The sequence below is a fragment of the Chenopodium album genome, chromosome 12 (genome assembly GCF_948465745.1).
Source record: "Chenopodium album chromosome 12, dcCheAlbu1.1, whole genome shotgun sequence".
NCBI classification, from domain to species: domain Eukaryota; kingdom Viridiplantae; phylum Streptophyta; class Magnoliopsida; order Caryophyllales; family Amaranthaceae; genus Chenopodium; species Chenopodium album.
In genome coordinates this window covers 21,502,904-21,574,992 of record NC_137845.1, presented here as the reverse complement: position 1 = coordinate 21,574,992, position 72,089 = coordinate 21,502,904, and the positions used below count along the sequence as shown (strand labels likewise).

Below are 72,089 nucleotides of genomic sequence, written 5' to 3'. Positions count from 1 at the left end.
GTTAGGGTGCGGTGGCGGTTGTTGGTGAATCTGGGTTAGGGTGCGGTGGTGGTGATTGCTGAATTTCGGTTAGGGTGCGGTGGTGGTGGTTGGTGAATCTGGGTTAGGGTTTGATGATGATAAGTGGGTGATTTGGGTGGGTCTGGGTTAGGGTTTGGTGGTGGTGGTGGATGGATCTTGCTTAGTTTAGGGAGTGGCGGTTTGGGCTTAGGGTTGGTGGTGTTCTGAGGTGGTGATGCGCCGCGCCCCTGGTGGCGTGGCGTGTTTTTTTTTTTAATTTCTTAAAATCAGTTTTCGACGGAAATGCCGTCGGAATTTTCCGACGGATTTGTGTTCGTCGGAATTTTCCGACGCACTTTTCTAGTGCCCAAAAATGCATTCTGACGAAAGGATTCCGTCGGAATTTTCGTCGGAAAAGTGTTTCCGACGGAATTTCCGTCGGAAAAGGCTGATTTTCCTACAAAGGGTTTTCCGACGACAGTTTCCGACGGAATTCCGTCGGAAACAGGTTTTCCGACGGAAAACAGCGTGTTTTCGAGGGATTTTTTCTGTCGGAAAACAGCAGTTTTCTAGTAGTGGTTGCCTTTTTGTTTTTTTCTACTAGTGTAGTGAGTTTTTGCTACAACCGTGTGAGGTTTTATTTCTTCTTGCTTTCAACATTTCTTGATTGAGCGGCACGTGGATCCTTGACTATTGTATGCTTTATCTAGAATTTAACTCTCATCTCCCGAGATCGCGACCGAGCCATTTAGGAAGGACAAACGCATCTTTTCGGGGTGGTAATTTTTACTTTTCTAGGATATTTTTCTTTTCTTTGTTTTGGGTTTACATTTGCCTTCTTGCTAACCATTTGAGCCATATACCTTTCTTTTCAAGCCACATCTTTATCTTTTGAGCCTTTTGTTTCATTCTTGTTCCCATCTTTGGTTTTTGTGAAGCATTTGGTCTCTATTATTGGAGTTTTGGTTGATGAGATTGATTGTTTGGTTCTTTTAATGTAAGCAAGTTGTATTGTAAATATCTTGTGAATAAAAGGCAAAATGCCAAGTTGATAAAGCTGTCCATAGGCGAGGACAATGCAATAAAGTGAAAATTAAAAAATGAAACAATGAGAAAAAGCAAAGAAAATTCAAAGGCTTTGGCAAAAAGTGAATAAATTGTGAAAAATGAAAAATTTTAAAAATATTTTGATGTAATGGTTTTCTCCCTATTTTAAACATTGAGGACAATGCTTCATTTTGGCTTGAGGGGAAGCGTTCTTATGCTTTTTGTATATATGATTGTGATTTTGTCTTTGAATAAGCTTGGGGGTGTTGGTGTTTTTTTTTTGTGATTACTTGGTTTTGGTGTTGAGATGTGGCCAATCTTTGCTTCACAATTTAGGTATACCATCAAATTTCAAATTTATGCCTACCTTCACCCTTTTCGCCCTTACATTACAACCCTTTTCAAGACCTTTTGATTTTTGTGGTTGAATCACAAGTCGGTGGAGGTAGATGTGGGTCAAGCCTATAGAGTAGTGTGCAATAGTCAAGATTTCGAGAAGCCCTAAAAGCCTTTTCTTTTCCGGTTCCTTTGAGGAATCATTGAGATGCGCACTAGAGGTGGATTTGAAGCTAGTTGGGAGAACGTGGTAAGATTGTTTGGGATGAAGGTGAATTGTGTCTCATTAGTTCTCTATGCTTAGCATATCTTATGTTTCAATCAACCTTGGATATATTAGAACATGCATACTCTTATTATATAGAAAGTTGTTTATTCACTTGCATTCGATCATTTGTAAAGGTCCATTTCAAAAGCTATTTGTTTAAATCTTTGATTTTACTTTCTTTCAATGATTTGCCTCATTTTTACCCTCAAGAGTTATGGGTCAAACTCTTTGGATACCCTTACGAGACCGCACTCTTTCTCATTAGCAACTTTGGGGTTTAAAGGGCTTGTTGTAGCTAAAAACAACCGTGATTCCTACGAAAGTGAATTTTAGTGTACATTCTTATCTTTTTCTTTCCTTTTCTTGGTTTGAATAAATCTTTCATCCTACTTCTTCTTGATTTTTTTTTTGCTCGAAGACGAGCAAAAGTCTAGCTTGGGGGAGTTTGATGAGTGTCATTTATGGCACTCATTTAGCCTCTTTTAGGATGAATTTTCACTGCTTTTACATCTCTTATATATATCACTTTTTGTTTTAGTTTTACTTGATATTTCTCTACTGAGTGTTTTCTTTAGTTGTTTTCCCATTTTCTTGCATTTCTTGGTTTATTTTGCTTTTTCTCTTTTATTTGTTTTCCTTTATTTGATTAAGGAAAATGATGACGTCTAAGGATCCAAATGACCTTCTCTCGGGATTTGCAAAGCTTAAGGTGCAAGCCGGTTCCTCCTCTTGAAGCTCAAAAGTGAAGGAGTGCAAAAGCCAAATCTTCAAGGCCACGCTCTCATGCTGCGTGGACATCAAAATAGGTGTTGAACCCACTGTGAAGACCTCTAGAGACTACCTCCCCCAACATGTATCAAATGGAGCGCACGGGACCATCAACAACCGCACGAGAGGGAGGTGCCTTACTCCAAGGCGCGGGCGTGCACGAGTACTGCGCGGCCGCACAAGTGGCAGGTGCGGCCGCGCATCTTTCCTCCCCTATTCCGTACCCATTTCATTGCGGCCGTGCTTGTAGAGGAGAGGGCGCGCCTATTGGGGTTCTTTTTGGACGTTTAACTAACACTTCCTTTGTTAGTTTTACTATATATAGAATTCCTTCATTTTTAGAGAGAGAATTAGTTTTTGAATAAGCTTAGAATTAGATTTTTGATTGGAATTTTAGAGAAAGAAGCTCAAGATTTTGGAAACTTTGTTCTTAGATTCTAGAGAGAGAAACTTGGTAAATTAGATGAATGCTACTTTCAATCTTCTTCCTCTTTGATTTTGATCTAAGTTTTGTAAGAATTCTCTACTCTTTAATGCAATTTTAGCTTTTGATTCTTGAATTTGATTGAATTACTTGTTGTTTGTTTGATTTGATTTTTGATAAGTTTGAGTATAATTTGAATACAATGTTGATGATGAAATTGGTGATTAGTTTAGTTTTGTCATTCAAATTTGCAGTGCGTAGTGAGTAGATTACTTGTTAGGGATATGGTGAAGCATGTATGATTGATAATTCATAGCTAATTGGGGGATTTTGATTGATCATCATTGTGATTAAATTGGTTGGTGAAATTTGTGCATGTGTTTGATATCTTGAGGAGTGATCAACGTTAACTATCAAGCTAGATTGCATAGTAGTTTTCATTGATACGAAAAATTGATTTGGAAGCTATTATTATCGATTGATCTTGTTTTGCGATTTTCCTTTGAAGTCATTTGTAGAGACATCTAGCTTGACCCTAGGAAATAGCTCTTTAAGTGATTTTGATTGTATTTGTTGCTTTCCCTCACATTGTTTAATTGGTTGAATTCTTTCCCAATTAGTATGATTGTCATGAGTGCATGTGGATCCTAATTCCCTAGCATCTTTAATATCGTTCTTGAATTCATTTAATAGCGTTGCTTAGTTTGCTTAGACCAACCCTTACCTAGGCTTCGGAATAGCTTAGCTAGAGACTTTAGCATATACCGCATTCCCTTGGGTTCGACCCGGACTTAGCCCTATGCTTAGGGTTGGGTTTGGTCTTATAAATTTGGTTTTGATCGGGGAATCTTAGAAATCAACGACCTAGGTTTCACCTGCGTCAAATTCTCACTAATTATCATTGAATGAAGATGAAATCCAAGCTTAGATGAAGTAATTGAAGTACAAATCGAGTATTCAAGTGTTTCTCTCTCTATCAAGTTCTAGTTTTAATTGGAAATTAGGATAATTACAAAATTCAAGAAGTCCACTATTTATATGCTTCAAGAAATCCGAAAATAGAAACCCAAGGAGAGCCCTCCCGACACACGCACTACAAAAATAAAAGTTTTTTAGCAACTAAGTTTGGCAATAAATTTTTATAATGTTGCTAAATAGCAACGAAAATAATTTTTTTCATTGCCTAATTAAAAGCGACATTTTATGCTTTACTTTTTAATAATTAATGGCTACGTGTTTTTGATTTGTTGTTGTTTAAAACAAATTGTCTTACTAGTTGTTACTAGATGACATAATAAATTTTTGAATTGTTGCCATTAGAAATAAGTCGTCTAAACTATTGTTGCTAGATGAAAATGTATTTTTTAGTTGTTGCCATTTCCCAATATCAGTTAATGACAACGAAATTTTTATTTGTCGCCATTGGAGATACTCTTCTTATTATTTGTTGCTATAATGACATTAAATTCTAGTTTATTGCCATTGGAAACAAATTGTGTTACACTTTGTTGTCAATCTATATGTAGGCCACTTTTATATTTGTTGCCATTGGAAATACCTTCTTATTATTTGTTGCTATAATAACATCAAATAGAGACATATTTCAATTCCGTCTCTAATTTAGAGACGAATTTTTGATTTCTCCTTAATCTTTCGTTCACTTATTATCAATTATGTGCATTTAAGTAAACAAATAGTACTTGGTATAGTTGGTAAGAGTTTCACCATGTGACTTTGAGGTCACAAGTTCGACTCAGTGAGGATTGGTAAAGGGATCGGGATGAACTGAATAGCTAATAAAGATCAGGTTTCGGTCTCGTAGTGTTGATAACAACCAATATTAACGATTTGTTGCTATTTTTAAAAACCAACATTAATAATTTGTTGCTATTTTTAGGAACCAATATTAATAATTTGTTGCTATTTTTAGGAACTAATATTAATAATTTGTTGCTACTTTTAGCAACAACCAATGGTAATAGATTGCCAAAGTTGGCACCGAATGTACCAATAACAGCAACCATCATGGAAACTATATTTAAATGCATGCAATATTGCAACAAAATTGTTTTGCAACTGGTAGCCAAAATCCCATGGCAACAAGCCTTTTAGCAACAACAAATTTTCGTTTCCAACTTGTTCCTAACTAGAGTTGGCAACGGATTTTGGGTGAATAACAACAAATTTTAGTTGTTACTATATTACTTAATTTTGTAGTAACGTCACGCCTTCTCCAAGCTGGGTACGGAGATGCAAATCCCACGAAGCCGCGCCCGCGGCTTAGAATGCCGCGCCTGCGGGTGATAAGTGGAGATGCCTCTCTGGCTGAGGAGAGGCTGCGGCTTGGGAACAAGGGGAAAGAGTATCTTGAAGGGATGCGCCCGCGGGTAACAGAGGAGAGCCTTCTCCCAGGGCGTGGCGAGGAATTTCCTCTTTCAAATGGAAGAAACCAGTTCTTGCTCTCCGCGCCCGCGGCTTCAGCAAAGTTGTGCGCCCTCTCCTTTGGGCATCACTTACCCCTTCCTTAGCCTAAATTGCTCCTTAAGCTTCATCATAAATGCCGAGAACCTACTAAAACAGCAAAGAAAGCAAAGAAAACACAAGAAAAGAGTGAAAACACGAGGAAAAACAAAACATAACAAAAACGAAGGCAAAAATGCCTTGAAATGGCTCAAACAAGTACAAATAAGGGGAAAATCCTTAGAGAAAAAGGATAAAAGAGTGTCATAAATGCTACTCATCAATAATATATAATGTGATTTTATTTAGGCAATATCCTTTGTGATATGATTCCTTTTTTAAATAAATTTGATTGTAATCAATCGCATGCACAAGATCAATTTAACCTAATATGTAAGTCACGTTGATTCATTTCTTTATAAACCACCTCATAATTAAAGAGAATTTTTCTTTTATAAATATCAGTTTTTCATTTCTAACCTATTAGTCAAAACTCATTTCCTTTACCAAATCTTTATTAAGGTTTTTAAATATTTTTAAAAATTTGTTTGAAATGGCTCTGGGAAACGGTTGTGCAAGACTAGTTTTGTTGCTTGGAGTTGGCATGTTGTGCCTCCTTGCTATTACCAAGCCTTTCCTTGCTGTTGATTACACTGTAAGAGATGCCGCTGGATGGACTTATAATCTCGAGAATTGGCCTAATGGAAAGTCTTTTAAAACTGGTGATGTCCTAGGTTAGTTTTAATTTCTCTCTCGCTCTCTTTTTGCTTTCGATATGATGTTATTCTATTATGAGATTCTTTTAATCGTGATTTAATGGCCAAATTTCCCGATTTGAAGACTATAACATATTTCAATTTCTTATTTTTCACTTGAAAATTAAATATATATATATATATATATATATATATATATATATATATATATATATATATATATATATATATATATATATATATATATATATATATCCTAATTATCATTAGCAGTGGCAGAGCCTTATACAACCAGAATAACAATAATACTATACTAGGTTAATCCCGTGCGATGCACGGTTTAAATAATTAAAAACTTACTTGTATGTATAGAATATAAATATTTTAAGCAAAACATAATAAATCGTGATCGATCCCTTTAGTTAGATCAATTAAGCTAAAAAATATTCTAATTAACTTCTTAGTTATAATAAATTTTTTAAAATGTTAGCATTCGTTTTTGATTCATTATAAAAAATTTGAAGAATTAATAAAGAGGGAAAAATAATCCAAACTCTACTATCACTTATAAATTGTGTAATTAGTCATTTTAGTCATAAAAGCTTTTAGAAAAATGTATATTTAATCAATAATTTTTAAATATTAGCTTTATTAAAAGGAAAAAAAAAAAGAAAAAGAAAAGAGAGAATGATGTCACAAATAGTTTAGGAGGGAAAAAATTTATAAGAAGGTAACACATGTATAGTGGTGATGTCAGTGGTAATTACTTTAGTATTAGTTATACATTTGATATATTATGCTTTTAAAGAAAAAATATATAATCAAAAGGTACAAATTAGGTGGTTAGCTCCATCCATACAAATCTATAAAATTGATTTGAACCCAATTAATATATATCTGGATCTGCCTCTAATCATTCATCAAATTATATATAAATGATAATTTTAGTGTGTCCTTAAAAATTTCTCATTTTGATTAATATTTTCTACAAGTAATTAACTTTTCTCTCAACTTATGATTATTTTAGAAGTGTACAAAAAAGAATCAAATTATTGCTAGCGTATCATATGATTAAATTCTTTGTCTTATTATGATATCTTTACACTATAAAAATAAAGTAATAATTACGTTTTTATTAATTCAACTATGTTTTATAAGATAGCTTATGTTTTTTCTTGCAGTGTTCAATTATGACAAGGCACGTCACAATGTGGTAGTCGTAACCAAAGAAGGATACGATAGTTGCACCGCACCAACTGGATCAAAATTGTACCAAATTGGACATGACCAAATCACATTGCCCTCTGGCCAAAGTTACTACATATGTACTATACCTGGTCATTGTAACAATGGCATGAAGATTGCTATTAATGCTCTTAATTAATTGTTTCTTATGTTTAAGATAAGAATGGTTTTTATTACTAGATGCAACTGTTTTAATTAGTTTGTAATAAATTCGTCGTTATCATAAAATATACTTGTGATGAAATTGTGTTTAATTTATCATCAAATTTTGTCAACACACCCATTTATTTTAGCAAACTGATGACTTGTGTTTAATTTATCATCAAATTTGGTCAACACACCCATTTATTTTAGCAAACTGGATCACTCAATGCCAGGGGTGAGTGTAGAAGGGTACTCTGTAAAAATCTCAAGGCGCGGAACCGAAACCTGTTGCAACAGGTTCTTAAAAATAGGAATCAAAACCTATTCAACAGGTTCCATAAAATTGGGAACCGGAACCTGCAGGGTACCTCGTCTTCCAAAGTAATCTTAATAGTTACTTCTTAATTTGTTGCAAATATTTTATTAAAAAAATGGATGTTCACAATAAAAGCTTACAACTATAATACAGTACTACAAAAAAAACAAACCGACACTGATTGTCTAGAGTATTTAATACAAAATCACAAATACTTATATAAATACCCCTAATTAAACCTTTAAGAGTAAGATGTAAAATGAATAAGAAGATGGAGAGAGGTAGGTGACGGCTTTTATACAATTTTGATATAAAGCTTTAATATTTGGGCTTAAATGATAGGTTCTGATTTTGTTTACCCTACAGGTTTCGGGTCCAAAATTTTATTACCCGGAGCCGAAACTTGTTACAACAAGTTCCTAATTTTATTAGCTGGAACAGGTTCTGGCACTACTTCAAAAAAGGGCTTATAGAACGGTTATAATAGGCATTATAGAACGCTTCAGGACCGTTTTTCTGCTAAGCGATGTGTAAAGTATAGAGAACGGCTCAATGAGGCGTTTTATATACTAACAAACAGAGAACGGTTGTTAGTCACAACCATTCTCTTTTCCCTTCCTATAATCAGGTTTAGACTACTTAACCGTCCTATATTGCATTACAATAGAGAATGGTTGAGTTAGATAACCATTCTCTAAAGTTTCGTTTTTGAAAAAAAAAAGTCCAATCAAGAGATCATATATTACGTTATTTTCCTGCTAGCTGTATTATTCCTGTATTTTATTTTTGACGATATTATTAGGATTTTTTCGTGTATACGTATAATTGTTGTATTCCTGTATTTTATCTTTTACATCTGCCCAGTAAGAAAAAATCTACATTTCCTGTGTAAAACAAATTCATGATCTAGTATGTACAATTTCAGTATAATAGAATTAACAAAAGCCATAAAATATACTTCATATAATTTAAGACATCCAACAATTAAATTTAATCATTAATTTGAAATTTGATATTTATCATAACACCTTTCTTATTAATGTTGATAAAAATAAATTAAAAAGTAAAATCTAGCTTAGATATTCCAATACCATAGATCTACAATCCAAATAAATCATCGACGTCGCCATTTAGTTGATGGCATCCAGTAACACATGAAATCCATCTTCCTCTAAGCTTGTCTCATTTGTTGAGAATATGTTGGAGGAGCTTTGTCAATATACTGCAAAAACAATGTAAAATACATCAGTCTTTCTTAGTAAAAGTAAGGTTTTTTCAGTACTATCAGATTAAATCAAAGCATTTTCAAAAATCCAAGACAGAAAATCCATAGGATTTTTAAAATGGGTGGTAATCTGAGCATTTATTTAATTTAAGGGGTGGTAATTTAAAATAAAAAATTAAACGGATGGTTAGTTCAAAAATGGTTACATTTTTTAGTGGTAATTTAAAAATTAACCTAAGAATAAATATATTAATGTGGGTACTTGTTGGAATTGTCTCAATGAAAAATTTATTAATATTCAATTGTTAAAATTTTTATTACTAAAGATATTTTGAGTCAAAGTTTTACATTAGCATATGTGCACAAAAAAATAAATAAATAAATAAACTATACCAAAGTTTTCTGTATAAATTCATATGCAACTTTAATTTGACTTACAAAATTATAAATAAATAGGTGGAAGCGTGGATAGTTAATCATAGTATAATTAATATCTAGAATATAAATTATTTGTAAAAAAAGAAATAACCTTGTCAGTATAAATGTTTGAATTTGAAGGAGCATATGAATTTATAACTTACCACGAAAACTAACTACTTTAAAAAAACCAACTCATGAATAACTTACAACGAAAACTAACTCTTTCTTTATTTATACCTCAAAATAGTCAAACCATTGTCATGAGTACTAAAAACTTAATTAAAAAACATGATCCCTAAACTAGGTGAAGTAATTCGAGATGCGCATCACTGACTCTACCTGGAAATTTACTATTGCTTACCAATAAGTCAAACAGGACAAACCAAAACAAAGTAGGAAATGTGGATTAGGAAAATATGTTAAGTATACCTAAGTGCAAAATGTATAAACCCAATATATTAGCAAACATACTTTTAAAGTTTCAATCATGAAAATCTAATAACAATTCCAAACCTCATAATTTTAAATCAATTCTCAAATATTCAAATTCAATAACTCCAAGATAATTCAAAATATTGAATATCAATTCCTTTAATCCAATTTCTTATCCTAGTGAGCCTAATTAAGCATGTTCACTTTGCTTGGTAATTATAGGAAGTCGGAGTTGGTCAAATACGGTAGAGACAAGCTAAGGGATAAAGTAAGGAGCCACCAACAAGTTTTTATGGAACTTTTAAACCGTCCGTTCATGATTTTTAACGAAAGGGACAAGGAAACCATGAATTTTTTTTTTTATCTATGAAGGTTACACCACATTCATAAATTCATGATATTACTAACTCCATATGGTCATCCAACCATGCAAGACTAGAGGATCAGGTATGATGGTACATACTTAAGTTAAGTAGACAATGTCGCTCGTATTAGTCTTTATTTGATTCTTATAGCGACAAGTATTACTTTACGATTTAATTGATATACAAACAATAATCAATTTTCTCCAAACTAATATTACTATGTAGGTTGAATATTAATGCAAATATTATAATTCTAAATATTATGATAACTTATTTAAGTCCTCAACATTAAAAGGAACCTAAACTGGTTGTCCAAATTGTCTTATTAGACGTGATATTCATTACATATTTCCAATTAAAAATGAAAAAAGGTGATCAAAATAAATAAATAATGGGACATAAAAATTGGAAGCAACATCATAATATTAATCAACAAATCAAAACAATTGAATTAGGCTAATCATGAAAATAGCTAGATACAAATAAGTAATTAAATAAATTAATTGGTAAGACTGCTCGTGCTCCTTTAAATTAATGCATCACGAATGAATTGTTAGTAACTTCAATAAAAATATAAATTAAATTAAAACAATTGATTTACAAATAGATTTGTCCAATCTCTCATAAATAAATCTAACTTTTTATGTCTAGTATTAAAAGGAGAACTCCAAGTATTCCAAAGGAACTTCGAATTGCTGGAAGAAATGATGATTAGGTGTTTTATAAAGAGTAGAATTGTAACACCCCATTCTTTTAGAACTAGAAGCGCTAGCGGAATTACACTTGAAGGGGAGGCTACTAAACTTCGACTGACAAAGTCAAGCTTAACCTAGTTCTAAAATTAAGTTTAAGTTATCCATACATCCAAGTTAAGTTATTTAACCTAAGCGCAAACTAAGTGATGAAAAAGAAATAAACAAACCAACATAAACATAGAGAAATTGATTACATTCAAAAGCCAAGGGCAGAACAACCCTCATTAGCCAAACTGGACTCAAACTAAAACCAAATTCAAAACACTTAAACAATAAACTAACAGCAAAGGCATACATGCCCAACAGTTAGGTTCTAAACTCTCAATTCCCAACATATCATCACATAGATCAAATAAACAAATGAAATTTGCAAATTATAACAACATTCCACAATCAGTGGGGAGCAACTAGCAGTCCTCCCCCAAATAAGAAATAGAAGATTTCATACCTAAATTAATAGAAAGAAACCATAACCACAAACAACTTAAAAACCCAAAAGAAATCACTTAAAACCACCAAACCAAACAAACTATGAAATATTTCATAATCAACTTAAAATGGGAAGTCGATATTAAATCACTTAATTTCAATCATAATTTATATAAACTTCAAAATAAGTTATAATTTCATAGTTTCAATAATTCAAACTCAAAACATTCAAAACAGTAGAACTGGCATGGAAGGAATGCTAGTGGCCTCACAATCCACTTCCTAAGGTTGTTAGGAAAAACCCCCAGTCATCTCGTAGATACCTATCTAAGATTGGCCAACTCCCGATTATGGGTAGATGCCTATAAGGTCTTACACACCCCCATACAACAATAATTAACCCAGGATGAGCTACCTAAGGCTCGCAATCGAGGTAGTTAGCATGTTCATTAACCATCGGGAAGCAACTTGGCCTCACACCCAACAATAGCCCCACACATTATTCAAAAATCACTTAAAATACTTAATATATTATGTTTCACTTAAAAATCAGCAGAGAATCCCAAAATGATCTTACATTCAATTCAAAACTGCATAAGAAAATCATTTTTCTTAAATTCAATCGAAACTCCATTTCAAAACAAATTTTAACTTAATAAACCACAAAAGGTTTCCTCTGAGTTTGGGAATGTATTTAATTATCGGAATTCAACAATTAACTACATTAAAAATTCTTGGTGAAGTAATGCTAAAGATAATATTTGTTTAGGGTAAAAATACCCCAACTACGTGGCCCAATCTCATACTGACACGTGGCCCAATAATAAGGCGACACATGGCCCTATGAGAGGGTGACACGTGCCCTCCTGACAGGGTGACACGTGTCAGCTGCCTTTAGAACACAATACAACATCAGAAAGAGAAAAAGGCCTTGATCACATCGGGCCCAAATCCCGAGAAAACCTTGAATGCCGCAAAACGGCGCCCCCATGACACGTGGCAACCTCTGATTGCGCAGCCAATCACGTCACGAAATTCTAGGGTATAAACCCTAGAGGGGCACATGTTCCCACCCCTATAAATACCCCAATCATTTACGATGGGAGGGGTGGATTGGGACATAACATAAAAACAGAGTATTAAAGAGCTCCAACTTCTCTCAACTTTCTCTCTCTAGCTTTTCCGATTTCCGATCTCTAACTTGATCGTCGGAGGCGAATATTCCGATAAACGGAATATTCGTTGTTTTGCAGGTGTCCGAGTCTCATTGTCAGGAGAACGCGATCAGTATCCGAGGAGTTCACAAAAAACCCAGAAACATTTGGCGCCGTCTGTGGGGATACTCGTCCGTTATGGCAATAGATGGTCAGACACCTAATACTGGTCCTCGTCCAGGCGAGGACGGATATGTAGAAGACTTACGTACAACCATACATTCTAGCAATCCTTTTACCAACCTCCTGTTACCCCAGCTACCCTAATGGCCGAGCTGACTAAGCTTCTCCAAGAGTTGGCTTCCAACCAACAAAAAGGGGGAGGAGGTGCTTCCAAGAAAACACACAACAAGACCAATGCAACTGATGCTGGTAATACCCCATTCCGTCGTCCGCATGGAAGGTCTCCCCGAGTCCCACGGACCAACCTCTCTAGTCTGTTGGCGAAAACACAGTCGGCTGGGGGAGGGGCAGACAGCCGAAAAGAGTTGAGACTGAGCCGTCACAGCGTTTCAAAGACGCAAGGGATTACATTCGGCACAAGCAAGAGGAGAGGGCCGCATATTCTGACATGGCCTCTACCCCAACCATGTCGGATGAAGCCTCCAACCAATCTTTCTCTCAATACACCAACACGGCCGTCTCCAGCAGAAGTCAAGCCACTCATACCATCACTCCCAGACCAGTTCAGCCATCACAATATCAGCCCCCTCAAGTACTCAATGGGTTGATACAACCAACTCCCCAAGTCTTTGGGCAATATGGGCCGTATGGCCAGGTGTTCGGCCAGGCTCCCTACCTGGCTGGTACATCCGCACAGCCTCAGCCCATCGATTGGCAGATGCGTTTGTTGAATTTGGGAGATAAGTCGCCTCCGTTTTCGCAAGACATACTAACGTCCCCTCAACCAGCAAGAGTGAAGAGTGTACTAGTGGGTGCCTATGATGGTACGGGCAACCCAGAGGAGCATATTACCTCGTATAGGAATTTGATGTACTTGCAAAGTGTAGATGATGCTACATGGTGCAGATGCTTCCCGGCCACTCTTAAGGGGGTGGCCCAGGATTGGTTTAATAGCCTTCCGGCCGGATGCATAAATTGATTTACTACCCTCAGTTTGTTGTTTGTGGGAAATTTCTCATACAACATCCCACCAAGAAAGACAAGTCTCAACTTGGCAACAATTGTTCAAGGGAAGAATGAAGGACTACGCTCATACGTCCAAAGATTTAACCAAGAAAAAGCCCAAATTCATAATCTTCCAGACGAAATGGCATACTCAGAATTTCTCCGGGGATTAAGGCATAATGGTTTTAAGTTTGATTTGGTAAGGAAAAAGATTCGGTCATACGTAGGTGTATTGCGGGAAGCCGAAGCCTATATTGAGGCCGCGGACTTTTGTTCGCTCACCAAATCAGAACAGCCGGCCAAGGGGGCTGAAAAGAAGCAATCTTCTCAGCAAGACTCGGCTGGCCGAAAGAAAGAAGGAAGCAAAAGAAAAGAAATTTGGGTAGCTGATGACAAGCAACCCAAGTCAAAGAAAAGCAAGATGTACGAGCCTCAGTATGAGTTCAACAAGGATGGCTACTCCATTTTGATGGAGATAAAGGACAAGTTTGACTTTGAGAAGCCTCAGCCTTTGAGAGGCCTCAGCCTTTGAGAGGCTCGGCCCAGTATAGAAACAAGAACAAGTATTGTCATTACCACAAGGATGTAGGTCATGACACGAACGATTGTATCAATCTCAAGAGGCTGTTGGATAAGTTGGCCGACAAGGGTCTGCTGAAACCCTATGTGACCAAGTCCAAGTTCACCTACAAACGGACAGAAAACACGTCCGAGAAAAAGCAACAAAGTGATAAGAAAAATGACAAGGATGATGATGGGAATAGCACTGATTCAGGTTTTGTGACCATGATATCAGGAGGCTTTGCTTCAGGCGGCCCTACCATGAAAGGAATCAAGCAGGACACTCGAAATTTGTCAAATGTGATGCAAACGGATGCCGTTAAGGCCGAGCCATTTCCTGAAGTGATCATAAGTGAGGCTGACCGTTGAGAGATCAAGGCTTTGCACAATGATCCCATGGTCTTTGTCACGAAGATAGCAAATTTGAAGGTGGGACGAATATTGATTGATACGGGCAGTTCGGCCGACATCATCAGCCTGTCCGCCCTTAGAAATTTAAGCTTCCCAGAAGATGCTCTCCAGGACATCACTCACCCCTTGGTAGGATTTGGGGGGAATGTCATTCATCCCGTCAGACGGATTGATCTTCCAATCCGTTTTGGGCAGAAGGGAGAAGGGAGAGACATGGTCGTCCGTTTCCCTGTTGTTAAAGAGCTGACTGGGTACAACGTCATCCTTGGACACCCCACTCTGAATGCAGCCAAGGCGGTCATAGTGCCTCACTTAATGTTGTTGAAGTTTGAAAGGTCGGATGGAAAATTTGGAACAATTCAAGGAAGTCAGAAAATGGCTAAGGAATGTAATCAGCTGGCCGTGAAGCCAACAGCGCGCGGCCCAAAACTGTCCGAGCCAAAGGAAGAAGGAACCTCACTCCCAGCATACCAGGTCGGCCAGAAGCGTAAGGCGGCCAGGGCAGAAGAAGCCTAGCAATTAATGACTGTCGGCCGGCCAGATGAGTTGAGGCCCCAGCCGGCCGGCAGCCACCAGGATATAGTGCTTGACTCCAACCAGCCAGAACGGACAGTTAGTGTTGGCACTATAACTTTGGGATTGCTTGGGGATCAGTTAGTTCAGCTGTTAAGAGAATTCAAAGATGTGTTTGCATTTGAAGTTGGTGAAATGCCAGGGATAAGTCCTGATCTGGCCGTGCACAAGTTGGCCGTGAATCCTTTGATAAAGCTGCTGGACGCCGGTTTTATTCGGCAATGCTTCTACCCAGATTGGGTGGCCAATGTAGTTCTTGTAAAAAAGCCGAATGGGACTTGGAGAATGTGCGTGGACTACACGGACTTGAACAAGGCGTGTCCTAAGGATAGCTTCCCCTTGCCTAAGATTGACCGTTTGGTTGATTCTACGGCTGGACACGCCCTAATGAGTTTTATGGATGCATACTCCGGATTTCATCAAATTCCCTTGTGGGAAGAAGATCAAGAAAAGACAGCGTTTGTGACCGAGCAGGGGTTGTACTGTTATAAAGTTATGCCATTCGGCCTCAAGAACGCCCCTACTACCTTTCAGAGGCTTGTTAACACAGTCTTTAGAGACCAGATCGGCCGGAACATGGAGGCGTACATTGATGACATGATTGTCAAGTCAAAAGAGCCGGCCGACCATCTCAAGGATCTACGAGAAACGTTCGCCGAACTCAGGCGGCATAAGATGATGTTAAATCCAAAGAAGTGTGTATTTGGTGTTGAGTCCGGCAAGTTTCTCGGATTTTTGGTTGATCAACGTGGAATTGAGGCCAACCCTGAAAAAATTCAAGCCGTCCTTGACACGAAGTCCCCAAGAACAATTAAGGCGGTGCAAAGACTGACCGGCTGTTTAGCAGCCCTTGGAAGATTTTTGTCAAGGTTAGGGGATAAGTGCCGTTACTTTTTTCAAACCATTAAGAAGAAAGCCATGTTCGAGTGGACAGAGGAGGCTGAGGAAGCATTCGTACAGTTGAAAAGTCACTTGCATACATTGCCTCGCCTCGTCAGTCTGCTCAGGAATGAGAAGTTATTTTGCTATTTTACTTATCTTTATTTGCATATTATGATTTGTAATTAAAGGTCGAGTGAAATGAATTACTAAGTTCCTTCCAATATAGTAACAAGGCTTATCAGTCATACTGAGTGGCCGAAGCAAAAAGGAAGCAAGATTTCTTCCGATGGAGCAATTTGGCCACGAAAAAAAAAAACTGATTCAATTCAGAGAACAATGCGTCCGCACCAATTCAAGGCGGACGGTTGAGGCAAGGTATTCTGAACTTGTTTAAAAAGCAAGTGTCCTTTACAAATAGGGCAAGGGCATACCTAGGCGTTTAGCCCGGCCGAGCCAGGAATCTCTAAGTTGAGATAATACTTGGGATTTCAAGGGTACGTCCAAGCGATAGTTTCAACGGACTACTCGTACAAAGATAGCTGAACGGCCAATTAAATTGATTCGGTGCTTCACCTAGTCCAAGGGCAATCATTACTATGATTTGATTAACTTACTAGTCGTCATACCCTTTAAGGCATAAAAACTACCAAGTTAATCAAACATCTTAGAGAATGGACTAGGCGAACACCGAATAAAGGGGCATACCCCTAGGAACGTACGAAAGAGCATAATATTGAGACGTACGAAAAACATTTAAAAATCAAACATTGCAAAAAATTGCTAAGTATGAAACAGGATTAAAGAACCGCTTAAAAGGCGGATAAAATTTTCATTGATAAGGCCGCTCAAAAGGCGGCCAAAAAGGTTTACAGTACCTCTCTAACAGGCGGCTTCAAAAAAAAAAAAAAAAAAAAAAAAGAGTACAAAAGAAGCTAAGTACAAAGAAAGCTGATAAAAGGAAAAGCTTAAAAGCTGAGCAGACGGCTGCTGGAGGACCTGAGCTCTACTTAGCCGTATTATCTTTGGCAGGCTCCTCCGCGCTTTTGGCGTCTTTGACTGGGGCAGCCTCGTCGTCCGCCTCCTCCTCCTCATCCTCTCCTTCTCCCTCGTCCTCTCCAGACTCGGGAGAAGTAACTACCAGCTCTGGAGGAGGCTGGCCGGCCTTCTTTACCTCTTCTTTGAGGCAGACATAGTTCAGCCGCTTCTTAAAGCGCTCCTCGTAGTAAGCGGCCTCACCGTCATCCACCATCAGCTCGAAGGCATCGAAGAAGTATGCCCTAAGCCTGTCTTCGGCATTCTGCTCAATGCGGACGATTTCCTCCGCGCTGGGCGGCCGAGGAGCTTTTAGCTGCTCAGCATAGTCCGAAACGGACTTCTTCAAGGCCTCAACCTCGGCCTTCAGCGCGTCCGCTTCGTCCAAAGCAGACTTAAGGTTGGCTTGGGCCAACTTCAGCTCACTCTTCAAGGCCTCAGACGCCTCGAAGCCCAGCCTCCACTTTTCCTTCTCTAGGACGGCCTCGTCCCTTTCAACCCTCAAGGCCCTCCCTATCCAAGGACTCTTGTTCGAGTGCCTTGCCCAGTTTGACCAGGTCCTCTGTTTGACGCGCCGCCTTGTCAGACAACGCGGTTATCTGGGTCTCAAAATGCACCCTTTGGACGGCGGCCGTCCCAGTCACAGCGTCCTCGGCCTTTCTAATCTCAAGCCAAGCTTGCTTCAACCGCTCGTTCTCTTTATCCTTCCATTCAAGGAAGGCGTTCAAGCGGAGGAAAAGCTGCGGACAGAAGAAGAAAAATTAGTCAAATAACAAGAAAATACGCTAAGTGTTGGAAAGGAAAAAAGTAATGAAATAGAAGCGTACCTCGGCACTACAGTTAAGCATGGGGCCGAGGAACCCCTCATTTATTCCCCGCAGCTTGTCTCGCTGCGCTTGGGGAACTGTGCGGACCATGGCCTCGCGCATTGCTTTTCTGTCCGCACCAGTAAGTGACTGGCCGGGCAGTCTCATCTGCAACTCCTCTGAGATATCTGCGGACGATCGTGCAAAAAGAATTAGCTAAAATTTACAAGTACAAGTAAATCAAAAGGTACAAGAATAAAGAAAACAAACTAACCATTAGAGAAGCTTGGAGGAGATAGATTAATGGGAGGGGGCGGCAAGGAGGTGTCCCCCTCGTTTTCTAAACGGCCAGCAGCGTCACTGGCCGACTGACTAGCATTTAACCAATTAGATTTTTTGACTAACTCGACAGGCGGAGTCGAGATGGGGCGGGTCATTTTTTCCGGGGACGACTTACCCCCATCGTCCAAAGGGACGGACGAATCATGAACCTGATCAACAACAGGTTCCACGGGCTTGGAGACCCCGCTTTGTGTCAGCCGGGGCTGTTCTCCTTTAGACTGCGTTGTAGCAGTCTGCGACTTCGCCTTCGCCGCGGCCTTGGAAGCAGGCTTGGTGGCAACCGTCTTCCTCCTTTTCGATGTGTTCGCATCGGGAGTAGAAGAAGTTGGTTGCTTCCTCCTCGCCTTTGGAGTGGAGGAAGACTGTCAAAATACAAGTAAACTTGTTAGAAAAAGGGCACAAAATAAAATTTCAGTGTCCGTGTAAAAGTGGGAAAGAGCTCCCTTTCAATATGCCTGAACGGACGAAATGCGTCCGTGCAAACTCGGGAAGCAGGCTCCTCCCAATACAGCAGAACGGACAATGAGAAAAGAAAGACTCAAAAATAAACTAAGTATTTACCTCCTTGATTTGCTCGTACATCTTGAAACGAGCCTTGTAGCGGGCAATATCCACCTCGGACATCGCCACTTCTCCCTTCTGTGCCGGGTTAAGCATAGCGTACGCCTCCGCTGCAAAAAAGGAAAAAGAAGACAAAGTGTTAGAATATTTTTCTAAATAAACTCTATGCGCGTACAAGAAGTTTATATATCTAAGCGTCCACCTTGGGGTATGTTGTGGTACAGGCCGTACGCAGACATGAAAGTGGTGTCCCTAAGCCAATTGGATAGAGGAATCCAGTGGTGAGGGACACGTTCAGTTTTGTTACCCCGCTTGACCCTATTGACCTGGAAGTATTCAAGTTGGTATTCTTGGCTTGGATGGATAGGCGGTTTGTCAGGCTTGTGATCCCCGCGTCCGAGTTGAATGGGATCCGGACGGCACCTTTCATGCGAAGGTTGAACTCCGTATCTTTAGTCTTGATGCGGTAGAAACGGTGCTTCCAGTCCCTCCACTTACTGACACGGTCAACCACTACCATGTAGTCCCTGGTTGCACTCAAGACGAGCCAACCATCCGTGTCCTTCTCCAGCCGTGTAAGTGAGTGCATCTCACAGAAAACGGCAAAGTCAGGCTTGAAGCCTTTGCAGATGCACGTCACCAAATACCTAAATACATTTAACCAACTGTTTGGCGTCAGTTGGAAAAGGCCAATGTCGTATTCGTTCAGCACAGTCCGGACGAATGGATGAAGAGGGAAGCGGAGGTCCACGTCCAAGGCGGCCCGCTAGACGCAAAAAGCCCTTTTGTGCGGCTTCTCATCATCCCAAGTAGCCACAGCAATGGCTTTCCTAGGGACTTGTATTTCAAATCCCTCCCCCAAATGGAGGGACTCCTTGTACTGCTCAAACTTGTGGCCCAAGAACTTCAGGGCCGTCTCTCCAACTGTACAGGCGTACGGGTCCCTAAAGTTATCAATGTTGGCGACGTTTTCTTCGGCCGCCGCCTCACCTTCGGCCGTCTCACCTTCGGCCTCTTTCTCAACTTCTTCTTCCATTTGGTTAGAAGGGGCACTTCCGAATTCTGAAGACAGCACCCTATCCAGGTCTGCTGCCTCGGCCGAGCTTCGGCCTCTTGAGCTGAGTACGCCCATGGAAGAAGGAACGACCTCCTCAATTAACGGACGTTTGCCTTTATCTTTGGCAGCGTCCGCCTCATTCCCCGAAGGAGGGGCGTTGCGAATAGGCAGATCGGATGGTTCCCTGATTGAGATTCCCGTCCTAGGTCTGTCTGTTCTGCCCAGTTGGAGCAGAGGTTGAAAGGAAGAGGGGACGGATGAACCAGCAGCGTCCACCCCAGATTGAGTGGGATGTTCTTGGCAGAGTACCAGCTCGGCCTCATCCATGACCGTGCTGGAAAATTGGGGGAACCTAAGTTCCGGAGCTGGTGCGGACGAGGCGCCCTGCGCTTGTTGGCGCTCCTCGAATGAAGAAGTAACCTCCACAGCCAAATGGTGGGAGCCAGTGGAGGCGGTTGTTGTCTGAGTGGTGGAGGTAGTCTCCACCTCCATTGTACTAGGGTTGCTCAGGTCATAAGAGACCCTGGGGTGAACCAGACTTCCGTCTGGGATCCTGGCCGCATGACGCTCACGCGGTACGCATGGTTCTTGCCATTGCCTGTGGGGACAGAGAAGAATAAGTGGGGGAAAGTACGTACGCACTAGACATAGACTCACTCCAAGGAGGAGACAACTCTTCTCCGTCCACTCTAGACTCCTCAGTCCCAGGCGAACGGCCGGCCTCATGAGGAGAGTCGGACGAAGACGAGTATGGATCCAGAATTGAAAAAAAAAATATATACAGGGATAAAGGAAAGAAAGAAGTGTAGACGGCCTACCTTTGTACGTTCTGAAAACTTCGAAAGTGTTCTTGGTGTTGTTGAAGATTGACCGGAAAACTCAAAAATGCTCGGAAAACTCAAACTCACGGCGGCGCTCTTGAAGATTAAAGGAAAATCACTTTCTCTCACTAGACTGCTCTGAGTTCTCTAGAATTCACAATTGGGTAAAGTGTGAAAATGAGAATTCACTTCTCATATTTATAGAATGAACTCATGGGGGCAAAATGGTAAAACCACCTTTCCCGCCTAAAAATTCAAACGGTAATTTTTTAAAGAAATTACTCGAAGAAAGAGACAGAATGACTTTAGGGTTCTGTTAGCTTATGTGGAAATCAGACGGACAATTGACGGCACGTCCAAGTGAGTTGAATCACAATTGACGCAACATGATGAAAGAACCAGAGAGTACGCCTGAAACCAAGGACGCCCAATCCATTTCGAACGTAGTGGACGCTCTGGGTAAGTAGGAAATAAGCTCCTCCCAGAGTATGAGAACGTCCAAACCAAAATAGGAGGACGTCCAGTCCCACTGCTATGGCCGCTCTGGGTAGCTAGGAAATAAGCTCCTCCCAGAGTATGAGAGCGTCCAGACCAAAAAGCAAGGACGTTCATTTTAAATGTTGTGGACGCTCTGGGTAGTTAAGAGATAAGCTCCTCCCAGAGTATGAGGACGTCCAGTCCAAAGTATGTGGACGTCCCGATGAGCTAGGAGATAAGCTCCTCCCAGAGTATGAAGACGTCCAGTCCAAAGTATGTGGACGTCCCGATGAGCTAGGAGATAAGCTCCTCCCAGAGTATGTAGACGTCCAGTCCAAAATATATGGACGTCCAAATTAACCTGGGGTTAAGCCTCTCTCAGAGTATGAGAACGTCCAGTACAAAGTATGGACGTCCAATTGAGCAAAAAGACAAGTTCACTCCAGACTACGAGGTCGTCCAGAACAAAATATATGGACGTCCAGATAGCAAAGAAAGTTTTGAGTTCAAAGTACATGGACGTCCAGATGGAAGATCAGAGGAGGCGGCCAGAAAGTGTACGAGCCACCCCCTCTGAGGGGAAAATGTTTAGGGTAAAAATACCCCAACTACGTGGCCCAATCTCATAGTGACACGTGGCCCAATAAGAAGGCGACACGTGCCCTCCTGACAGGGTGACACGTGTCAGCTGCCTTTAGAACACAATACAACATCAGAAAGAGAAAAAGGCCTTGATCACATCGGGCCCAAATCTCGAGAAAACCTTGAATGCCGCAAAACGGCGCCCCCATGACACGTGGTGACCCCTGATTGCGCAGCCAATCACGTCACGAAATTCTAGGGTATAAACCCTAGAGGGGCACATGTTCCCACCCCTATAAATACCCCAATCATTTATGATGGGAGGGGTGGATTGGGACATAACATAAAAATAGAGTATTAAAGAGCTCCAACTTCTCTCTACTTTCTCTCTCTAGCTTTTCCGATTTCCGATCTCTAACTTGATCGTCGGAGGCGAATATTCCGATAAACGGAATATTCGTTGTTTTGCAGGTGTCCGAGTCTCATTGTCAGGAGAACGCGACCAGTATCCGAGGAGTTCACAAAAACCCCGAAACAATATTATCCTTCTCTAAAGCATTACGACGTCGACAATACAATTACAACTCACCCAAATTCAAACACACACCCAAGTATTCAGTTTAGGGATTTATAATACCCAAAAATTTAACCATCACTTTTGTAAAATATAATTTCAAATAATAAATAATACTTACAATAAAAATTCCCTAAAATCCAAATTACCATTTTATAAAACAACCATAATGGGACAGCAGCATGTATGTGAAAATATCATCATAAAAAGATGACCAAACATGCTTTAAATGAGAAATAAAAATAAGGGCATATAAATATCATATAAAACCAATTTGAACTTCAAACTCATGATTTAACCTGCTTAAATAAATTCACAAATGCAGCATCCCTAATGAAGGTTCCAGCAGTACCGTTCACACAAAACACCCCAAAAACTCACCTTAAACATGAAATTAAGCTTAGTCCATTTTAGTATACACTCTTAAAACATAATAGGTCAAGATAGGCACAATATTATGCATGAAAAAAATTAGGCAACACATCACTTAAATTCACTCATTTCACACGGTTCACAGCAGACCTAGCATCAACACCTCTTCTTAGTTTTGGGGCATTAAAACAAATCAAACTTACTTAGAATCATGCCAACTTAATTAGGTGATATCCTAAAGTGATACTAATTAATTTTGTCCCAGAAAATCAATCAAAATAATCAGATTAAAGACCTTAAACTCACATCCAATACGCTATAATTCCATTCACGAATTTCAGTTTTCTCCGCCCAAAAACAAGTCCGAAACATGCCCAAATTCAATGTTTAACACATGGATTTTATGCCTAGCAATTCCTAATATGCCACTAAACATTAATCAGCAAGGATAAGCCCAAGAAACTAAGATAAACATGCCTCACAACCACAACAAAACTCATGACAGGTATATAACATTTCAGCAGTACCTATGGTGCATTTTGAGCCTTAAAATTATGTATAAACTCATTAAAAATACCATACAAAGATCATACAACATCAAAACTTTGATAATAATCAAGTTTGGGCACAAAAAACATGGATTATAATCACCCATTCATGCTCTACATTACACAAATTCGAGCGGCCACAAACAGTGGCAGATCCAGAAATCCTAACCAAAGGTAGCATTGGACTATTTTAAAAAACAACATAACTTTGTTGTAACGTAACATAATATAATCAGCCAAACAAACTATGTTAAATTTTGGATGTAATGCGTTGTATACTCGTATAATGATTAACAATCAAATTAAAACATTTATATTGACAAGGTTATTTTTTTTTTACAAATAATTTATATTCTAGACATTGATTATACTATGATAAACTATCCACGGTTCCACCTATTTATTTATAATATTGTAAGTCAAATTAAAGTTGCATATGAATTTATACAAAAAACTTTGGTGATTTTTTTTTTTTTTTTTTTTTTTTTTTGCACGTATGCTAATGTAAAACTTTGACTCAAAATATCTTTAGTAATAAAAATTATAACAATTGAATATTAATAAATTTTTCATTGAGACAATTCCGACAAGTACCCACATTAATATATTTATTCTTAGGTTAATTTTTAAATTACCACCCAAAAATGTAACCATTTTCGAACTAACCACCCGTTTAATTTTTTATTTTAAATTACCACCCCTCAAATGAAATAAATGCCTCAGATTACCACCCATTTCAAAAATCCAGTGGATTTTCCATCTCTAGGCCCTACCTAACGCTTATTTTGACCCTTTTGACTTATTTTTTCCCCGATTTTTCTCTTTAAAAACGCTCTCCTAACTTCAATTCACATTTCCTTCACCAAATTCTACCAAATTTTACTATAATTGGGGTAAATAGGTAGATTTGGGAATTAGAGTTCATGAAATCAAATCGAATTGGGGCTGAAATTGGGGCTTTGAATTCAAATCGAATTGGGGCTGAAATTGGGGCTTTGAATTCACGAGCTTCCTTGGAAACAATAGAATCCCATCGGAGAATGATCTTCTCCGCCGTCTCAACCACCTAGCTTCTCTTCACCAGAGCTGCCATCTTCAGCTTTTAGTAGTGAGGGGAGGAGAGAGAAAATGAATGAAAAGGGTGACAATGTAATGGTTCTGATATGTTGGTTTTTTTGTCTGAAATTGTAAAATTTGGGGGTTTAAAAATGAAATTAAATTGGTGTGTTGAATTCAATGAAGGAAATGATGATAGGTTGAGTGAAATATATTAGTGAGATGATTAAATCGAGAGAAAAAAAGAAAAAAAAATAGGAGGGAAGTTAGTTAGGTGGGGCCCACAGACGGAAAATCCACTGGATTTTTGAAATGGTTGATAATCTGAGCATTTATTTAATTTAAGAGGTGGTAATTTAAAATAAAAAATTAAACGGGTGGTTAGTTCAAAAATGGTTACATTTTTGGGTGGTGATTTAAATTTTTTTTTTCTTATTCTTATGTATAAATCACAAACATTAGTCAAAGTGAATAGATGAATTGTGCAAAAAGTCAAAACGTTTCATTTATTTAAACGCTGAAGGATTATGATATGTTTATATTCATTATTTTAGTGTAAATTTTCATACTAATATAAACAAGATATAATAATGGCCAAATAAATGCAATAAATATTATGTAATGAAAATGAGAAGAATGTCATTGAAGGAGAGAGTATTTCATATTAATAAGGAATGTTTATAAAAGGTGTGAGAACAGATAAAAAGAAATTTATCATGGAAAGATAGTATTAGCTTATCCTTGTGTTGATGAAAGTGGAGGAAAGTGGAAATTCATTTGGTTCAAAAGCAAAAAAAAAAAGCTAAGGGGTCTTGAATCCCTGACTTCTCGAACAAACACACACCATATAGCTCCCTTTCCACTGAAGCAATGCTGAAGATAGTAAACATAACTACAGATTATAATATTTATATAAATATAAAGGACGCTTTTCTTTTTCTTTTTCTTTTTTTTTGTTTTTTGCGGGGGTAGCACTTGCCCCCCACCCCCCCCCCCCCCCCCGCCCCTCAACGTGGATCCGCCACTGGCCACAAAGTGAACGAACATAACAAAATAAACCTAATCCTGCCATGTTTCTACTTATCAATTCAACCCTAAAATCCAATATTTCTCACTCAAGGGAGTAAACCTAGTTACCTTGATGTATAGTCCAGCAAAAATCAGAAGAAAAGGAGGAGAAAGAGCACTTAAACCACCATGGCAGCCACTGCACGCTTAGAACATGCCTAGATTTGCCCCCTTGAATGCCCTCATTTTATTATGATGATGGAGTGAGATTGGTGCACGAATCATATGAAGCAAATAGCAGCAAGAAACCTTTGAAAACCCACTGCTTTGAGCCTAGATTTTGCATGAAAAATTTGAGGGAAAGGAGAGAAACCGATGAGATATGAGCAGCCAAAAATAACGCTCGTCATCTTGTTTTGTAGGTTGAAAAGAGGGAGAGGAGGAGTCTTGGACACCCATTTGAAGAGGAGTAAGGGGGTGTTAGTACATGAGTAATTATGGAGTTTTAGGCTTTAAAAATTGATCATTAAATCACCCTTAAGGCTGTCGTGAAAGAGGAGAGAAAATGGGCTAAATTAGCTCTTAAGCTACACTAATGGGCTTGATTGAATGATTAGTTTAGGTTTAAGAATGGGATTAAGGAAGCTAATAAACAATCCTATCTTAATCTATTTAGTCATGAAAAATGTAAGGAGAAATCCGACCCATAAATAAATCTTAGTTGGCCCGAAACTAGATTAGGAAAGGAATGTAAGGGGAGGCGATTTGAAATGCATTTAAGAAGGATAATAATAAATTATATTATTGATATCTCAATAATAATAATAATAATAATAATAATAATAATAATAATAATAATCACGATACAAAAGTATATAAAGTTCATATCATGATATTGGTGGTAGGGATGTCAATGGATCGGAGGTGGGTCGGGTGATGCTTCATCCGCCTCCATCCGCCAACAATCCATCCATCACCCGACCCATCCATCACCTAATTTTCCTTCATCCACATCCGATCCATCCGTCATCCATGGATGAATCGGGTGGATCGGGTGATAATTCGGGTGAAATATATATATAAATACAACTTTGCACTTTAATAATTAAAAATTGAGATTTGAAAAAAAAATGATCAATTAATTAAAACTTTTATACATCCTTCTAACACTCGTTCATTTTTACTAAATTAAAAACAAATGTCAACTCCTAACACTACAATAGACATTAATTTATTAAAAAAATATTTATTTTTATTTTTTTATATATAAATTTAACGGGTGGATGGATGGGTCGGGTGATGGATCGGGTGATGGGTTGGATGTATCATCATCCGTATCCGACCCGATCCGTCACCCAACCCATCCATCATCCATCCGTCATCCGCTTAAGTTCGGGTTTTCATCCATATATTTGGATCGGGTGGATGGTTATCCATCGGGTTTGGATGATATTGCCACCCCTAATTGGTGGTCGTGCAGCTGCTCGCATCTTCAACAGGATCGGGTTCGCTATAGTTAAAGGGGTGGGGCCCAGATTGTATCTCGACTCCCCACCAATTTCTTGTAAATTGATTGACTTTGTAGGTTTTTCGTTATTTTTATTATAATAATAATAATTTAAATAATAATAACGAAAACAATAATTTAAATCACGATACAAAAGTATATATAAAGTTCATATCTATAGAATAAAAGCGACATAAAAAGACGAAATGCTAACCAATAATATTATTCATTTATATGACATAATTCATAAAAGGAAATTACAATGAGTTTTATAAATGTAAGAATTAAAGAATAGTTTATAAACAATATTAATTTGATAAACGAGTCAACGGAATGACCCAATACAACTTTATTTAATGAAATTGATACAATTGAACGTTAAACATCTTAAAAACCATAAAATCATTTTATATATATATGTATATACTTTCTCTACTGAATAAAGTGATTACAAATAATCATCTAGTGAGTATAATTTTCTATGCTACTAAAAAGGTTCTTATATCTTAATTAAGAGTTTGAAATGTTGGAGTTATTCATTAATCAATCCCCATAATACTACTCCAAGTCTAGGTTCTTTGTTGTTGCTTCAAAAGATCAAAAAATCATCTTTTTCTTGATTGCCTAAATTGATATTACATATCAATTAGTTGACTTTATCATCTCAATTTCCTCTTAGCCGTTACATAAATTGATACTATACTTGGAAGGCTCATTCTTTGACATGAAAATTAAAGGGAGAATATTGATTCTCATTGACTTAGGAGCATGCATGTTGCCGTGAGAATGGGTGGGTTCATAATATTGATTAATCAATTAATATGCATGGGAGATAATTAGTGGACTTTCAATTTCCTCCACCTAACCGTAATATATGCTAAATGCATGCATAGATATCACTTGATTAGTGGAGCAAAATGATCCTTTGTAGTTGATTTCCGTGAGCTTGTAATTCCTTCCATGTTTCCATGATTTTGGAGTAGTGTATAATTGAGGCCCTTGTACTTCATTCGGGGGAAAACAAATTACATACTACATACTATTTTTTACTCCAAAAATGTTACACAAAATAGTTTCTTGTTTTGGGCATTGATCATTGTGTTCTCAATCTAGCTCTCCGTAGTACACCGAAGAGTTAGAGTCGTGTAACCCTGAAAGTCGATTGCTATGAGACCGTGTGTACAATTATGGGGCAAATTCGACTTTAGGGCAGCACGCCACGACATTGATTCAGATAAGTTTGTTCTATTATTAATTGCTATTAGTCATAATTCCTAAAATCGAAAGTGGAATTTATGATTTTTATTGATAGTGGTCTTTTATGTGATACAAAGGACTATTATTTTTCATTTGTTTAAGTCATGGATTATGGAATTTTGTTGTGTTTGTTGGAGCCTAGTGTTATTATCAATGTGAGGAAAATATATGTTACATATAATTCCAAATATTCTCTATTGATGAAGTAGTGCATTAACCTTCTGGTACATGTCTATTTCCCCACATGTAATGACATAATTCAATTCATCTTGATTGTCTTAATTAATTTGATTGACTATATAAGTCTCAAAGCAATATTATTATGTTATTAATTCATGAGTTTTGCAAATGTGTTATTGAACTTGCTCTAGTTAAGAATTTGATCCCACAAATTACCTTATTTTCATAAATGGTTTATTAAAATTAACATTAGTTTTTTTTTTTTTTTTTTTTTTTAAAAAAAAAAAAAAAAACAAAAAAACAAAAAACAAAACAAAAAATAAAAATAAATCACCTCAGATCACCTAGCCCCTGCACCACCCAACAACTTACACTACCATCAACAACCACCACCAGTAGCCACCTTATTATTCCCCACATCGCTTTCAACCGCCCACCATTATCTCACACAATCAAACTACAATGCTCATCTAGCGAATCAAACAACCTTCTCATTGGCATAAACTCTTCTCACACCTTCAAGTGATGGAAACTCAATGCCCACTAAAAGCATCATCATTATCGAAATTTGGGTGGCTGGTTAACAAGAGAATAAAGGGTGGAGTTAGATTTTGGGTGAGATGGAATTGGGGTTGAGATTTAGGTTTAGGTTTAGGTGGAGAGTGACGGGTGAGGATGGTGGATTGGTTGGTTAGAGCTTATGGCTTAGGGTGCGGGGGCGGGGGCGGGGGTCGTGGCTTAGTTGATTTTTTTTTTTTAAATAGTTAACTGTAATTTCATATCTATGAAAATAAGGTCATTTGTGGGATTAAATTCTTAATTAGGGTTATTTATAATAAAAGCAAAAGAGGAGGGTTACCATTTCAGTGTAGCACACCATAGAAATTCCCTAAAAATAAACATATTGAGTATGTAACATGTTAAATGTGAAAAATTAACGATAGGAAAATTATAAACCACAAATTATTTCATCATTTTGGTATTTATAACTTTTTGAAAAATTAATTTAAAACCAATTTTAAAATGATAACTATTTTTTAGGCCCGAGTGTGATGCCCGAGTTACTGCGTTGATTCCTTGATTGAAATCTTTATTTACATTTAATTTTAGCATAATGACATGTAATATGGTGATAGTTTAGTGGCTAAAACTTTAGTTTTTAAAATTAAGGTGTTGGGTTCAAACATTGTACAATCCATGTTCTTAAGTATGTGAAAGACTCGATTAGTTAAGGAGGGCACCACGTGGCATGTAGGCTTGTTTAGGAACCTTTTAACATATAGTATAGATGATGCGAGCTTAGTAAAGTTGAAGTTTACATAATTTTTAGTATATACAAAGGTATTCTATGAAATATCATTACGAATAAATGAAATAATATGAGCAATATTAAAGAAGTTATGGGACACAGTAGAAAATATCCGTACATGGTGTTCTTTATGGTTTGTTGTGAGATAATAAGTTTCATATTCCATGCATCCTATACAAAATTTGTCCAAGCCGTAATAACCTTTGCATCTGATTTGGAAGAAGTCACGGATTTTAATAGATCATCTTCCTGCATAATTCGACAAATAATTTATATGCATATACATATGTATCATTATTATCTTGAAAAATGTGTATAATGATTAAATAAGTCAAGGATAAATTTATGACAAAAATGTTTAATTGTATATGAAAGCCTGAAAAAATAATTTATTAACATCTTATTCTCTATAGTTAACCTTTTAGTTCATAATTCACTTAGGGGTTGTGTCATGTAGAGTTATAAATTATATACTTCATATTTTTTTTGTAAGATAATAACTACTAGTAATATATATAGAACTATTTTTGTTTAAAATAATTTTTCATATTGGAAAACAACCCTTCAATTGAAACACGAAATTACAAATGTCACAAGTGTCTTGAATCCTGATATATTTACTAGACTTCCTACCTTAGATTGGATACAATGTATAATAATGATACCTTTAATTGTAAATCTTGAAAATGTTTAGTACTTCCTTCTTTAAATTGATTTTTTTTTCTTCCATAACATTACAAAGTCTAGTTTTAGCTGCAACTAATGAATCATTTACCTATAAAAAAATATTCAATCAAATATATAACAAGTCTGCGGTTATGAGATAAGAACCATGACATATTTAGTTATAATACCTCAGTTAATATACTAATTACAAAATTGAAGAAATGAAGATTAGTTAGATAAATATAATGAGAAAGGATAACACTAATTTTTGTTAGATAAGTAATTTGTAAAAACAAAACATGGAAGCGACAATAAGTAATTCTTTTTAAAAAAAAAAAAATGTATGTTTTGAAATATTCATTTACATACATGTTAATATATGTGACACATAGTTGGTAAATAGGAAATTATCAAATAATTTAAGAAAATGTTACGACTTTACATTTGAAATCAAAGATGCTAAAAATAAATAAACAACAGTTTAGTTCAACATTGCTTCGTTGTTTTATGTTAAAACTATTACATAACTGTAGCTATAGAAGTGTTGTTATTACACGAGTACTGCTAAATTCAATTTCTTGAGTCCCAAATCATTTAGCAATTGAATAAGAAATGACTTTACATTTGATATGCAACTATATTACTTGTATGATGGTAAGGTTCAACCTTTTCATTCAATAATTTTTTATAGGTGTAGCTCCTATCAAAGGATCTCTCAAATCTAGTACGATAAGCTTAACGTGAGACTCAATAGGTAGCTTTACTGGCTTTAACTTATAAATCCTAAATTCTTTTATCAAGTCTTAAACATCCTAAAATATCTCAATTTTCCTAAATCTTTCATATAGTAGAACAAAAAAGGGAGAGCGAGCGTCGAAAATGGCTACCATTGAGATTTTACCATTTAATTAGTAGTCAATATGTTCACGTTAATAAATGTCACTCCATAGTCAATTCCATTCTAGTTTTCTTCCTCTTTGCTTGCCCATTTGAATTGCACTTTGTTTGTACAACCATTAATGCAATAGGCTAGTGATTCTGTGAATTACCATGATGGATTGTTTTCCATGGCACTTAGTTACTCATCCATTTGTTGCACACATTAAGGTTGTTTGATAATATTATTATAATTGCAAAGAAGGCTGCAAGCTATGGTTGTATAAATCTCATGAAATATATAAAGTATATTTGTGCTAATTATTCTCTACTTTTATATTCACATTTTCTTACATAGTTAGTCTACCATGCATGTGTTTTATCATCTATGTGCCCTCTTCAGTCTTCACTACACACATTTCACCCTTTTATCATACCCTTTGTTGAACAGGGATAAAGACTTCCCGATAGTTTTAGTAATTAACTCCCTTACAACTTATATTTGAAAAAGGTTAATTACATCAAGATTTAGCTCCTCACGTTGAGGTCATAATTTAATCTTCATCAAAACCATTGCATAACTAAGAAAATGTTACTTAGCATTTGTTGTTTTATAGCCCTTGCGAAGACATTGAATTCACGAGTCATTTGAGTGATGGATAGAAGAATATTAAACCTGATTAGACAGAATTGGTTTCGATCTATTATTTCCAAATCTCCTTAAATCTACACTCTTTAAAAAGAGAGAAGACCTTCGGAACTGTTCATTATGAACAGTAGAGCAGTGTGCGGACGGTTATATCCTCGGCTTGGCATGTTATTTACGGTCCTACCACTGGACCTTGACTTCTTAAAGGCTTTTTAAATTGGATTGTATGGCTTTTTTCCTTGATATCTTCATTTATAATTTAGAAGAATAGAAGAGTGACGTGGTTTAAACATGTAATTTGTTGGGTAAACTTGGAAAGGAAAGTACATTATGATGTGCATGCTTAATTTTATATATTCCTGGTAAAAATTCTAACAGTTCAGTATGTTTTTCTTTGCGGAAATATTCTGTGCGTATATATTGAAATTTGCAACTAAAACCAGTTTGTCAAGGCTAATAGTTGAGCACAGTGTCTCAGGTGAAGCTATAATTGACTTACGAGTTGAGCACAGTGTCTAAGGTGAAGCTGTAATTGAGTTGGGTGTACCTGTTTTCAAGGTACTTGCTTCACTGATTGCCTATTGCTATTATCTTCCTTTCTGTGCTGGATTTTTTTTTGCTATTTTTTGTTACTTCTGGTTATTTGAAGTGGTGTTGATTGTAAATAGGTGGTTTTAGGCAGTATATGTTACAGGTGAGTGGTGAGTGGGAGGGTTCGAAGATTGTGCTTAGTCATTGGGATGTGTGTTTCTTTGTTGGATAAAAAGCTCTGTATTTAAAAGGGGAGATCAGGGCTATGCTACGTGTTTAAGAGGAAAGATCAGGGCTTTAGTTTGGAATGGCCATTTATATAGATACGTTTTTACCAAAATTCAAAAAAATTCAAAATGACACACATTTCCTTTTATTGTGTTAGTAGAAGAATGTTTATTCTCTTGATATAAGTAGGTAGGTTTAAAAAGAATTTAACTTTTTTGTTTTCATTGTATTATAGGATCTGTTCCGTGCGTAGCTGTTCATTTTATATAAGGATAGAAAATGAAGAGGAAATTGAAATTGCAATTGCGCATTTTAAAAGTTTTTGTAGAGTTCATAAGCGTATCATGGAGGTTCTGAAACTGGGAGTTTTGGGGATGGAGAAAGAGATTTATCAGAGGAAGGCTGTCGTTGATTTGGTGTTGAAAAATGCAGCAAATGGAGTGCAGAATGCAATTGATCAAGCGCCTATTGTGGTGGAAGGCTTTCTTAGATACCTAAATTGGGTTGAGCAGGTCACTAATGAAGGTAGTTCACAGTTTAAAAGATTAAAAGAGGATAAGAAGAAAGAAAAGGAGACACTTGATTCGATTTTTATGAAGTATAACAAGAGGGCAATTTATAGGAGTCGATGAACTATTTTGGATAAGTGGTTTGTTGTGGTAGTAGATAGCATATATAGTTTTTTAAAGGAAGTAATGTATTTTGTATTTTGAATGTTGTATGTAGGAAGGTGGGAGTTGATTATTTTGGAGGTAGTTTAGAGGTTTTGCAATTTGCTAATTAGATATTTATAGGAGGTTAGTTAGATTGTAAATTGTGTAAACCCTGAATTTTGTTGTGTTTTTTCAATGATAATTATGATATCAATGAAATAATTATGGTTTCTGAAAATTGTACTAAACGACACATATTGGTATTTCCGTTGCTAATGAGTTGTATTATCTTCTTTTGACAATGCTTTGCGCAGATGTATCGAGATGGCAGTAGTTCATAATATTGCCGAAGGTATATTTTTTAAAATTTTTTTACAGCATATCTTATATTCTCATGGTATTTTAAGTTGGTATTCTTTGTGACAAGAATCAACTTGCCTACATTGTTTATTTCTTCATTGCATTAGGACACTTTGCTTATGTATAAATCAATACATGAGGTATAATAACATTACCAAATACTTGATGGCATTCAACGATGTTAAAATATATGGCAATATACAAAAATTATAGTTGCTCTAATTTAGATAACAACCTTATTCTTGTAAAAAAGAAGAGTTCAATATATATCTCTAATGAACGTTGCAGCGGTTAATTTCAGGTTCCAAATTGCTCTTTGAAATAATTTGTTTTCTCAACTTTAGGAAACAATATTCTTTTTGATCTATATAGAAGAGTTAAGAATAATTTTGTCAAAAAGAATTTAACAAAATTAAGGACTAAACTATCTAAGCGTCTTAATTATTAAGAGTTTTCTTTGAAAATCAGTCTCTTTATAAGCCATCAAAAATCTCAGAATGCACATGCTCAGTTATTTAGATTCTAAATCAATGCAAAGCAACGTCTTTAATGCAATTAAGAACTATGTATATAAGTTTCCAGCGATGGCAATATTGAACTATAATAGCAACAAGTCAGTAACATTACATTTACAGCCTTGAGTATGTAGTAAAAACAAATGGATAAAGATAAGTTTATGCACAGACTATCAGCGTTAATAGTACATCATTCATTTACAACCTCTAAAAAAAATGAAAAAAAAGGAGAGGAAAAAAAAAGGGCCATGTGCACCAAGCAGCTTTGCATGCCATGATCAAATAATGGCAGTACAATTCACATGACCAAAGAAAAAAAAAAGGAAAAAGAAAAGAAAACTATAGATTATTAGTATAAATATAGAACTAATGCTTTGCATGCACAATACCAAACACAAAAAAAAAACAGAAAAAAATCCTCTACCAAATATAAATCTTATACATATCCATCAGTTCACCTAAGTCACAAAATGCTTCAGAAAATAATACAAAATTATAAAAGCTTTCAGCTTCCTCTTATCAACCAAAATTCATTTTCAGCTTACCTCAAAATACCATTCCATAGATCAAACTATATAAAGTCAACACCAAAGTTAATGGTAAATAAGGGAATCAACTCCAAAGTTAATGGTAATGTATTCCCTAATAATGAATTTTTAATACAACTACGTTATCTCCGATTGAATTCACTACGTAAGTGACGTAATTGTATTATAGTTATCACCAAAGTTTGTGGTAACATATTCCCTAGAAATATTCTTCGATGCAACTATGTTGCAACTGGTTAAATCGGCTTCGTTAGCAACATATTTGTATTGAAGGTTATTAATAACGCCCAAGTAGAGCGTTGAAGCAAATGGAGTCGGTCTCTACAAGAAAGAAATGGAATTAGCTTTCATCAAATAATTCCGGCTTCTACAAAGTGAAACTATTAAGAAATTCAGCTAAAAGAGTATTATTTTGCCACCAATTAATGCTCTACAATAAAGTCCGTCTGCAAATCCTATATTGTCTTCTTTGTTTTTCTTATATTCCACATATGTCAAAAAAGCTTGATGCAATTTATGTACACTAGAACATCTTTGATTCACAACATTGCTTCATGAGAAGAGTAAGTAAAGCATCCTATATCAGCATTTGCAATAGGACCATGTATTAACTATCATATCAACAGTCGTAATAACATAGCCAATAAAATCTCTGTGCCATGATTCAATATCCTAGCCACGAAAACAAACTGAAAGAGTACCAAACATTACAGTCACATTCCAACATCCAACTAGCTTACAAAAACCCATGGCAATACAAACAACAGTCCGATAATCACATATAGAACTCGATTTTCCAACATCAAACTTAGGCATACCTGGCAGTGCCAACAAACCTAGCCCAGTAACAGCTCCAGTAGCAATAAACGGATGTGAAGCCGCAAGAAATGCACCCTCTGCATTGAAACCCACAAAACAAACAGAATAAGCAACTAATAGAACTTAACAACCAAAACTTGATCAACCCTAATCCAAATTTAGCTGATCTAATTATTGCTGTAATCTGGGTTCGATAGACATAGAACCCATTGTTAAGAGATAAAAATTTAGCTGATCTAATTATTGCTGTAATCTGGGTTCGGTGGACATAGAACCTGTTTTGTCTATGTAGTTAGAGTAAAATCAATATTAGGCCTATTTTTAGTTACTGATGTTTTTGTACTATGTATGTAAGAGATTATAGGCATGGGTTGTTCTATTGTAAAAATATTTGTCTATATGAAGACAAAAACACTTTTCAAGTGAGTTTAATCTACCATGTATATTTGTTCTTTTTAAATATTGATTTGCTATGTTATGATATTGTATATTTAAACTCAGTTGATCTTTTGTTCGCAAGAATCTGAAATTATTAATGTTAATTTACGTTTGACAGTGTCACAAAAAAATAAAACATATATTTTTATTTTTAAAAGGGGCCTTGACAATATATACAAAATGAAGCGTCGTTTAGAAGCACCTTCGAACACTCAAATCGAGGACGGCACAAATTGGAAACAATTACTCGAAAGTTCCTCACAAATGTCTATACAAGAATTTGATGCATTGTAAGTCTTTATAATTAGCTAACTTGTGTTAAAAGGTTATTTCTTATATATATAATTTATTATGCATAGATCCAATTCGAGTAAGCGTAGGAAAAGGGAGAATCGCTGGCGGAATTCTCAAGTACACAGTGGGAATACTATGGGTAATTATTTCTATTATATTTCAAGATTGGTTTATAATAAACTTAATTGAAAGCCTTTTTAAAAGTGCTTCTTTTGATTTTTTGGATATTGTTTTGCTTTATGAAAGAATTTTCATTTAAATATGATAGTATTGGAAAAATGGAGTGATGTGTGCTTGTGTGCTGGAAACAGTCATATTTCATTTCTTTTTTTACATGTTTTATTTTTACGGTTGGTAAGGGTTTCTAACCATCACCACATTTCTTATCTTTTTGTTATGCTTTTTTACCTATGATAACTAAATTATCGTCCTTTACGATCCAATTTTGATACAAAGGTCATAGCAAAGTGTTAGCTTAGCTAGCACTTGAATTGAAAATTAAGTGTTGAAATGTAAGACATTAGAAACAGTTGACGTATGATTAAGGGATTATGGTGAAAATTAAAGATAGATTTTAAGTTATGCTTTGTTTAAATAATTTAATATTGAGTAAATTGAAATACTACGATGAATGATTCTAGATTTCTAAAAAGGAAAAAAACTATATAGATCTACTTTATTTTGGAATCTTGGACAATAATTATGGTGTTGTAAATTGTCAGCATTGTATGCTTATAAATCAGTTAATGATAAAAGTGCTCAGATTATAATAAATCTAAAAACATAGATCAATGATAAAAGTACTCAGATTTTAATATATCTTAAAACATGAGTCAGTGTATGATTAAAGTTATTCTTTTCAGACTGTGACAATGCAATGAAAAGTACTTAATAGCCTTATTAAGAGAAATTTGATTATAGTGCTTTATGCACACAATTATTTGAATGCAGGATCTAATTTTTTAAAGTTTAATTTGATAATTAACGATGCTTCTATAGCAGAAAAGGTGTATGAAATTACTTAATAGCCTTATTAAGAGAAATTTGATTTAGTATATATGAATTAGATAACAATGCTCTCATCTCTATTGATAGAGTAAAATCATTACAAAAGTTACAACATTGTATAATCTCAATGATACATTTATAGGAAAACAACCTTCGGCCCCTTTAGCTACTACATCAATTAAAAAAAATGTAAAGTACATATTGGTCTTACTCAAATAAACTTAATAACACTAAAACTTCATTCCATGATCTTGCTTCGCGACTTAATTTTATTTTTGGAAACTCCAAGTTCTATCTTCAAATTACAGAACAATTGCCATGCAACCCTTTCACTGAGTAGATACTTCATGGATAAATGAAAAGGAAATAAGAACAAACATTGGAATCCAATTACAACAGCATAAAAAGAGATGCTTTATAACAACAACAGCAGCAACAACAACAACAACAACAACAACAACAACAACAAAAAAAACCTAAATTAGCTTATTTGTTTGACATAAAACCAAGTTCTCCTTCCTAAAGATCTACAATTAGGATAATATTAGTGAACTTATAGAATTGATATAAGTTTGATATACATAAAAATCTAATTCTTACTCTATTATAAGAATTTGATTTATACTTAATATAACTTACAAATTTAATACATAAATAGTTTCGAGCTTGTAATTTCAAAATGTGATCAACCATTATAAAATGCAAATACCTATTTTTGGAAAAAAAAAAATCTAGCTGATGTAACATCTTCAATAACAATAATTATATTATTGTCGTTAAAAAGGAGATCACATCATACAATAATCTATGAGCTATGTTTGTACATCGTTCTGAAAATTAGAATTTTAGAACGATGTACTTAAGTAAATACTTTTTAGTACAATAAAATATTATTGCAAAAAGTATTCACTTGAACTGCCACATGTCATCCTACTGGCCTAGCTCTTTTAATAGAGTGGCTATATAGGAAGTTAGGCGGAGGCTAGCATCAACTTTACAGTTGACTTTAGCCACTAGCATCAACTTCACCGTTGAGTTTTAATTAAAAATAGTGATGAAGATATATCTATTAGTATCTTCAACACTCTGTTTAATTGGAAAGTAAAATAATTAAATCTGGATGCATTTATGTGTTTTTGACGATTACAATAGGCTAAAAACAGAAAACTTTGAGGTAATATACATAAAATATCCATGATATGGATATTAAATGTGTAGAATGATTAATTTTAATTTATAGAGAATGGAAGTTTAATAGAAGCTACAAATTGTATGAGTCTGGATAGGAAAAAATTCAATTTATTTTAGGTTGATAGTGAAGAGGCAATTGAAATAATGCAAACTATGCTTTGTTATTTCCTTTTATAAACCCTTGAAACATAAAAGCAAATATATTTTCTGTAACAAAGAATCTTATACAGTGAATAGTAAACTACACTTGTGAGGATGTCATGTTTAAAAATCAATTCTGATTAAAGCATTTGAATGGGTGAAATGTCAGAACATATGTGATTTTATAATTAAAGCACACTTACTTAAATGGTAGAAATACAGCTTATGATTAAAGTTTCCTTTTTAAAAAGTGGTAATGTATATAATTCAGGTTATAATTCAGGCATGGCAAGCTATAAAGACCAATAAAAATCAGAACCATTGCACTGTAAAAAAACTTAGAATATAATATCAATTAATCTATGTGGGATTTTGCTATGCAATCCGGTATACCAAAGGAAAGGCAGAAAACTGTAAATAAATGAAAAAAAAAAAGAAAACAGCTAACCAAGAAGGCATCTACAGATTCAATATAGACCTCACATTGATAAATCAACTTTTCCAACCACTAAATCAGACACTGAATCAGAAAAATAAAGCAACTTTTCCAGACACTGAATCAGAAAAATAAAGTTGTCTTCAACCACTCAATGTAATCTACAACAGTAAAAAGTGAAATCTTCTTGCTTGGACACATCTTTCTATCATTCTTTATTTGCCCAACCACCACTTTTTGTTGAACCGTAGCTCTTAAAATGCAAATTATTATACAAGTAAATCTAAATAAAGTTTATTTCAGGAGCAAATTTTTTCATATTGTTATCTGCCCAACCACCACTTTTTGCTCAACCGTTTTATTTATTTATTTTAACACTCAAACAAATATACTTGGTAAAAACTTTTATATGATAATTGTTGGAGTACTTTTATTTCAGCCGCCCCTTGAATATCATGTTTCACCAGTTAATTATGTTTAAGGTTGAAATTTAACTACATTAAGCATGCATATTTAGTAGAATATGAAAGGATACTAAGGTGAAAGAGATTTAAGAGCTCTGGGACAGATGCAACAAGCTGTGCCACTCTAGACACTGTCAGCTTGACTAAAGAATCAGAGTTATCATTAGATTCATGGTAAAAATCAAGTTCTTTAGCCAATTGAAGAACTCTTTCATTTTCTAACAAGTAGAGTTCAACTAATCTGTGAATATTTGGAGAGAGAGATTGTGAGCAACATTAAATAAATTTACAATTACCTATGGTAGACAAATTGAAACCAAATATCCAGTAAGAACATGACAAAATTCGACATGAAATTGTGTCTAGCAAGAACAAATCTGAAACTCAACAAGTGCATTATTGGCATCATAATCACCTTTCAGTATTTGATCTTACAACACTGGCACTATGATTTAGAGAAGGAATCAATGCTTGAACAACCTCAAAAATGAGACCTTTTACGAAAAATACATCATAAACCAGCTTCCTTGCAGTCAAAGGGAAGCAGGATAACCAATTGGAAGTAACTTTTGCAAAATCATCAAAAGAAGAAAGAATTGTACTCATGAAGTGAATATATTGAGCTAGCAGATAATAACCTCAACCAAGTCAAGCTTCTCTAAGTCACCCAAGTCGCTTAAATTTGAGGAGAAAAAAAAAACATACAACTACAATGTGTCTAGGCCTTAGTTCACAGAATTGAAAAGCCACCCCAAAGAGACTACAAACCAACTCAAGTTTGAGCAAAGCTTCTGACAAATTCATATGACATATTATTTCTTTGGCCATCATGACTACTAGCTTCCACAAAAACTTTTCTCTCACTGGTATACTAAGCTTCACCCTTCAGAACCGCCAATCAACAACTGTAGAACTCATGTTTAAACCATTTTCCTCCTCTTCTGCCCGTCTAAGGTATAGATTGAGGTTTAGTAAATTACAATGGTTATAAATGTTGAAAAGAGAATGTTAAGCATCTTAATTAGCATGGAATAGTGGATGTAGGTAAGCAAAAAACTACTACATAGTGACAAGATTCATAAGTATCATTTTTCTCATTGAAAGACTTCTACTCTTGCATCTATTTACTAAACAAAATGACCCAGGTTGTCATGATATTAATTTGTACTTCTAGCTACTGAACTTCTTTTCATCATACTGATGTAACATCAATGTATCTAACATGTGATGTCATTGAATAGCATTTAAACACGAGAAACATAAAACATACCATGAATAAAAAATCGAGCTAATGTAGGAAATGAAACTCCTTTATAGAAGACTTCCCACCCTTGGTTCCTCCCTTCACTTGTATAGGGTACTTCTACTTGATTGAGCTGGAATATCAATGTCAAGAGCATCATCATACATCAACGACCCACACCAAAAATCAACAATACCTAAGATTTTACAACTGTAATCCCATAAAGACAATAACCTCCCTGCCACCCACCTCCCCCTCCCCACCAACCCACCCCCCCGGGCCCTAAGCACTATGAGTTAGAATAAGGTAAGGGTGTGTTGCATTGTCGAAACTCAAGATGTAGCAAAAAAAAAAAAAAGGCGTCCATTTGTGCAAGATTCACAACCTAGCAACATTAAATTTCATTTACCCATGATCATCTAGCAAGCCTTAAACATTAAAGTATATTGTTTCATGTATGCATGAACAAAGATAAAAACTTTGGTCATAGAGCCATCATGTAGTAAAAAAGTTTTTATCGATAGAAACCAAATTATATAATTAAATTTAATTATGCAAGATATAAAAATAATTCAAATTTTGCTGGCCACAAGACTGAACATTGCTCTTTTGCGTTTTGGAATCTCAACTTCTACTGGCTTATAGTTGATTGAAGTTGGAAGAACCCCATCCACCATCATTTTCGTCATTGTTCATTTGCCATAATGAATCTTTAGACTGTCCCCAAGTCACTTACCAGACCTTTTATGACTTTTACCTCAGGTTTCCTTGTCTCGCACAATCTTGTTCATTTGCATTATCATAACTCCATCCGCCCGAACTTCCTTGATCAATTTTCTTCGAAGGATTGCCAATAATTTATCCCGTGTAGATTTCTTAACACCAACATTACTAGCAATATCCCAAAACTGTTCATTGTCTTTTTCTGCTCGAGAATCCAGGCCATTTGAATCCTCTTTCTTCTCACCCTTACAGCCAAGTCATTGCTTCTTTCGAACCCAACATCTTTTCCTCCAGTAGAATCCCAGCCTTTAGAACTTGTACGCTGATACTATTCTGAATTTGATTTGTTACCTTTGAGCAATTTATCATTCTAGCTGCTTCTTCCTCCCAGATTTTTCTACTTGAAGATCATTTTTCTTCCAGCCAGCACTTTGATCAATAAACAGGGGAACTTCCAAACTCTCGAACTTATTAATCTATAAAGAAATGAAGCGTAAACTCTCGAAATAGCCTTTTCTCCTTTTCCATTACATGTACTTTGAGATGGAGTGGGAAGTTATTCACATTAACGTCGTATACTTAACTAAACTCTTTAAAAACAAAACATAACTAAACTTTTTTTATTGCGAGATCACTTAAAAAAATTAGATCAACATACCTTTTCTTTTATGAAATCAGTATAGTGTTACATGATCTCTTACCTTTTAACCATCATTAGCTATCTTTTCTCTTATACAGCTACATGTAAATTACTTATGAGATCAGTATATTGTTACAACTTGTCAGATGAAATCGGAGGTTCTTCACGTACATGTCAGCGACGTTCAACAAAGCGTAAACGTTTTTTTGAAGGTTCTTCAGCCATGAATACACAAAGGTATTCACTAGGTTAATGAGGTTATGTAACGTCTTAAAGATACAACAGGTTTACTTTAACTAATTATCATTTCTCGTGTAGGGTTAATCGAGAACGACGTAAAAAACCCCGTCGAGAAGGTAGATATAATTATCGTAAATAAAATCAGTAAATTCAGCATTTTTTTCCAACAAATGAAACTTATTATATGTAAATGTTATTGTTAAATATATTTTGTTTTCTCTTTATAATCCAGTCTTACCGGCTGCTATCATTGGGCAACCTTTACCAGAAGGTCCTCTCAAACTCGGCAATATACACTACTGTTTGCATTGTAATGCAAAGAAGTTCAAGTATGAAACTTTACACTTCTGCTGTTGCAATGGAGAGGTTAAGATTGTAACAAATGAATTTCCTGATGAGTTATGCCGTTTATTTACGTCACAAGAAGAAGATGCTAGGCATTTCAAAAAATATAGCCGGATGTACAACAACCTCTTTGCTTATAGTTCTATAGGCGGCAAGACTGAATCATCAACATATAAAGGAATATATGTGTTCAAAATGCACGGGCAAATATATCACTCTGTTCCAGATCTACTTCCTAATGGTAATCAGCCTAAATTCCTTCAGCTTTATTTTTATGACGGACAGCACGAGGTTCAAAATCGAGTTAAATGTTTTCCACAAGTACGGGAAGATATTGTTCGTATATTAATGAAAGTTAGTGAGAAGAATCCTTATGCAAGATTTTTTAGCTCATTGAGGGAACTAAAGATAGATGAAAATACACAAATTATCTTAAACCAATCGACGGTTCTAGATCAGCGTGTCTATAATGCACCGTTGTCAGATGAAGTTGCTGTGGTGTGGCCAGATAGTATCTCTTCTAACCAGATCACCACTCCGCATGTTCTTGTGTATGGAAAGTCTGCAGAACCTCATCACATATGTCATTATTATGGGTTCTATGATCCACTACAATATCCGCTGTTATTCCCCCATGGTGAATGTGGTTGGACACAAAATCTTAAGAAGCAAGTTACCGTTGGGACCTGTCAGACACGTCAGGTTGCAGATCCTATAAATTCATGTGCAGTTCATACCATACGAGATTTTTTGGATGAAGAAGCAACACGTAAGTTCATGCTATACACATTTGCAAAGCTTTAAACAAAAAAAAAAAGCAGAAAAAAGTGTGTTGTGCATCTTGATTAATTGCTATTTTTTTTTCAACATGTAGGTGATATTCAACGCAGAACAAGAGCCGATAAATATATCTCTCCACGAGAATATTATGCTTACAAATTGCAAATTCGACCACACAATATGCTTTTAAGAGCAGGTAGATGCTTCCAACAATTTATCGTGGACATGTATGTAAAAATAGAAAACACAAGGCTCGATTTCCTTAGAAACAATCAGGATACAATAAGAGCTGATCTCTATCAAGGTATTCTTGATAGTGTAACAAGTGGAGAAACGGATGCTTCGAAGATTGGACATCTTGTTATTTTGCCTCCATCGTTCACTGGTTGTCCTAGAGATCTTAGACGTTGATATTTGAATGATATGTCAATAGTTCAGAGATATGGCAAACCGGATCTTTTTATTACCATGACATGTAATGCAAATTGGCCAGAAATAAAGGCTGAACTACAACCTGGAGAAAAAGCGCAGGATAGACCAGATTTAGTAGCCCGGATATTCCGTGCTAAACTATTAGCGCTTAAGAAGCAGATTATGAAGAAAAACGTGTTGGGTGAGGTGGCAGCAATGATCTAGGTTGTTGAATTCCAAAAAAGGGGTCAGCCACATGCACATTTCTTGATTATACTGAAATCCAACTTCAAGATAAGAGGGCCAACAGACTATGACAAATTTGTTTCGGCTTAAATACCCTCATTTGATAATCCTTTGCTTCGTAAGGTTGTCTTGACTCATATGAGGCATGGACCATGTGGCAAGCTAAATCCGAAATACCCTTGCATGCAAATGAATGGGAAAAAACTTGCGTGTAAGAATGGGTACCCAAAAGAATATGTGGCGGAGACATCAAACAACAAAGATGAATATCCTATATATAGGAGAAGAGAAACAGGCGAAAAGGTGAAAATTAGAACTGCACAGCTAGACAATCGATGGGTGGTACCTTACAATCCGTATTTACTACTCATGTTTGACTGTCACCTAAATGTTGAGGTATGCTCAACTATCAAAGCAGTGAAGTATCTGTACAAGTACGTTTATAAAGGGCATGATCGAATCTCATACAAGATATCTACCACAAATGATAACAAAGTCGATGAAATTGAACAATTTCAATCTGGCAGGTCAGTAATAACTATTCAATTTACATAATTTTGTTTTATCTTTGTAATTTCAAATATATTAATGAAATTGAAATGTAACAATTTTGCAGGTGGGTATCCCCATGTGAAGCAGCATGGCGAATTTTTAGGTTCGATTTGTACGAAATCTATCCTCCTGTCATGCCATTGCCGGTACACTTACCGAATATGCAATCCATTGCTGTAAGACCACATGAAAATCTTAATTTTGTCGTGAGAGATCCAAAACGTTCACGGACTCCTTTAACAGAATATTTCTCAATGAATGCAAAAACAAACGGTGGCACTGGACTTTTATACGGTGAATTCCCAGAGCACTACAGATGGGATGCACGTACAAAAACATGGATTCAGAGGCAAAAAAAGCTCACTGTTATTGGACGAATGGCATTTGTCCTACCTGCTGAAGGTGAACGTTTTTTCCTCCGACTTTTGCTGCTCAATGTTAGAAATGCAGGGTCTTTTTTAGACCTACGGACAGTTGAAAATTATGTTTGTGCTACATTCCAAGAAACTGCTCAACGACTTGGTCTTTTAGAGGATGATGATGCTGCATCTATATGCTTAGCCGAAGCTTCTGAAGTGCAATTACCAGATGCTTTCCGAAGGCTTTTTACAACAGTCTTGATCTTCTGTCAACCAAAAGATCCATCTGCTTTATGGAACAAATTTTACACAGCACTGTCAGAAGATTTTAGTCACAAATATAAGGAGGATACTAATAAAATCAAGCAACTAACTGTTAATGTGCTTGAACAACATCTTGAATCAATGGGTAAATTACTCAAAACTTTTGGCCTAGATCATCTGAGCTACATTGTTGCTGATGAATTCAGAAAAACAAGAGATATAGCGGATGCTCTAGATACAGCTATTCCCGAGGAATTTACAAATTCAAAAGAACATTTGAACAGAGCTCAATTTGAAGCATTCCACTGTATAATGAAACACATACATGAAGGAAAAGGAGGTGCTATTTTTATTGATGGACCGGGTGGAACTGGGAAGACCTTTTTATACAATTGCTTATATGCAGAAGTCAGAATGATGAATAAAATTGTACTACCAACTGCAACATCCGGAATAGCAGCATCAAATCTTCCTTCAGGGAAAACAGCTCACTCAAGATTCAAAATACCACTTGACCATGAGAACTCTTTGACATGTGATGTGCCTAAACAAGGTAGTTTGGCATATTTGATAAAAGAGACAGCTCTGATTATATGGGATGAGGCTTCTATGGCCAATAAGGCAAATTTACATGCTCTAGATTTGCTGCTCCAAGATTTATGTGAAAATACCTTGCTATTTGGTGGCAAGCTTGTTATTCTTCGCGGAGACTTTAGACAAGTTCTACCAGTTGTACCTCACAAGTCACAGAGACAAGCTGTTGAAGCAAGCATAGTGACTTCGTACATTTGGACTACTCTGACAAGATTTAGACTAACAGAAAATCAGAGAGCTCATGAAGACCCATCATTTAGTTCATTCTTGCTGTCTCTTGGAAATGGTGAATTACAAAAAAGTGAGAGTGATATGTCAGACTACCCGATGGAATGATTCAACACTTGCTGATGGAAGAAGATCCCGTTTTGAAGATTATAAATGCAACATATCCAGAAGTTGAGAAGGGGACAATAACATCAGAAATCTTTGCAGATAGGGCAATTTTAACTCCCATGAATGATGATGTTGATTTGGTGAATACAATCTTAATAGACCAATTTCCGGGAGAATCAGTAACTTACAAAAGTTTTGATGTAATGCTCAATGATACATGCAACATCTATACAACAGAGTTTATAAATAAACTTTGTCCGGGAGGAATGAGTCCCCATGAGCTTGTCCTTAAGAAGAATTGTCCGGTAATTTTGCTACGAAACATATTGCCTTCTGAAGGACTCTGTAATGGTACGAGATTAATTTGTAAGACCTTTCTACCCAACGTTATTGTCTGTGAGATTTCTGTTGGACAATACAAGGGTAAACCTGTTTTTGTGCATCGAGCAAATTTGCGACCTCCGACGAATAGCAGCTATCCTTTTGCTTTTGAAAGAAAGAAATTTCCAATTAAACTATGTTTTGCCATGACAATTAATAAGTCACAAGGGCAAACATTGAATCGAGTATCAATATATCTTCCCCGACCATGCTTTTCACATGGTCAGTTGTATGTGGCACTATCTCGGGCTAAGAAGGCTAAAAATGTTGTGGTATATACCACAAAACCACCTGAAGGTTATCATCTAAACTCAGTTAAAAATGTAGTATCTTTCGATATTCTACAGTACTCGGGGATAATTTAGCACATAACATTTAATATTTCGTTCTATGTTCAGTGTACAATATTAGCTTTTGAACTTTGTTATATAAGTGATCAGTATTCATGAAAATAAGTTACAATATATATCGTATTATTACATATTTTTTGATAATCACATTAAGCTGATATTCATATATAGACATCATTGCTTCCAATTTTGTAAGTATCTTCTTAAGTCTTTTAAAGTTATCTTTTTTCAGATTAAAATTTGACATCTAAAATTTAAACATATGAACTTTATAATATAAGTTGAATTGATTAAAAGGTTTATGCATTTCTTTCTACAGGTTTTCCAATTCAGTAGATAAAAAATAAAGCAACAAGATTAAAGTCTCAGTTTAATAGGTACTATCTCCATCTACATTTATTACTTTTTACAATAAGTATAATTAAAGTCATTGTTTCACATCAATTATAAATTATTAGTCATGCTATAGTAAACAGTAAGTAATTTGGACTTCATTGTTTATATATTCGGTTTGCAAATTTAACATTTACATGTAGAATAAGATTAGTAACAATGTAGTGCAATAATTAATTATTATTAATATGTATATTATCATTAAATTCCTTAAAAAAAAAATTTTTTATGTGTGAAAAAAAAATAATCGTTACAATGTTTTCGAAGAAAAAAAAGGAAAATGTCATTTATCTTTTATTTTTTTATTTAGTGAACCAACAATATTTACTGTGTACCTTTTTCTTAAATAAAAAGTAAATAGAAAAAATGGCTCCTACTGAATTCTACGTAGTAAAACATTGCTGCAAAATTAAAATATTAAACAAATAAAACAAAATAAAAAAAAAAACAAGAACTGTCAATTCTCTTCGGTCACTATTGTACATAATAAAAAAATTATTTCTTTATTTTTAAAAGCCAAAAAGGAAAAAAAAATGAAAAAAGATAAAAATCCTTTTTTTTTTCAAGAAAAATTACTTAATGATATCTAAATTTAGACTACAACTCACGGTAAGACATGTGCAATAACCTTACATATTATTATTAAGGACTCAATATGTAAAGTTTTAAATATTAAAATTGTCTTAATACCGCTTAATTAAAAACCCCTCTTCAACAACAATGGTTCTGCAATGGTTTTCTTTTTTTTTTCATTAAAAAAAATTACCGACTTAATTTCATTTTTTTTTTTGAATAGACCGACTTAATTATGAAACTGACTTAATTTCATTATACCAAGGTGAGATGGTTCATTGGTAAATATGCAATTACTATATAGGTTAAGAATTATTTGCCCATAATTCCTGAAGGATCAATGATGTCATGTCTTATCAAATCTTATACTGAAATATTAAACTGTTGATATATATGGGCTACCAAATAATATTATATACTTCCCTAAAAAAAAAACAATATTATATATATATATATATATATATATATATATATATATATATATATATATATATATATATATATATATATATATATATATATATATATATATATATATATATATATATATATATATATATATATATATATATATATATATATATATTTTAAAAAAAAGGATAGTTGTTTTATATTATCTAATGAACAAATGACCCTACTTGATTTAGATCCCCATGCTTTATTGATCCTCCTAATTAATTATTAGAAGGATAGTTTATACATTGGACAAATGTAGCATGATCAATAATTAGTAAGTTGATTGATTTGTTAGACCATTGATTGCTCTGTTTCAATTCTAAATGCATGGCCCAATTTAACCTGATAATTAGAACCAACCAAATTAATGCCACCAAGTTACCAAATTAACGACACATGCAAACAATACATAAAAATAAACTCACACTTTAGATATATAATCTAATTGTAGAAGTATGTAGAGTAAAGGAAGTTGAGTAGGTAATGTACTGCCAAAAAAACAAAAAAAAACAGTCAGCAACATTCGTGGAAGCACATCATACTTTGCTTGTCAAACTAGGAAAACTTAAAGTAAAGAGAGTATGGCCTCTTGTACCATTATGGAAACATTAGTGGTCAACATACTACTCTAAAATTCCATATCATTATTATCTCTTCTCAACACAAAAACAAATATCAATATCAGAATAACAAGTTAAAAAGAAACAATTACATATACGATTAATTTAATTCTGGCAAATCATCAATTTATGCAAAAATATAGATAAGTTAACAATAATGTAAATCCAATCTTTATATTATCCTTTTAATTTATAAAAAAATGTAAATTTTATTTTATTTTATTTTTTTATTATTTTTTTAAACTAGCTATAACAACAATTCTATCCAACGCCAATTTTAATGAAGTACTCTCCAATCTTTACTATTCTTAAAATAAAATAAAATAAAATAATATAAGATAAAATCTAATAGAGATATAATTCTATTAGTTCCATGAACGTTCTTTTCAAAACATTCTTCACCACAAAATAATTTAATTTTATAATTTCATACTCAATTCAATCTTTACCATTTAATAATTATTAAAATAATTTACTACTATTCATCAAGCTAAGACTTCCTTTTTTTCATAGACCTATTTTGTACACTATATAAGGAAATCAGATCTTTTATCACTTACACTCTTTTACTAAATAAAACCCTACTATAACAACAAGTACTCATTCAAAAATTTTCAAACAAGTCTAAACAAAATCTCATTGTGTTGATAAAAAATCTCAAGGTAAGAAATCTAAATATTCTTTATCTGTTCTTGTTAAATTATTTCAGATAAATAGTTATTTTTTTATAAAATACATATACATCTCAAAAAATGTAAATATGGTTCTTGTAATTTCCGTTAAAAAACAATAAAAAGAACAAAAAAACAATCTTATTTCAAGGAAAAAAAGAGAAAACTTAGCTTCTCTGTTTTAACAGATTTTAATATTGTTATTGATTACAAATACAAGTTATATTGTCTAATCATAATTTTTTTTTCTTCTTCAAGATGAAAACAGAACGCATGTATCTTGATGAGCTTAATCCTAGCTCCATGAATTTCACAGTCAAAGTTAGAGTCGTTGAAAAAGCAAGACAAAAGATATCTTCCAATGCTAGAGCAACAGTCTTTCAAACTTTATATCTACTTGATGAAAAGGTATTTTTTGTCTCTTTGGATTATATTAATATGCTACATGTTAGCTTTTTTTGAATACATTTAATTAAATGTTTTTTTTTCCTTTTTTTATTTATATTAATATGCATTTATTTAGCTAGATCTGCTTTTAGTTTTTTTTTTTAAAAAAAAAAAAAAATTGCATGGATTTTATGGTTTGACGTAATATCTTATTGCCTAAAAACAAACAACTAGGGTTTTATAGAAAAATTTACATGCAATTCTTAGTATATTAGATTTACCTGTCAACTTTATTTAGATTCTACCTTAATGTTAATTGCTACTGAGAAAATTCTATACTAAAAGTGCTATTTATTAAAATTCAATTAGTAATAACATTGTTTAGACTATATCTTAGTAGAGATCTATCTATATTATGCTAAAAATTTGTAATATGATATGTAATTGTTATTCCTCTTCTCATGATCCTCCTACAAATGCACTCTTTTGCTAAGATATGTGAATTCTTTTATAGATGTATAGGTCCCATGATCGAATTAAAGAATTACTTCTAAATACATCATACATGTCTTCTATTTTTTTTCTTACCAGTTTGAACATGCATTCTTAGATTGGTTCTGTGAATATTTTGCATGAACAACTCTCTTTAATACTTGGTAGTTTGAGACAATTAATTTTCTTCTCAAATAGTTTTGCTGGAAAAGCAGTTTTCATGGCTTTATTATTGAGCAATCCTCGAATTCATTATGGATTCGTTATTGAGCATTGGTCAATTCAGTCTTATGGTTTTGTTATTCAAAAGTCTTTAAGTTCAATCGCACTCTACCGTGTACTGTTTCAAACCTATCGGAGTGTAATGAGTTTACCACTTCTTTTATGGCTTGATAGTAATAACTTAAGCAACCAATGGAATTTCATAATTTCCCTACTTCACTCCCAAGCTTAGCTGATTACAAAACTGAAGGACAACTCAACAGGACATAGGTTGCCATTGATTTACTTACTCTTTAAAATCCTGATGTTATCTTGACTATATAATCGTTGGATTACACTATAAACCATTGCTAAGACACCAACTTAATAGAATAAGTAAATAAGAGAAAAAACAAAAATAGTTACTTTTCATAGAACTTATTTTAAAAACAATAAGCAATTCCTACTTTTCATCACAAATACCTGATTAACATTATTTCAGTAACACATTTTAGATGAGCTGCTATGGTATAATATACTAATATAGAATCAAAGAGAATAGATGTTAAAAGATAGCAAAGTATGAGGTATGAACCATCTCATTTAAGCTCCACTACAACAAAGAGAAACCAAAAAAAAAAGAATAACACATAACTCAGATTCAACTTTCTAGAGATCAAAACACTTCTTTTCCAGCCTTTCTTTGTATATGAAACCGAATCAAAGATTATAACTAAAATGTTAAATAACCCAACCTACGCAAAGATTAAATTAGTTATTATTTTTTAATGATAACTAACTCCAAAGAATCATTTGAAAATATGCAAAACTAATATAGACATTTCATATCCCTGCCTTATTTCCAAAACAACCGATGTTCATTCATAGGTTAACAGTAGATTTCCCTCGTAATTTCTTCTAATTATACTCAAATTTATTTCAAAATAACAAGATGCGTGTTACTCTATTTGGAGATCAAATTAAAGCATATGACGAAGCTATTGCATACAATGGAGAGAGTGAAATTTCTAATGCAACTGTGAAGCCACTTGAAGATCAATACCGTACTGTCCATGATCAGTTACCATTCCAGCTACATTTCAGTCACAGGACAGTAGTTTAGCCAGTTTGCCCTGATACAGGCTATGTAGTACCAAAATATCAGTCTATAGCTTCAATTCCAAGAGTGCAAGTTGCTGATGAAAGATATGGTAATATCGTATTTTTACACTATTACATATATCTAACTACATATGTACGTATCAGTCATTAAAGATTTGTTAATACCACAAATTTTCAGCCAATTGATACAATTTTCTGTGAATTTGACGAAGATGGTGAATATGGTATACACAATATATTACTAAGTACACTTTCTATGCACCTAGCTTATTTCTAATTATTTTATAATTTATTGATCTCAAAATTTATTCACATTATACAGATGTATTGGGAGTGGTGCTATTTGTTGAAGAAGAATCACGACAAGTGAACTCCAAATATAACAACCAAAGCTATGTCAGAGAGATTGTCATCACAGATCAAACGTAAAAATAAAAGCTTAACTAATTCTTAACATAATTCTATTACCTGAACAACTACTTAACTAACTATTTTTTTCCCTGCAGCCATAATCAGACTTTGACCATCTCCGCCTGGAATGACCTTTCAGGAACGGCAAGTGATGCTCTTAATTTCTGGGCTGAAAGATTTGATGTAGTTGGCTTCACAGCACTTAAACACAATCCTCGCAGAGGTTAAATCACAAAATATAACTAATTTATGAGAAATCTTACATATTGCATAAATGAAAAGACTAACATGTCATCTATTGTGCAGCATTTGCCTTATCAACTAGCATGTCTACAAGGATTATTCATAACCCGAAAGGAGATAGGGCAAATGTCTTACGTGAATGGTAATAAAACTCATTGTAGTTACTAATTGATAGCGAATTATAACTCTAGCTTCTTAAATTCTGATTCCAAAAAACATAATAATTATTTTTTTTATACATATATATTTATAGGTGACAAGAGGAAAATGCATGTCGTTATCTACCCTTTCCCCAAGCCAAACTAAATTTGTAAACACCTAACCAACCTTATATGAATATAGGGCAAGTTAAGGGTCGATCCCAAGGGAATGCAATGATGAAAACTAAAGTCTAAGTCAAGCTACCTCGAAGTCGAAAATGAGATTATGGTTGGTACTAAAGTGAACTAGATCAAATTCAACAAGTAATCAAGGGTCTAAACACTAGGGATATGGGTTCCACATGCAAGATCAATGATAATGCTAGATTAAAGCTCAATCAATTAATTCAAGTATTGCAATGGACAAACAATAGTAGCAATTAAGAGAGTTCAAATGCTATCTCCTATAGGCCAATCTAGTGGTCACTATGAAAGGAAAACCAAGAAGAATCACAAGCAAACTCAATCAATTAGAGCAACCTTCAAATCAATTGGTCATGTCATTAAGAGTTGCAATGCAATCTAGATTAATCTTATAGGGAGATCAATCCTAATCTAATCAATCTCATGCAAAACTATGTCAACCAATTTAATTGCAACAAATCAACCAATCAAAGAGCATCAACTAGCATTTCCATTAATCAAACATGCTTCCCCCTTTCCCTAGCAACTAATCTACTCACTAATCATGGTGAGATTCAAAACCAAATAACTAGAAATTGCATTGATCATCATTCTATATCAAAATCTAATAGAAATCAAAGTATTCAATATTATCAAACTCAAATCCAAGAAAAACAAGCATCAAGCAAAAAAATCAAATAGCAAGTAAGTAAGAGATGAAAGAAGGAAGAGATTCTCACTAATATTGATGATTGAAAATGAAAAAATCCAAACTTGATTGATCAAATGTTGAGTTACAAATCCAAAACCAAGAACTTCTCTCTAACTTCTCTCTCTAAAACTAATCTAATGAAATATTATCAAAAAGTTAGATTCAAAAAGGAAATACAATTCTATTTATAAGCTAAGAAGAAAACGGCAGCTCCCGCGCCCTCTCCCGATAGACCCGCGCCCGCGGAAAAATGGGTACAGAACCCTCCGCGGGCTGTCTGGGCAGCACCCGCGCCCACGGCATCAGGGGCCCGCGCCCGCGGGGAAATGACCCGCGCCCGCGGCAAGATCCCCTGCTCCCAAAGGCTGATCAGGGGGCTGCGGTCTCTCTGAGGGGAGAGACCTCTCCATTTTACCCGCGCCCGCGGGAAGCCCTCGGGGCAACCGCGGGGAGTTCCTGCCTCATTTTGACACTTTTGCTCGTCTTGGGCCCGCGCCCGCGGCAAGATGGCCCGCGCCCGCGGCCTGCTGGAAGTACCTTGGAGACCTCTCCGAGACCTCTCCAAGGCCTCTCTAAGCCCTCTCTAGTCAAATGCTTCTTCCTTGCTTGATCATTGAGGTCCCGAATTGCATCCTTTGCCAAGGCGATCCTCACAATACCTACATAAGTAAACAAAGGAAAGAAATAAAAGGGAAAAAGAGCAAAATAAAGGAAAACACGATAAAAAAAACGAGAAACATAAATAAAAGAGAAACTAAAGGAAAAAGGACCAAAATTAAGAGAAGAAAGCATGAGAAGGGGAAAGAAATTACCTAAAAGACTACCCTATGAGTGCCATAAATGACACTCATCAAATTCCCCCAAGCTAGACTTTTGCTCGTCCCGAGCAAAACAAAGGCCAAGAAGGAATAAGAAGGGACAAATCGAAATAAAAAGAAAAAGAGGGGTAAGAATTTACACTAGGACTCACTGTCGTAGGAATCACGGTTGTTTTTAGCTACAACAAGCCATTTTGAACCCCTAGATCGCCCTAGAGGACGAGTGATGCTCTCGTAAGGGTATCCTAAGAGTTTACCCATAACTCTCCACCAAAACCCCCAAGAGGCAAACCAAAGAAAGAAAAGAAAAAGGAAAAAGGAAACAAAATCTTTACGAAATGGACTTTACAAAGAGACTATAATTCAAATGAATAACAACCTTTTTAAAGTGAATTATGGTATGCACGTTATAAGATACCTAAGGTTGATTGAAACATAAATATGCTAAGCATAGGAACTAGTTATCACACTCCACCTTCATCCCTAACAGTCTTACCACATTCCCCCTACTAATCTCATATCTCCCCTTAGTGAGCATCTCATAGATTCCGCGAAGGAACCGGAAAAAGATCAAAGTTTTTAGGCTACTCGACATCTTGATTTCGCATCCCCTTTCCTTAGTCCACAACCTATGATTCCCTCCACCGATGAAAGACTCAACTCCTAGGTCCAAAGGTCTTTCCCAAGGTTGTAACGTAAGGCAAGAAGGGTTAAGGTAGGCTAAAAATTTAAAATTTGGTGGTTATCCTAAAATGTGAAGCAAAGACCGGCCAAATCTCAACACCAAACTTAAGTAATCACCAAACAAAAATGTATTAACACCCCCAAGCTTATTCAAAGCAATACTCTACTAAAATAAGACCAAAAAGCGTGAACACTTAACGCTTTCCCCCCCCCCCCCCAAGCTAAAGGAAGCATTGTCCTCAATGCAAAGAGAGGTGAAAGACACTTGGAGTATTTTTTTTTTTTTTTTTTTTTTTTTTTTTTTTTTTTTGAAATTTCTCATACATCTTTAAAGCATTAGTCCTTGCCTCTTTCTCAATTCGGACGGCTTTTACAAAAGCATTTACCATTATTCACAAAAACGACTCAAATATGTGTACCAAATCGAACCAAACCCCAACTTCATACACCAGAATCACCAAACATTGACCCTTGCTTCACAAAAACCAAAAAGAAAGAGAATGAAACAAAAGGCTCAAAATATCTAATTATGCGGCTTGAAAAGAGGGAAGAAGGCTCAAAGGGGTAACAAGTAGGTAAATGTATCCCAAATCCAAAAAAAAAAAGTAAACATAAAAGGGACTATCCTAGAAAAAAGAAAAATACCTCCCCGAAAAAGCTGCCTTTGTCCTTCCTAGGTAGTTCGGTCACGGTCTTAGGAATCATATGCTAAGATTTGCGAAAATCAAGGATCCATGCCGCTCATGCAAGAATTTGATGAAAGCTTGAACAATTATACATCTCACATGGTTGTAGTAAAAACTCACTAAGGTTGTCAAATCAAAGATAGGGAGCAACTACCTACATGCCACAAACGAGTAGAATCTGGTTTCATGATTCCCCTAGTTCTAGACAACTATCTTAGCATGCTTTATCCTAGAATCAACCAAACGTAATCTTAAACCGTGCATACCATAATTACCTAGGAAGACTATTATTCAAAAGCAAGAGTCCATTGCATACAAGTCCGACATTCAAAAAGAGAAATAGTAAAAAGAAAGCCTCAAAAAGATATGCACACCAACAAGAACAAAAGATAAGAAAAGAAAAGAAAAGATGGAAAACTAAGATAAAGAAAAGAAAGGGAAAGAGGAAAGGGCAAAGATGCAATCATAACACGTTTATCCCAATCGACATACAAGTGGTCTAATGGCCACATCGCCAAAGACCCCAAACACACTAGGTGTTAAATTCATACATCCTCGAACCGTTCAACTTCCCCTAAATCTAATCCTAATCTAAGCAACCAAGAAAACAAAGAAGTGAAAATAAAAAGGAGTAAAATAAGAAAGGCCTCACCAAGCGTCCGTGCTAGAATAAAGTACCCAAAGAGTAAGAACGAGCTTCTCCAAAGGGTTCCGCAATCCAAAGCATGAGCTACGAACAAGGTGAGTAAAAGAAAAGAAAGCTATATATATACAAAATGAAATTGTTAGTAACTTCCAAACAAAAGCAAACAATAAAAACACTTAAACACTAACTATATACAAAAACCTAGAAGAACCCATCATCATCAAAACCAAAAATTAATTTTTTTTGTTTTTTTTTTTTCAAGAAGTTCCCAAAAACCATCATCCGAAGAAATAATCAACAACAAGCAACACAACATCGAGACCAATAGCCAAGATCCACCAAAAACCTTATCAAAAACTTCCCACCGAGCCCAAGGTGCCGCCCCCATGCTAACACATCCTTTTTGACCCTCCCCCCCTCACAAAATGAAAGCATCGACCCCGATGCCGACAAACATGCAAAAATAGGGAAAAGGGGAGAACAAAAAGGGAAACAAACATGCGAAAAGGGGACTATTGGCCACTGGGGTCGGCACCATCATCACCTCCAAAACCGTCACCCTCATCCCAACCTCCGGTGAAACCGGGAGGAAATCCATAATGACCCTTAAATAGGTCTTGTTGGGATGGGGTCAATTGGTCAAAGGGCTCTTGTTGAACAAGGGGCTCGGGGTGACGGGGGTCAACATAATAATAAGCGGGGTCACCCCTGTAATCACTCCCCCCCCGAGACCCTATAATCATAGGGCGGGAAGTTGCGCCTTGGCACATCGGGAGTCTCAACCCCTTGCCAATAAGGGTACGTAGGGAGGCCGTCACCACCCCGGGAAGGTACCGGCCCTTGTTGGGGCGGCACATAAGGATAGTTGACCGGGGGTGCGACCTCCCCCCTACGTACACTAGCGTCATACAAGGCGCTAGTTTGATAAGATAAAGTCTGGTGGTCAGAAAACATACCTTGCATGCTCAATTGCATGCGTTCCATGTGGGCTCTCAGGGCTTCATTTCCCGGAGATAAGCATCTCCTTGGAAGTCTTGTTGTTGTTGTTGATGTTGATGTTGTTGTTGTCGTTGTTGTCTTCTCTCTCTTCTTCTTCCTTGAGCATCCTCTTGGAAATGCTCATGTTGTTGATGAAAGGGTTGTTGTTGTTGTTGCTCCTCTTGTTCTTCTCCTCTTCCTTCCTCCTCCTCCTCACGCACTCCCTCAAACCCGGCTCCCTCAACAAAATTTGCATCCTCCTCCATCTCATCCTCATCTATCCTACCATTGTCCCTAGGGACCATCCAAACATTCCTAGCTTAGCGAAAGATGGAGGTAGCGGCCGGGTTAGGGAGAAGGCAATGATGGGTATTCCTCACTAGCCAAGAGTAAGTACCGGCTCTCCTAGTACTAGTTATGAAACGGAGGGTGTTAACCTGCCTCAAACTAATCCAAATGTCTTCACTCCCTCCAACCGGAGTGCAAGACTCTAAGAACCGTTCTTGGTTAAAATACCGCACTAAACGGGTCACCATGCCCCCACAATGAATCTCCCCCGTCTTAACCTCATGCATGATCTCCTTGCAACACTCCATGAAAATGTAGCCAAAGTTTATCCTAGATCCCAACTCCGGCTTAGTAGCCATCCACAAAACCAAGATCTCCTCTCGAGACAACTTTCCCAAATCTTGCTTATTATAAACCGAGTACCCGAGAATTATATGTAGGATCCTAAGGGCCGGATGGATGATCTCACTAGCAAGGGATATCTTGGAGTCAAACTGTTTTTTATGGGCTATGGTTCTCCACCAAGCAACCTCATTGTACTCACTTTGGGCAAGGGAGATAAGGGGCTCGAAGATATCACCATTTGGGTTGAAACCTAGGGCAACATTAAACTCGGCTAGGTTCATGGTGTGCTTTACATTGAAGAGTTGGAAGGAGATGATGTAGTCGGTTTCCCCTACCCTATTGAATTCAAAGGTGGAGAAAAACTCAATTGAAGGCTCCAAGTAGGTTCGGGGGTTAGATTTTAAAAACTCACCCAAGCTTAGGTTTTCGAGGAGTACATCAAGGTCATTATCTATGCCTAGCTTGGCCATGTCATCACGAAAATAATGGCGGGTGGGTCTAAACTTTCGGTCTTTCATTTTGTTATAGATGGGCAATTGTTTAGACCGGTTCCACAATTTTAGAGGTGGTAGAGGAGGAGGGGCGTCATCTTGGGTTGAGGAATGTGTTTGGGGTTGAGGGTTTGAGGATTGGCCTTTAGAAGTTTGGCCGGGAGATTGGTTCGAGCGGTTTTTGCTACTCTTAACTTTTCTCAACAAATTCATTTTTATCACACAAATTCACAAAAATGCACAAGAAATACTCTAACCTCCTCAAACAAACACCAAACACCTCAAACACTCACAATCCTCCTTTCAAATCCAACCGAACCCCCAAAAACTACAAGGTACCTGTTTCAATCAATACAACAACCAAAATTCCAACAATAAATACCAATATCAACAATCATCCATCAAATATATGCAAGATTTATCAAGAAAAATCAATCATCACTCAAAATTACCAAATTTCACAAAAATAACCATGAAACACAAAAATAATGCTCAAAATCAAGATAAACCAACCAATGTAAAGAAATCAAGTGAAATTGACAAGAATAATACAAAGGTTAGAAGTATACCAAGATTGGAGACTCAAATCAAGCTTAGAGCACCACACACTACCGAAAATTGCCAAAAAACCACGAGAAACACGAGTAGGGGTGATGAAATTTGAGAATTAAGGTAGATTAAGTGAAGATTTGATGGAAAATGTGAAGAGAAGTTAGAGAGATTGATGAATTGGGGTTAGGGTTGAGAGGTTTGTAGAGAGAGAAAGGGGAAAAGTATAGAGGAGGTGAGAAAATAAGAGAGGAGAGAGAGAGAGGAGAGGGCGTCCGGGTTTATGAAACCCAGATACCCGCGCCCTCTCCTGAAAGAGTCGCGGTCTCGGGAACTCTCCTGCGCCCGCGGAGAGACCGCGGGGCAACCGCTGGGAGTTCCTGTCAAAAATTGAAGAAATTATACCTGATGTTTGCCGCGCCCTCTCCAAGGATGCCGCGCCCTCTCCAAAACTTCCCGCGCCCGCGGAGAGACCGCGGGGCAACCGCGGGAAAGTTCCTGATCAAAAACTGAGAAATTTGCTGAAATAGGGGCTGCGCCCTCTCCAATTTTCCGAGACCTCTCTAAACTCCCCCGCGCCCGCGGAGAGACCGCGGGGCAACCGCGGGGAGTTCCTGATTGTAATTGCCTTTGAAAGCTGAAGAGGCCCCCGAGGTCTCTCCAAGCCCTCGGGGAGCCCTCTCTCCTGCACTCTAAACTCTTCATAAAACCCCTTCTTTCCAACAAGTGATGACAATAGGCAACCTACAAAACAAACATAAAACCAACACAACATAAGATCAAAAATTAATCAAGGAAAATGAAAAGAAAAGAAAAGAAAAATGAGATGAGAATCCGGATTGCCTCCCGTAAGCGCTTTTGGTTAACGTCGTTAGCTGGACGTGCATCACCCACTCAAGGTGGCTTGAAAAGAATCATTTTGTGAACAAGACCAACAAACACTCCATCAAAGTACTTCTTGAGCTGATGACCATTAACCTTAAATGAAGATGAGGAATCCAAAGGAGAAATTTCCACGGCACCATTACCAAAAACATCCTTCACCAAGAATGGACCACTCCATCTTGACATGAGTTTTCCAGGGAACAACTTCATTCTAGAATTGTAGAGGAGGACTTTGTCACCTACACAAAACTTTTTTTTCTCAATCAACTTGTCATGAACCTCTTTGGATCGAGCCTTGTAGGTGCTAGCACAATCGTAAGCATCAAGCCGAAGTTCCTCTAACTCATGAAGATCCAACCACCTCTTCTCTCCCGCACTTGCTAAGTCAAAATTGATCTTCTTGATGGCCCACAAGGCACGATGTTCAAGCTCAACCGGGAGATGGCATGATTTGCCATAGACAAGGCGATATGGAGTGGTACCAATGGGTGTCTTAAAAGCCGTCCTATAAGCCCATAGAGCATCATCCAATTTGTCCGACCAATCCTTTCTATTGCGAGCAACCGTCTTCTCAAGAATAAGCTTGATTTGACGATTTGAAACCTCAACTTGGCCACTCGTTTGAGGATGGTAGGGAAGCCCAAATCGTTGATGCACACCATGTTTCCTCAACATCTTTTGAAAGGCATTATGGACAAAGTGGGATCCATTATCACTTATCACCGCTTTTGGGACACCAAACCTTGGAAAGATGATCTTCTTAAACAACTTCAATACAACCTTGTGATCATTTGTTGGAGAGGCAATGGCCTCAACCCACTTAGAAACATAGTCCACCGCCACAAGGATATATTGATTCCCGTATGAAGAGGGGAATGGTCCCATGAAGTCAATTCCCCACACATCGAACACCTCCAATTCAAGGATAGGTTGTTGAGGCATCTCATTTCGCTTGGAAATGTTCCCAACTCGTTGACATCGGTCACACGACTTAACAAAGCCCCATGAGTCCTTGAAGAGATGTGGCCACCAAAAACCACTTTGAAGAACCTTGGTAGCGGTCTTGGAAACACCCATGTGCCCACCACTAGGGTCCGAGTGGCACATTTTTAAAACACTAGGCACCACTTCATTTGGAACACAACGCCTAAGTAAGCCATCAACCCCACGTTTGTATAAGATAGGATCATCCCACAAATAGTGCCTTGCCTCTCTTTTGATCTTCTTCTTTTGGTTCTTGGAGAAAGAGGGTGGAAACTCCCCACATGCTAGAAAATTGACCAAATCGGCATACCATGGGAGTTCCTTCACCTCTATGGCATACAAGAAATCATCAAGCATTCTATCTTCTATTTGTAGACCATCATCATGAATTTGATCCCCTTCAAGGCGAGAAAGATGGTTCGCCACAACATTCTCCGCACCCTTCTTGTCCCTAATCTCAATCTCAAAAGCTTGCAATTCAAGCACCCATCGAATCAACCTTGACTTGGACTCTTTCTTGGCAAAGAGATACTTGAGGGCCGCATGATCCGTGATGACTATGGTCTTGGAACCCAACAAGTAACACCGGAATTTCTCAAAAGAGTGCACAATTGCCAAAAATTCTTTTTTTGTTGTTGTGTAGTTCTTTTGAGCCCCATTGAGAGTCTTGGACATATAGTAAATCACATGAAGTTTCTTGTCTACCCGTTGTCCCAAAACACCTCCAATCGCCCAATCACTCGCATCACACATCAACTCAAAAGGAAGATCTCACCTTGGGCCTTGAACAATAGGAGTAGAGATTAGGGCCTCCTTCAATCTATCAAATGCCTTCAAGCATTTGTCATCAAAATTGAACTCAACATCTTTTTGAAGAAGGTCATTTAGGGGCTTAGCAATGAGTGAAAATCCTTAATAAATCTCCTATAAAAACCCGCATGACCAAGGAACGATCTCACTCCTTTGACATTCACCGGAGGTGGAAGTTTCTCAATCACATCAATCTTGGCCTTATCCACCTCAATGCCTCTATTTGAAATCTTGTGCCCAAGCACTATACCTTCCTCCACCATGAAGTGGCACTTCTCCCAATTCAAAACAAGGTTGACTTTCTCACATCTTGCCAAATACTTCTCAAGATTCACAAGGCACTCCTCGAAAGAAACACCCCCACCGAAAAATCATCCATAAAGACCTCCATTTCCTCCTCCAACATATCTCCGAAGATACTCATCATGCATCTTTGGAAAGTAGCGGGTGCATTGCATAACCCAAAGGGCATTCTCCGGTAGGCAAAGGTCCCATAAGGACAAGTGAATGTGGTCTTTTCTTGATCATTAGGGTGGATGGGGATTTGGAAGAATCCGGAATACCCATCGAGGAAACAATAAAACTTGTGCCTTGTTAGTCTCTCAAGCATTTGGTCAATAAATGGAAGAGGAAAGTGATCCTTCTTGGTAGATGTGTTTAGACGTCTATAGTCTATACACATCCGCCAACCGGTGACCGTCCTAGTTGGAATGAGCTCACCCTTCTCATTCTCAACCACGGTCATGCCCCCCTTCTTTGGAACGACATGGACGGGGGAAACCCACCTAGAGCTAGAGATGGGGAATATGATTCCCGCATCCAATAGCTTGGTGATCTCCTTCTTAACTACTTCTCCCATTTGGGGATGTAGTTTCCTTTGTCGTTCAATAGAGGGAAGGGCGCCTTCCTCAAGCGTTATGTGGTGTTGGCATAAGGCGGGGCTTATACCTTTAAGGTCATCAATTGTGTACCCCAAAGCACCTTGGTGTTTTCTCAAAACACCACATAACGCTTGAGCTTGGCTCTCGCTCAAGGATGCACTAACTATCACGGGGTAAGTGGAATGAGGGCCCAAGAATTCATACCTAAGGTGTGATGGTAGAGGTTTGAGCTCCACCATAGGCACACCATTACCTTCTTGTGATGTGGCCACTTGCAAAGCTTCATTGCTTGAGATTTTCAAACATGTTTGCTCATCCACGTCCTCCACACTTCCATCAAGTAACTCCTCATAGAAAGTCATTTCCTTGCATGAAGCACCTACCTTGTCTTTGTTCAACAAAACATTCTCAAGAGCATCGTTAGAAGTGAGCAAGCGCTCATGCATGGAAGACACAACAATATCAAGTGAATCAATCATCATACAATTTTCCAAAGAAGAACATGGATACTTCATGCTCTCATTCAAATAAAATTCTATAACCTCTTCTCCTACCTTAAGGGAGATCTTAGCACTCCTCACATCAATCATGGCTCCCGAGGTAGCAAGAAAGGGTCTACCTAAAATGATCGGAATGGTGGCATCCTCATCCATTTCAAGAACAACAAAATCCACGGGAAACACAAACTTCCCCACCCTCAAAGGGACATCTTCTACCTTACCTTTTGGAAATTTGATAGACCTATCCGCTAATTGCAAGGTAATGTTAGAAGGTAAGAGTTCCCCTAGCTCAAGTCTTTGATAAACCGAATATGGCATTAGGCTCACACTAGCTCCCAAGTCACATAAGGCATTATCAATTTGCATCTTGTTAATGGCACAAGGGATGGAGAAGTTTCCGGGGTCCTTCAACTTGGGTGGCATTTTGTTCATGATGATAGCACTACAATTTTCGGTCAAATTGATGGTCTCCACAACCTCACAAGTTCTTCTCCCACTCAAAATGTCTTTGAGGAATTTGGCATAGTTTGGTAGTTGGTTGATCACATCGGTAAAAGGTAGAGAAAGGTGGAGTTGTTTTAGCATCTCAATGAATCTCCCAAATTGTTCATCCAATTTGTGTCTCGTGAATTTTTGTGGGTAGGGGAGCTTGGGTCTCACAATCTCTTTCTCTACTCTCACCTCTCTAGGTGTCTCAACCACTACCTCATCCAATGATGCCCTATTCCCCTCATCCTCAACCAAAACCTCCCTAGGAATCTCCTTATCTACACCCTTCCTAGGCAATCTCTCCTCAAGAACCTTTCCACTCCTTGTAACAATAGCATTCACGGGTTTCTTGGGATCAAGACCTTGGGAAGGTAAAGAATAAGGGCTTGCATGATCTTTCAAGGCATTAGCAAGTTGAGAGATTTGGTTTTCAAGCACTTTATTGTGGGTCATCATTTCATTGAATTTTTTATCACTTACGGCCATGTATGTGTTCAACAACTTGGTTTGGTTTTCAATTATCTCCTCCAAATTAGTCCTAGGTGAAGAAGGTTGAGAATACGAACTTTCACCTTGAGTCTTTGGAACAAACCCGGGTGGGGGACCTCTTTGAGAATTATTTTGAAAATTACCCCGTCCTTGATTGTTCCAATTACTCCTATTTTGACTTGGCCATAGCCTTGATTATGGTTTCCACCACCTTGATTATGATTACCACTACTTTGGTTATGATTTCCATAACCTTGGTTTTGGTTACCATAACTTTGGCCTTGATTACCATAATTTTGGCTTTGATTTTGGCTACTATAACCTTGATTATTATAGCTACCACGAGAACCTTGGTTCCCTTGGTTTCTATAACCACCACCTTGGTTATAGTTGTCAAAATTGCCTTGGCCTTGGTAGTTCCTATTCCATTGACCTCTTTGATTATCAAACCGTTGACCATTATTATTCGACACATAATTCACATGTTCACTCTCATGGTTATCAAACTCATCAACACATTCATTAGGACAAGTACTAGAGTCATGATCATACGATCCACATGCATCACAAAACAAGCAACCCACAGGCATATTATGTGAAGAGGGAGGGGGTTGAGAGTTAGAAGGAGTACCTCTCCCCTTAAATTGGGAGGGAAGATTCGAGGCTTGAGAAGGGGAAGAAGTGCTCTCCAACTTAGCTTTGATTGCGATGACCTCCTTTCCTAAGTTTGTCATTTGGGAGGAAAGGTTGTTGATTGCATTTAGATGGTCCACCGAGTATAATGAAGATTGCTTGCTTGAAGAATCCTTCTCCCCATCTTGCCAATCCCTATAGTATGTCACCACGTCCTCAATGATGTCCACAACTTCTGCTTCGGTTTTGTTCATGATAGGGCCCCCGGCCCCTCCATCAAGGCATGACTTGCCTTGGGGACTTAAACCGCCATAGAAGATTTGGATCACTTGGTATGTGGGGATTCCGTGGTGAGGGCACTCCCTTTGATACTCTTTGAATCTCTCCCATGCTTCGTAAAGGCTTTCACTTGGCCTTTGCTTGAACCCTTGAATCAAGGCTCTTACCTCCGCCGTCTTCTTTTAGGGGTAGAAGCGGGACAAGAAAGCCTTTGTGACATCGTCCCAAGTTCTCAAGGAGTTGGGCTTCACCTCTTTGTCTAGCCACTCCAAAGATCTTCCTATTAGAGAGAAAGGGAACAACTTGAGGCGGATGAATTCTTGAGAAACCCCATTGACTTTGATGGTGTTGCAATATTTTTCAAACTCCTTTAGATGGTTCAATGGGCTCTCATTCTTGGCCCCACTATATTTCCTTCTCTCAATCAAGGCGATCATTGCCGGCCGGATTTCGAAGTCATTTGCCGGTGTAGTAGGTGGAGCTATTCCGCTCTCAAACCTATATGCCCCGGGCACTCCAAGCTCCTTCAAGGCCACTCTAGGATTTTCACCCATGCCTTGCTCTTCTTGAATTTCTTCTTCACTTGAAGAACTATAACCCAAGGATCTATTAGCCACTCTTCTTCTTGAAAGAGTTCTCTCAATTTCCGGATCAAGGGGAACAAAGGAACGATCACGGGTTCTATACATGCAAAACTCAAAGAAAAATATTAGTAGCACGGCTACAAGTGTAGCCTAAAGAAACAAAATCTTTTTGTATTTTTTTTTTGTAAAATGAAGTAGACTCAACAACAAAAGCTAAGCACCAATAGCATTCCCCGGCAACGGCGCCATTTTGACAAGAGGAAAATGCATGTCGTTATCTACCCTTTCCCCAAGCCAAACTAAATTTGTAAACACCTAACCAACCTTATATGAATATAGGGCAAGTTAAGGGTCGATCCCAAGGGAATGCAATGATGAAAACTAAAGTCTAAGTCAAGCTACCTCGAAGTCAAAAATGAGATTATGGTTGGTACTAAAGTGAACTAGATCAAATTCAACAAGTAATCAAGGGTCTAAACACTAGGGATATGGGTTCCACATGCAAGATCAATGATAATGCTAGATTAAAGCTCAATCAATTAATTCAAGTATTGCAATGGACAAACAATAGTAGCAATCAAGAGAGTTCAAATGCTATCTCCTATAGGCCAATCTAGTGGTCACTATGAAAGGCAAACCAAGAAGAATCACAAGCAAACTCAATCAATTAGAGCAACCTTCAAATCAATTGGTCATGTCATTAAGAGTTGCAATGCAATCTAGATTAATCTTATAGGGTGATCAATCCTAATCTAATCAATCTCATGCAAAACTATGTCAACCAATTTAATTGCAACAAATCAACCAATCAAAGAGCATCAACTAGCATTTCCATTAATCAAACATGCTTCCCCCTTTCCCTAGCAACTAATCTACTCACTAATCATGGTGAGATTCAAAACCAAATAACTAGAAATTGCATTGATCATCAGTCTATATCAAAATCTAATAAAAATCAAAGTATTCAATATTATCAAACTCAAATCCAAGAAAAACAAGCATCAAGCAAAAAAATCAAATAGCAAGTAAGTAAGAGATGAAAGAAGGAAGAGATTCTCACTAATATTGATGATTGAAAATGAAGAAATCCAAACTTGATTGATCAAATGTTGAGTTACAAATCCAAAACCAAGAACTTCTCTCTAACTTCTCTCTCTAAAACTAATCTAATGAAATATTATCAAAAAGTTAGATTCAAAAAGGAAATACAATTCTATTTATAAGCTAAGAAGAAAACGGCAGCTCCCGCGCCCTCTCCCGATAGACCCGCGCCCGCGAAAAAATGGGTACGAAACCCTCCGCGGGCTGTCTGGGCAACACCCGCGCCCGCGACATCAGGGGCCCGCGCCCGCGGGGAAATGACCCGCGCCCGCGGCAAGATCCCCTGATCCCAAAGGCTGATCAGGGGGCCGCGGTCTCTCTGAGGGGAGAGACCTCTCCATTTTACCCGCGCCCGCGGGAAGCCCTCGGGGCAACCGCGGGGAGTTCCTGCCTCATTTTGACACTTTTGCTCGTCTTGGGCCCGCGCCCGCGGCAAGATGGCCTGCGCCCGCGGCCTGTTGGAAGTACCTTGGAGACCTCTCCTAGGCCTCTCCAAGGCCTCTCTAAGCCCTTCTAGTCAAATGCTTCTTCCTTGCTTGATCATTGAGGTCCCGAATTGCATCCTTTGCCAAGGCGATCCTCACAATACCTACACAAGTAAACAAAGGAAAGAAATAAAAGGGAAAAAGAGCAAAATAAAGGAAAACACGATAAAAACACGAGAAACATAAATAAAAGAGAAACTAAAGGAAAAAGGACCAAAATTAAGAGAAGAAAGCATGAGAAGGGGAAAGAAATTACCTAAAAGACTACCCTATGAGTGCCATAAATGACACTCATCAATAGGGCAGTTGCACAAAAGCAGCTACTACAAGATAGACAAGCAAGAGTTTTACAAATTCGAGATCCTACACAAGAACAATCTTTGAAAACAATTGAAGAACTAAATGACAAGAAGGTATAACAAATATAGTTAATATCTTTGTTAAGAAATACGATAATACAACATTAATATTATTTTCATATAATCATGTAGGCTGCAAATGCGCTTATGGAAGAACGTCATTGGATTCAGGCTATCATTCCAAATGCTACTTTGGATGATGTATTTGTTTACATAGGTTGTTCTGGTTGTGGAAAAAGATGTAGTGTTCCTGAAGGAAGGCAATTCACATGCATCGTCTGTGATAATAAAGACTGCATCTCAACTCCAAGGTTTATCAAAATCCAATTTTCACCACAAGTTTGTACATTACTATAGGTCTTAAAATAGTGAACTACTAATGAAAGTTTTCACGAGTTTTCCGTTGACAAATAGCTTTACGTAGTAAATTATTGTTTGTTCAAATCATATCTACCGTACCACATGCTATTTACTTATTTAGATTTCATAAGTAGTTGAATTCTAGATTCTACAATAGTTGAAATATGATACTTAATTTCCAAATTGGAATCATTCTAAAGTTTTGCCTTTTGTTGTGATCTCTCTAAGATAAATCTGATTATGATCTTAGGAGTGCACTATACATAAAAACGCCTTGTTCGGTTATTCTAAGTTGCTAATACCGAGTGGGACTTATAGCTACTTTTAGCTTCAACTGCTAATGTAAATAGATATAGGCTTGCACCATGATTTCATTTCAGCTAGATAGAGAGATTCTAAACTCCAAATTTATGTCTTGTGCTTCTCTGAACCTTATTACTCAGTAGTTTTGTTAAACTTTATTTATTAAAACTCTTACTTTATTAATCTATAAAGTGAAAAATGCAATTACCATACCATTAATTATATTTTTCTCATTTTTTTTCTACAGGGTTGCTTTTAAATTTGAGGCAGCTGATGTGACAGGCTCAATAACATTGACATCATTCAACAATGACACCAAAAAATTGTTTGGCAAGACCGCAGCTGAAATCAAAACTATGAAAGATCTTGTATGACTCCTTTACATAATAATTCATTAAATAAACACTTAACTTATAAGAAATTCCAAACATTATATTTATAACGAATATTGTTAATAATATATATATCCTTGTTAGTGTTCTATTTCCATTAAAACTCTTAGTACATATATTAATTACAAATATATTGTGCAGGCTGATATGGTTGCCTTCCAAACAATTGAAGAAAGACTCAGAAAAAAGACAACTTTCTTCAAACGTGGTCCATCTAATTCACTAGGTTCAAGCAGTGTTTTAGAATGGTCACTCAAAACAATTGAGACTGCTGAAGATGCATCTAAAAAGGATTTATCAAAGTCGACGGTAGCAAGAGATGATGAAATTGAATTCTCAGATTTAAATATGAATGTGGATTATACATCAAACAAATCTGGTGGAAGTGCTTCAGTTGATGTGGAACAAAATGCTACAGCTATAGGTGAAGATACACCTGATTCTAAAGCCAAAGACAAAGGGAAAGGAAAGCTGTCAGACACAACTACCCTTAAATTCCCATTGCCCCACAAGGGTAAGAATCCTAACACATGTTTATAATAAAAGAATCTTCTAAATTATTAATAGTGCAATCACGAACATTAATACACCTATATGCCAATTTACAGGAATTGTTATAGCTGATGAAGGCCATGTAAAAATCACTCAAAGTCCCAAGAATGCAACTCCCAAAGACTTCAGCTCTGCTGCTGACAACAACTTGATAATCAAACCCCTGGAAAATTCAGCTGCTGAAACACTTGTTCCAGTGAAATCTCAAAAGATTTCACCTGATGAATGGGCCCAACTATGCCGCACACGCATGAGTGGAAGCAAACAATCTCCAGACACTCCAGCACAGAATGAAGATAAGCGATCTGACTCAATTTGTGTCAAAACTGTTGCACGAAAGAAGCTCCGTTTCACAACATCACCTTCTGATGAAAATGCAGATCATGACTCCGCCAACAAAGAACCAACTTCTTTAGCAACATCTGCTACTGAAAAATCTGATACATCAACCAATGTTGCAAACACAACTGTACCAGGGATGGATGCTCATATCACAGACATCTCAACTGACTCTCTCGCCAAAGGAAATTAGCAGTATGTCTTTCAACAATGAACATAATATAGCTAAGTAAACAATTTACTACAAACCACTTATAAGGTGTGATATAGTCATCTCCTCTATTTTAAGATCTTTTGCTTGCATGGTATTACATCAGTGACATCTATTAAGCATGGGGGTAATCACAAAGCTAAATATTTTGATGTATTGAACGAACGTGGTTCAGACTACGTATTCCGTTCAAAACTCCTTTGTTTTTTTAGTATTGCTCCAGTATTGCGTTAAATAAGTTTAGATTAAAGTAGAAAATCTAATGTAAATAGGGTTGCAATGATGTTGAGTTTAATCTTTGAGGAGTTTTTTAGGAACATGTACAATAATAGTTCATGTTCCTGGAAAACACTATGAAAGTTAGTATTCTATGTTGTTCAAAAAAACTTGCACTGATGTAATGTTTATTTATAAATCATGATATATATAAGATCTATGAATTATAATAAGTCAAAATTGCTATATTATAGAAATTGTTATCAGTGGATTATGAGTTTCATAAGGAATTGATGACAAATGTTTTTTCATAGATATTCTATTGCCTATAGCTGCTTTTTGGAGGCTAAAAAATGCTACAATTACAGATATTATATACATCAGCAAACTTATATTAACAAAGTTATTATTTACTTTTTCAATTTTTTTTTCCTTTTTTTAAGATAATACCACCAAACAAGTGTAAACTCACCTAACTATAGTAAAATCTTAGATTGAACTCTATCTGATCAATATTCATATTTGGAAAGTACTAACAATATTTAAGTTAATATTTCCTAGAATTAGAACTAACTTGTTATATTTGAGATCATAACATCAATTTAGACATAACATTATACTACCTCCGTTTCGCATTATCTGCAACAAAGGAATATTTTATATCTCACAAATAATACCCCTTTGTTGCAGATAATGCGAAACGGAGGTAGTATATATGTTCTGACATTTCACCCCATTCAAATGCTTTAATCAGAATAATATAATTAACAGTATATAAACCAATTTCCTTAATAATATATAAGTTACCAATTTGATATTATAAAGTTAATCAGAATAAAATGTCAACTACCTTGTTATATTTTCAATCATAACATCAAAGCAAAACGGGTTATATCAAAACAAAGAATATCAATTTGCTTTGATTTCAAAACAAAGAGATTTAATCTTATTAAAGAGATTGTGCTTTTATCTATTAGATATTTTTAAAAAGTTATAATGAAGAAGTTATAGATATGAATAGTAGTGGGTTTGCTATCATTTAAATGAGACACAACTGTAACCAAATCTAACTAAAAATTTAAACTAATTATAGTTAATATGATATAAAAAATAAAACTATCTATACTTCTTATTGTAAACCAAATTTTTTAATCCCACACTAAAACATAAACATTACTTCTTTTAAACACAATAATTAAAATTACTTTTTTCCAATGAATAAATTTATGTTACATCTTTCTCGTGTAATAACTTTAACAGCAATATTTCTCTCTTAAATTGGCCTAATACTTACAATTTATACAACATTCAAACACCACACAAAAAAAAATTCGTCTAACAAAACCACCGGATACTTATCAATAATAATCACCACCATTGGGGGACCGCGCGCGAAGCGCGCGGTGCCACAACTAGTAAATTCATAAGTATAACAGACTTCTATATTTTATCACTCAAAGAATCCATAATCCAAAAGATTACTATACTACCATAGGGATCTTATTCTCCTTGACGTCATATGTGGTATACTTAATCATAACTTCATTGGCCCATTCTTCTTTTTGAAGCAAATACAATTTATACAAGTTTTCTCCACTATTTTTAGTTTCTAAGATCAAGTTAACTTTTCTACTAAAATGGTAAAAATAGTTTTTCCATTTTCGACATTATTGTTTGGTCTAGATATGGCTTTTAGGAAGGGAATGATATAAATAAAAAAATAAAAATAAAAAAATGAAATATTAAATATTGTTGGCCCTACTAATCATTTTTTTCTTCTTATTTCTTTGATACCATCTCTTTTCCAGATTTTCTCATTCTATCTCATCCTTCGCTAATTTTATGAGGAAGTCTAGGAGAATCTCCTTGTTAAACAAAATTTGTTTATCAAGTGGTAAAATCGTAAATAATCAATAATTTTGTCTAGTCATCATGATATTTTTGTAAATAAATAAAAAACTATGGGATCCATATATGACAGAAAATGTTGATTTATTTACATTTTTGCCATTTTGTCTAGTCATTATGTCAGTTTGGAAAATAAATAAAAAACAGTGGGACCCATATATGACAAAAAGTTGTTGATTTATTTATGTTTTAGCCATTTGATAAACACTACAAGAAAAAGGCCTGTTTCCGACAAAAAAGTCACTCGCTGAAAGTCAAATTTCCGTCGCAAATAAAGTTTACGATGGAGTTCCGTCGGAAAACCCTTAGTAGGAAAAAGTGGACTTTCCGAGGAAAATTCCCGTCGGAATG

General features: G+C 36.3%; 4 protein-coding genes and 2 pseudogenes across 5 annotated transcripts; all 6 read left to right on the top strand.

The window, feature by feature from the left end:
• Positions 1–5,856: 5,856 nt before the first annotated feature.
• Positions 5,857–7,403, top strand: LOC145571058 (basic blue protein pseudogene; annotated as a pseudogene).
• A 25,386-nt stretch (positions 7,404–32,789) lies between these two features.
• Positions 32,790–43,818, top strand: LOC145572217 (uncharacterized). 2 transcript variants are annotated; one of them, XM_081631218.1, is made up of 7 exons: positions 32,790–33,031; positions 36,050–36,181; positions 36,251–36,324; positions 42,178–42,268; positions 42,350–42,387; positions 42,504–43,385; positions 43,491–43,818. In XM_081631218.1, the coding sequence occupies exons 1-7, from the start codon at positions 32,985–32,987 to the stop codon at positions 43,805–43,807; spliced, it is 1,581 nt and encodes a 526-aa protein (XP_081487344.1). In that variant the 5' UTR covers positions 32,790–32,984; the 3' UTR covers positions 43,808–43,818. The 2 variants fall into 2 exon arrangements, with proteins under 2 accessions (XP_081487344.1, XP_081487345.1); XM_081631219.1 differs by lacking the exon at positions 36,050–36,181.
• A 281-nt stretch (positions 43,819–44,099) lies between these two features.
• On the top strand, positions 44,100–46,851 carry LOC145572216 (uncharacterized). The gene is made up of 2 exons (XM_081631217.1): positions 44,100–44,580; positions 44,670–46,851. The coding sequence occupies exons 1-2, from the start codon at positions 44,192–44,194 to the stop codon at positions 46,156–46,158; spliced, it is 1,878 nt and encodes a 625-aa protein (XP_081487343.1). The 5' UTR covers positions 44,100–44,191; the 3' UTR covers positions 46,159–46,851.
• Positions 46,173–46,904, top strand: LOC145571057 (uncharacterized). Its single transcript, XM_081630156.1, has one exon. The coding sequence runs from the start codon at positions 46,173–46,175 to the stop codon at positions 46,902–46,904; it is 732 nt and encodes a 243-aa protein (XP_081486282.1).
• An 18,087-nt stretch (positions 46,905–64,991) lies between these two features.
• LOC145573461 (small nucleolar RNA R71) lies at positions 64,992–65,090 on the top strand (annotated as a pseudogene).
• Positions 65,091–67,382: 2,292 nt separating this feature from the next.
• LOC145571056 (uncharacterized) lies at positions 67,383–69,746 on the top strand. Its single transcript, XM_081630155.1, has 5 exons — positions 67,383–67,511; positions 67,590–67,717; positions 68,368–68,488; positions 68,654–69,026; positions 69,121–69,746. The coding sequence occupies exons 1-5, from the start codon at positions 67,383–67,385 to the stop codon at positions 69,594–69,596; spliced, it is 1,227 nt and encodes a 408-aa protein (XP_081486281.1). The 3' UTR covers positions 69,597–69,746.
• Positions 69,747–72,089: the final 2,343 nt, after the last annotated feature.

Bases quoted from the DNA above. Each gene is read 5' to 3' on its own strand.
- LOC145572217 (XM_081631218.1), top strand. From the start codon at position 32,985: ATGCAGCAAATGGAGTGCAGAATGCAATTGATCAAGCGCCTATTGTG. The intron at 33,032-36,049 runs GTGGAAGGCTTT...TATTTTTAAAAG, and splicing joins TTGATCAAGCGCCTATTGTG to GGGCCTTGACAATATATACA. The intron at 36,325-42,177 runs GTAATTATTTCT...ACAACTTGTCAG, and splicing joins ACACAGTGGGAATACTATGG to ATGAAATCGGAGGTTCTTCA.
- LOC145572216 (XM_081631217.1), top strand. From the start codon at position 44,192: ATGAGGCATGGACCATGTGGCAAGCTAAATCCGAAATACCCTTGCATG. The intron at 44,581-44,669 runs GTCAGTAATAAC...ACAATTTTGCAG, and splicing joins GAACAATTTCAATCTGGCAG to GTGGGTATCCCCATGTGAAG.
- LOC145571057 (XM_081630156.1), top strand. From the start codon at position 46,173: ATGGAAGAAGATCCCGTTTTGAAGATTATAAATGCAACATATCCAGAA.
- LOC145571056 (XM_081630155.1), top strand. From the start codon at position 67,383: ATGACACTCATCAATAGGGCAGTTGCACAAAAGCAGCTACTACAAGAT. The intron at 67,718-68,367 runs GCAATTCACATG...TTTTTTCTACAG, and splicing joins TGTAGTGTTCCTGAAGGAAG to GGTTGCTTTTAAATTTGAGG. The intron at 69,027-69,120 runs GTAAGAATCCTA...GCCAATTTACAG, and splicing joins ATTCCCATTGCCCCACAAGG to GAATTGTTATAGCTGATGAA.